The sequence below is a fragment of the Saccostrea echinata genome, unplaced genomic scaffold (assembly GCF_033153115.1).
Source record: "Saccostrea echinata isolate AGI-Se365-2 ecotype Australia unplaced genomic scaffold, CSIRO_AGI_Sech_v1 ptg000020l, whole genome shotgun sequence".
Lineage (NCBI taxonomy): Eukaryota > Metazoa > Mollusca > Bivalvia > Ostreida > Ostreidae > Saccostrea > Saccostrea echinata.
In genome coordinates this window covers 3,270,818-3,331,765 of record NW_026889769.1, presented here as the reverse complement: position 1 = coordinate 3,331,765, position 60,948 = coordinate 3,270,818, and the positions used below count along the sequence as shown (strand labels likewise).

General features: G+C 35.1%; 2 protein-coding genes across 3 annotated transcripts; both read right to left on the bottom strand.

Moving 5' to 3' along the window:
- Positions 1–2,904: 2,904 nt before the first annotated feature.
- On the bottom strand, positions 2,905–11,833 carry LOC133189937 (protein quiver-like). The gene is made up of 3 exons (XM_061325378.1): positions 11,255–11,833; positions 5,745–5,888; positions 2,905–3,471 (listed from the first exon to the last, which is right to left on the bottom strand). The coding sequence occupies exons 1-3, from the start codon at positions 11,334–11,336 to the stop codon at positions 3,257–3,259; spliced, it is 441 nt and encodes a 146-aa protein (XP_061181362.1). The 5' UTR covers positions 11,337–11,833; the 3' UTR covers positions 2,905–3,256.
- Positions 11,834–20,435: 8,602 nt separating this feature from the next.
- Positions 20,436–32,443, bottom strand: LOC133190068 (uncharacterized). 2 transcript variants are annotated; one of them, XM_061325541.1, is made up of 5 exons: positions 32,242–32,443; positions 31,983–32,108; positions 28,077–28,127; positions 21,883–22,032; positions 20,436–21,487 (listed from the first exon to the last, which is right to left on the bottom strand). In XM_061325541.1, exons 2-5 carry the CDS (start codon positions 32,023–32,025, stop codon positions 21,288–21,290), a joined length of 444 nt encoding a protein of 147 aa, XP_061181525.1. In that variant the 5' UTR covers positions 32,026–32,108; positions 32,242–32,443; the 3' UTR covers positions 20,436–21,287. The 2 variants fall into 2 exon arrangements, with proteins under 2 accessions (XP_061181525.1, XP_061181524.1); XM_061325540.1 differs by lacking the exon at positions 32,242–32,443 and having other exon boundaries at positions 31,983–32,201.
- Between the last annotated feature and the right edge of the window lie 28,505 nt (positions 32,444–60,948).

Genomic DNA, 60,948 nt, shown 5'->3' with positions numbered 1-60,948 from the left:
ATACAGAGCTGTAAATTCGAAACTAAGACATGCTGCCATGCAGTTGTCGAGGAAATTAAGCTGGAAAGCAGTAGGCCTAAGAAGAAGGTCTGCATCTCAGAGGGAAGGTGAATGGACCCAGATCAATTGGTGAATTTTCATTAGTGCATTTATTGATCTACACAGTATTGGGAGTTTCACCCCCTCTCTCGGGACTGGGATGGGCTGCATGGGTTCGGATGAGGTCCAAATCTTGGAAAAACAAGCCAAAATCTGGGGAGGGCCCAAAGTGCATTTTTTGCACACATGCACTGTAATAGGTAGATTACGTCATATGCTATATGTTGACATATATTTTGAGCTATGGATATATGATGTGTAATTAATTTGCACCCCCCCCCCCCCAAAAAAAAAAACTGTCCCAACATATGTTTTTATTAACCTCATGTATATATGCCTACCTCCTCGTCATATGTTTGGCATACACTAAAAATTAAAAAACTGTCCCCTGCCACCTAAGGAAATGCACTGTGCTTATTAAGATGTTCCAAAAAATTCGATTAACTGTGTCGATTTTATTTCATTAACCACAAAACCCCATAAACCCATGTTAAGCTCGATTTTTTTTTTTTTTTTTTTTTTTTTTTTTTGATACCGATCGCAAAGCATTACCATCTTCTTTGTAGATCTTTACGACCATGTCAGTCTCTACACAAACTACGTTACCGGATCAAACATCTAATATTAGTGTTCATTAGAAAGTCAAGTGTTTTCTCAAGTACATGATTGTATCAAATGACGCGATGAAAATATCAAACTAACGATTTTAGTATATGCTTTTCATTCATATTTGTACAACCATTTCTTCACAGCAGCTTCTGACCTGTCTTTTACAATGTTTGAGTTGTCGCTCCTGAAGTGAATGAAAACAAACCCATCTAAAAGAGTGTTCGGTGAATTTTATTATGAATAAAAATGTTAACACATGAAAAACTGGAATTCTATCAAATATCGGAAGACAAATCAACAAAGTGAGTCATAACATATAAAGTATTTACAATAACAAGTGATAGAAAACAAAATATGGTTTTGACAATCGATGGTTGAGTTTTAACTTAAATGAATGTGCATGTAAATCATATCATATATACTGTGCAATAAAAATACACAAATAAGTATGTAAAATGTATACACCATAGCTAATCGGCTTGCTATCTACTCTTCTATAACACTCCACTAAAAATTGGATTACAGACACTACATGTTCTGACAATATCTTGTTCGATACGTAAATATTAACGTCATGCAAATATTGAAGTGGAGATTTGAATGGGGAAAATACTACTTGAAACAACTAACAAATTTTCTTTACTTTGGATGACAATAACTCCCTCTTAACCACTGAATTATATTATTTAAACTGGGAAACATTCTTCAATGTCCGGTATATATACTAACATGCCAGTATGCTCCCATAAACTGTATAATAATCTGATTCTGACCAATTACTGTCACAAATGTGATTTTTTTTTTTTTCAGTAATAACTCCAAGAAAAAAGCACTAGACAATGGGGTCTTTGCTACACCATAAAGCACTTTCGTCGGTGGAGTAACGTTCTGAATGAAATATCGATTGCTACGGCGTAAGAAACCTAACATAAGATGGTCGTTTTTATATCTGCTGTACCAGTTGGATTTTTTTACGACAATCGTAAAGTTCTGATGAACTTTAGCGATAATGAGTAGGAAACAAAAATTTTAAGGTATTCCAGCCCTAATAGAACCTTATTCTCTACCCTTTAATATTCATCACTTATAAATTACTCTTAAATTTATTTAAACATTCTAGAGTAGAAAAGGATTTACCAAGAGAATTCTCTAAAATGCAATTACCTTAAGCAATCAAAAGAAGACTGTATTGAGGCCTATGGAGACAAGCAAATTTAAAAAAAAAAATCAGATACTAAGAATATTAAAAAATGCTGCTGTGGAAAGATGCACTTTATATTTAGTAACAGAATAATGATTAAAAATGATTCTCTAACGGATAATATTTTTAAAACTGATTTTTATTAGGTTAAACACAGAGAGAAATAACTCTTCGAGCACAGGTCAATGTCATAAATTAGGGCACTTTCAGCTCTTATATATATAATGATAGTAACAAATTGAATTGTGTCTGAATACGCAGCTTGTTCAGCCCGTACATATCTATTATTATTCAATTACCTTAGATCATTGAATACCTTAAAGAAAGTAACATATATATATATATATATATATATATATATATATATATATATATATATATATATATATATATATATATATATATATATATTCAAGATTCAAGACGAAACATTTGGTTGTACAAGTATATGCATTAAAAAAACACTGTGAAATAAATCGTTAAAATTTATAATGCGTAATTAAAACCATTTCCCGAAAAAAATATTCTACACAGCATAAAGAAAAAATCCACAATTCCACTACAAGAAAAAAAAACTTAGTTTTTATCAAATCAGATAACTCAAATCAAGACGAGAAAAAAAAATACACATACGTTTGGAAAAAAAGAAAAAAAAGTTGAATGTACTGCACAAAAATAGACAACAGTCAGATCACAATTCTTGATTGCATAGTCATTAGGTATGGATAGAGCTTATCTAGATTTCCAATGCTTACTACTGCCATTTTATGGAGTCGACAGACCCGATAATGGTTTTAACATGTAAGCATTAATTCGTTTTTCATGTAACCATAGTAACAGGTTTACGTTACCATTTTTTTTAAACACATCTACACACATGCAACAACTCTTATCAGTACCTTTAATTCTATTTTTAGACGGCATAATCAGAGACTGAATACTATTTTTTACTTTTGCAAAAATCTTTAGGAATTTGAAATACTAGTAATGTTTCGTTTTGTTTTTTTTTTTTGAAGACCTCTTCTGTAGAGCTTTGTTGAAGTGCAATCTGTAGCATTTCATTTGATTGTCATGTTGAACTGGAAAGAGGCTTAGTAACTAAATACTGATTCATTTCCAAATGTTTTGGCATTTTTCGTTGATTGAACATATACATAGCAAAATAATAGCGTATATTAATTTCCCAGACATGAATCATTAATCGGAAAATAGGAACACAAGACAGGGTCGCCCTAGTAGCGGCCTTAACTTGTATCAAGGGACTCTTCATTTTCTTGCATACCTCCATGCCAAATATACACCACATAAACAATCAATTGTACAAACACGCAAGTGGCGTCATTGTTTCTATGGTAACCAGAAAAATGTGAACAGCAGACAAAGAGTAAGAGAAACCACATGCGCCTGAGTGAATTTGAGTTGAGAAATGCCAGAGTTACAGAGGTTCCGTCCGCACATGCAGAGGTATCCGTTCCCGAAGCTCTCTGTACGACACACACCGTCTATCAGCATAATGTTCATGTCCATCTTTGCTGAGCAGGTTCTTTCCAGATATAATTTACCTTTCAAAAGTATAAAACAAATTAAATTTTACTCAAAGAAAATATAATTAAAGATACTTGCAATGTTTAATAGCATATAGTTCAGCCCTGTTAAGTGTCCTTTCTGACATATTATGTCTAATGAAAATCTTGAAAAAATAGTCAGGTTGCAGATTTTTATATAAAAAATAAAGAGTTAGAACCGACACTAAGGTATCGTTTCTTGATGTTTTTAAAAAGTCAGTGTAAATAATATTCGATTTTAATATTCAAAAGTTAAGTGAACAAATATGTCAAATGTTTACATTATTAAATTGAAGTGCATTACTATGCTTTCAAAATTAATGATTAACAGTTTAAAATGGAGTATTCAATTCAAATGGATGATTTAAAGCTTAAAATGTTCTCAAACTTACATCATGGATTCCTAATTTTAAACGAGACACAGGAATTTTCAGAAATCTATTTTTCAAGTCTCATAGGACTGTAACAATATCGGCCTGGTGATTAGACTAGCTACCAAGACAAGGAATTTTGGAACGAATTCAAATATTCCCCTTGGTTGTAATGATGAATACTTTTTCTGGTAAAATAAATTACTCTGGAAAAAATTCAGAAATCGTAGGAATATCGGTATAAGCAAGTCGGTATATACTATACCCAGGAGAGGACATGGATAAGGCAATAACAGAAAATTGGATATCTACACGTGTAATTTACCTCACGGACAACGTATATAACGTAAAATATATTTCAAAAAATTTACATAAAGATGATAAATTATCTACCTTCTCCTGCCTAAAGACTAACTAATATTTTGAACCCTAACTTATATTTTAACAAACAATCAACATAGATCAGTCATAGCAAGGTTACGAATATCGGTGCACAGGCTTAAAATTGGCATTGGACGATATCAAAAAATACCTAAAGATGAATGAATTTGTTCCCTTTGTGATCACCAAGAGGTTCAGGATGAAATTCATTTTCTCCTTGTATGTCCTCATTTTAGTGTACAAAGATTTGAACTCATAAATATTGTAATATTAAATGTAAAAATTTTCAGTCTCTATCTTACGATAATCAATTTCATTGGCTCATGACTAATGAAGACCATGACATCCTAAAATCACTTGCTAGATTCCTTCATAACCTACCGTAACTGAAGAATTTGAATTTATTTTGAGATGTATATGAATACCAATAAAATCTCTTTTGTTCCTTGATATGCATTAATGCATTTTCCGGTTACTCGTCCATAGATACAATATGTATATTCAGTATTCCTTCGGGGGCCAAAATTGGACTAAAAAAATCTTGCATCTTTCATTTCAAAGTCTGTCCTTTTATATACCTATTTATACCATATAATTATATGGGTCTTGTTTGAATACACTGATGATTGCCTCGGGTCTGTAAGTATTGTCTTGAACATCCAGTTTAAAGACTAATTTCTTAAAATAGAAAATTTATGATATTAGCATTAAGGTACATTTAAGATCCTTTCAAAAATAATTTATTCATATCATTCTCTGATTTATTTACTGATCGTCGATGGTGACCCCAATGATAATAATTTTTACCCGATCATGACAAGGAGCACACGGCAGATGTGACAAGCCGGCAGGGGATACTCACTCCTCCATGGCACCAGATTCCACCTCTGATGTTTTAGAGGTCCGTGTTTGATCTGCTCCTGATATGTATTGTTTGAATGGACTTTTAAGCGTGGATACTGTTCGTTATTCCGTATTTAATCAACATTTCAAAATGTAAGAGTCATTAATGGCGAAGAACCACTAGACATAAGTTTAGATGCATGTCGTACGTTATAAAATGCTGTCCAGTTTGGATATACCGGAGAGTAGGTATTCCCCTTTATAACCCCCCTCCCGGAGAACTGGCTCTAAAGTGGACCCCCCCCCCCCGGAAAATAGGCTCTAGAAATGAGCACACACCCCTACCTCATCCAACCCACCCCCTGTTCTACGGGCCTTTGACATACATTAGTAAATTAAATCAAATAAAAAATAAAAACGAATTTAGATAAAAGTCAATAAATTTGGCAAATTCCGATACAAAGCATTTCATTTTTATTATTAAAGAAACACGAATAAAGAGGAATGGTGTGTGAGACATATTCAACACTTCTTGCTTTAAATTTGCAGTATACTGTAAATGTTTCGTCTAGAATTTAGATGTCCTATTGCTGTCGCATATACATTTGAAGTAAATAAAATAAATTCATTATTGAACAGTTTCCGTCACATTTTAACTCCTGGAAATGTACTTACTGTTGATGTATCTTGTCCATTTGACACAGACCCCGCTTAGACATTCCTCGTCTGGGAGGTTGTTCTTAGTTTTGCCGTCAATGGGATCGTTGCACGTGTCGTTTTTATCTAGTCTTGATATGCACATGTAGCATCGTATTGGAACTGCAAGAGATAAAGAATATTATTATATGATTGAATAATTCCCATCTCTCTGATTGGCTGAGATCCAAGAATGTTAGAAAAATACTACGTTATATTGACCTGCACGTGATCTTCCAGGTCAATATAAGGAATTATTTATTCTACATTGGACCAAAAATAGATAGGGAAATTCCAAATCGATGCAAATAGTTTTGGAAAGTTAAACCACTTGCACATGACATCCACTCATGTGAACATAACATTAAGGCTCATAGATTCTTGGGTGAGGGGTCGGGGGTGGGGGGATGCAACAGAACTGCCCCTCTCACCACCTTTTGAGAATGTTAAGTTTTAATTTAAATTTTAAGGATAAAAAATTTCAATGTAAGCCCCCCTCCCCTCAAAAAGTTTATGGACCTTTATATCTCACCAAATAAAATTTGATTTGGGAGAATTCTTTCCTTTTTTAGGCGGAGGGGGGGGGGGAGGGTTAGTCAAAGATTTGTTTTCAGGTAAGTTGTCATTTTTTTCCTTTTAATGATCCCTTTTTCAAAATCAAACCTATATTTGTGCCTGACATTTATTTTTTCTACATTGCACCTAAACTAGAATTAAAAATTCCAAAATAATACAGCTGTTTGTTTTTTTTTACCCCGTTTCTCTCATTATGTTCGGCTAGTACTTCAGTAGATGTGAACAAGTAAAATGGCATGGATTGCTTAATGAGTGTGTGTCATTTAATCATTGAATCATATAATAAAACAATTATTGCTGGTTTTTGAAGTCAATACGATGATTTAGCCACCATCGATGTTCGGGCTCGGTGAATATTGTACTCCTTAGGTGTCTAAATCATCGTATTGACCTAAAAAAAACCCAGCAGTAATTGTATAGAATATTATAACATCGTAAACAAAGACGAACATATTTCATTTTATTTTCTGCCCTGTACTGGAGGACCTGTACAACTTCAATATCTTTTTTTAAAAATCAGGAACTTCTTTCCTTAATTGTTAACTGTGTGGAGCATACTTGTACCTTGCAGAAGTTATGTATAAATCATACATCATCAGACATTCCCGTCTTTTGATTGTACATGTACATGTATTTCTTATTTTATTTATATCTTCTAGATATATTCTACAAACTTTTGCTGGTTAAAAAAATAAGGTATATTATTATATGATTGAATAATTCCTTTCTCTCTGATCGGCAGAGATCCAACAATGTAGAAAAAATATTACTTTATATTCAATTGCACGTGTCCTTTCAGGTGAATATAAGGATTTATTTTTCTCCACATTAGACTAAAAATAGATTGGGATATTTCTAATTGATACAAATAGTTTTGGAAAGTTATTTCATTTGCACCTGACAACCACTCATATGAACATAATATTAAGGGACATAAATTCTTGGGTAAGGGGTGGGGTGGGATTGCAGGAGGTCTGTCCCTCTCCCCACTTTTTGAGTATGTAAAGTTTTAATTTAAATTTTAAGGATAAACATTTTAAAATGAAAGCCCCCCCCCCCTCGTTCATGGACCCTAACATCCCACCAAATAATATTTTGAGTTGGGAGAATTCTTTTCTTTTTTCGGGGGGGGGGGGGGGGGGGGGCTAGTCAAAGATTTGTTTTCAGGTAAGTTGTCAATTTTTTTTCCTTATTATGTCCCTTTTTCAAAATCAATTCTATATACCGGTATGTGCCTGACATTTATTTTTTCTACATTGCACCTAAAGCAGAATTATATATAAATTCCCAAAATAATACAACTGGTTATGTTTCTTAACCCCGTTTCTCTCATTCATATGTTTGGCTAGTACTTCAGTAAATGTAAATAAGTAAGATGGCATGGATTGCTTAAATGAGTGTGTATCATTTAATCATTGAATTATATAATAAAACAATTATTGTTGTTTTTGAGGTCAATACGATGATTTAGCCATCTTCGAAGTACAACATTCACCTCTCCCTTCGGGTTCGGTGAATATTGTACTTCTCAGGTGTTTAAATCATCGTATTGACCTCAAACACTAGCAATAATTGTATAACTGTATAAGGTTATCCATTAGTCATGCGTTGTGTATATGGGATAAATGATTTCTTGTCCTCCTTTTTATCAATGTACCGTGTATTTAAGGAAAATATCATAACAATCATTTATTTACAGTTTATCACGTGTTCTCAAAAGATCATTATGTACATTAATCCTTTAAATAAATGTGAAGATTTTATCCGATTGTCCACAATAAATAATGAGGATATCCGATGGCCAGCTACGCCAAAAATAATTATTACTAGTATTTTAAAGTACATCTGACATACCCATCCTTCATGGTCTCATAGGACTATATTGAAAATTCTTTACCATATATTTATTTTCATAAGTACGTGAAGCGATAAATATAAATAAAACTATTAATCCTATTGGAAGATTAGTAATATATTTAAGATAAAGCAGATTTTATAAGTAGCTCTTTATATATACATCAAAAGTAATGGACGATGTCCAAGAAAACGTTCCATGCATAGTTTAAAATTCCCCTGCAATAATTCGAATGAAACTCTCTCTCTCTCTCTCTCTCTCTCTCTCTCTCTCTCTCTCTCGTGTGTGCGCGTGTGTGTGTGTGTTGGCATACATCGAAATGATTGATAATAATACTATACGCAAACTTGTGTGTATCAATCTCTAGACAGATGGCCAATATTTTGGTAAATGAGTTCAATTCCAAATGAATATTACATGTATTTGGTGATTTCATTTATGGACTTCACAACAGATGTACAGTTTAGCATGGGTTATAACTTATAAATGAAGTAAAAAGAATACTTGTTGACCAAAATATCCAAAACTGGAAAGTAATATTTATAATTCATCAAAGGGTATTAAGACCGAATTTATAAAGAAATACTTGAACCGGAAAAATATCTTTTTTATGTTGTGCCACGGAAATTTTCAGCTTTGCTATATAGATTTAGATGCAACAATTTCAAACTCCCTATTGAAACTGGGAGATGGAATGGTCTTCCAAGAGAACACACGAGTACTTTACGTGATCTTGTTAAGATTGGTAATGAATTTCTTTATGTTTTTGAATGTACACACACACAAAAATTAATGAGGCTAGGTTAAAATATACCTCAAATTATCTCATATACAGACCAAATATAGAGAAATTTAAACAAATTAAACGAATCACAGATGGAACTAATTGACTTGAATCATGATACTTCGTATACTGTTTATTATATATATACATGTTTTATTTCCACTTTCTATGTGCTTGTATCATTTCCCACCTCCTCTCTACAATGTATGTTGTATGTCTGTACATTTAAGAGAATAAATCATTGTCATGGGAAAACATTAAAAACGTAGGGTTCAATATTTTTCTTTAAAAATAAATACAGTGCATTTAATCCTTTTTTCTGTTTTTTTTTTTTTAAAAAAAACATTTTTAAGCACAGCTAAGTCGACTAATATAACAGTGATTCAATTAAGACAATATTTCGGAGTAAAACTGTATTCTGAAGGACCAAAACAGGAAAATAGACCGATAACCCCCACGTCAAAACACAGTTAATCTCTTCCATTGACATCAAGAGCGAAGATAGATCTATTTCTTCCAGAAGTTGAGAAGAATCAATACAGGCCGTCAGTGAACTACCCGAATCTTCATCAATAACCATCTTGTCAAAAAATATTTGGCTGAAGGTCTCCTCAGAAGACAAATATTAGATGGCCCTCTGAACTCAGCGTGTGATTCGTGCGAAAGTAAAACCCCAAGGATTTTTTTCTTTAGATTAATGAATTTCCTCCTTTCGTCTTTGATTGATCTCTACCATTCCTCATAAATTATTAGAAGTTTATGTATAACTACAATGATTATAACGTCTTTCTTTCATTCTAGCTGCATGCAACTTGTGGTTGTTGTGATGCAATGTCCTACATCCATAATTGATTAGAAGAGTTCGGTCTTCCGAAACGTTATCATGACAGAAAATAAAATTCCCCGGCAAACGAGTGGAGGTAAACGTCAAGTTCTGGACCACGAACAAGAGGATGCGGCTATTTGATACATATTGTGATATTAATTTTGCCTATTCATACGACTAAGCCCGGATCAATGAATAACAAATACTGTATAATGATTTTATGCTACACCTGTTTGATGACGTTTGTCCTTTCTGCAACTCTATTTGTTTAAAGTTTGTACAAAGGTGTTTTGTGTTTTATCTTGTAATTCTTTATCGCTGAATTAAATGTGCTCGATGCGAGGTAAATGAACTCGTCCTTTGCCAATAGCACCCAATTTTCCACAATATCAAAAAATACTATCCATTCTCATGAACACGGTTTAAACAATACTTATACTGTAAATGCCTGGCTCAAAAGCCTAGAATTCCAATTTACTGTGATTAATCTCATAAATTGTTTCCATAGAAAATTATTTATGAAACTTTAGTATTAGCCAAGACTTTATGATGGCCATTCAGAAACCGCTAAGATTTTCCTACACAAAATGCCTAAACATGTAGATAACAGAACTCAAAAGTATTCATTTCGAACACTATTAAGTAATTTATGGCGAGAATTGATGGGATAACCTAATTAGCAGGGGGATGAGGATCCTTGTCTTTACCCACTAATGTGCAATTGCTTACGATGCCTTAGACAGTTGACTGAAAATACCATCGAGGAGATCGATGGTATGAGCTATAATACCATCTAAAACAGATGCCTGGTGTCTACATGGTAATTCAGGCGGGAAACGAAAACAAGTGCCCTGTAACCACTCCAAATCAATTTGCATATTATATACACTTCAGTGAGAAGTCCAATGTATTTGGGTGTTATTTCCGCTTATCCTAATTCAATTACTAAATGGCAAGATGAAAAAAGCGCTGTATCATAAAGTAATTTTAGGATACATATAAATTTGTTACACCGGGGAAAAACGTTTTAGGAGGGTCATCCGGCTGTACACTAAAGGACTTAACAATACGCATTCTTATGATTGTTAAAGCGAAATTAAAAATTCACCGCCGATGAGAGATTTCCGAGTACTCTTTAGCAATGTGACATAGGGAGCAAGAAGCTTTCCATCTCGGTACACCATGTTTTCCATAAGCTAACTTGATATAGATAAAGAAATTCCCCAGGTGCAGAACTTCAATATATATTGCACTGAGCTAGCGTTTTAAGATAGTTACACAATTTTGCAGCAGAATTTATGAAAACCAGACTGTTATTTTTACTACCAGTAACGGCTTACGTCTTCTATGGGATTCTGAAAATAAATCTCTTCCTGCAAACGATTCTAAGGATTTAAGAAGGAAATTCTTTCACCTAATTACACAAATGCGCTTTATTCTTCACATACCTGTCAAATCGTCCTGTCCAAACACAGACACGGAACATGAGAGAATCAATAATAAGGCAAGAATAAAGAAATTTGGCGGCATAGCAGAAATCCCATCAGTATGTCCACCTTCCTGTTACATTACGTTTTGGCCATAGTTAAAAACTCAAACTGAACACAATACGTATCCTTATCGCTGCACTTCCATACAGCACGACTGTTCAGCAACACTTGCCGATGATGCACTGTAACTTGATAGCACGTTCGGCGCACGCGAGATCGTGTGTTGCTGATAACGAGCGCATGAAATATATCTCCGGTGTTATAAAAAAAATCCGTTCGATTGATTGGAAGGACTCCCTTAGACTAGTTTTCCTTAAAGCAGTGGGTCCGACTGTGGTGTATGAACCCCACGCAGTTAAATGAATCTCTCTCGTGGCCCGACAGCAATGTTTTCATTCCATATCCGCTAGGACATGGTGTTGTTGTGTATTAAATATCTTTTTTTCACACTTGATCGCCGTTACAATGTCCTAGAGATTTTGCCAAGTACACGTTTATAAACTTATTGTGTCGACCTTTTGTACTTGCTCGCCAAAATACCCGTATTCAGGATAAATTAAATGTGCTGTGGTGTTTCATAAAATGATTACGTTCCAATTCAGTGGTTTGCTTAGGTGTAAACGAAGTTAATCATCCGTTGAGCTGCCCTTTTTTTGTGCAATCAGACATGCAGGTTCCTCCAACATATGTCCAATTAACACAAATAATTGTTTCAATGCTAAGATATGTCAAATCGGAACTATGTACATTTTTTTATATTTCAACTTTAGTGATCAAATATAAGACCGTATGATTGCATGGATCAACACAGTAAGAAACTGACCAAAAATATACTTCAAGTAAAAAAGAAGAGTATTGATCCTAAAGCGACCAAGCACTGTATGAGGATCGAATTATCACATTCACGTTTAGCATGCAATCTGAGGCCCATTGACTGTCCGATTAATGCAACTCAATAGGTATTCATAAAAACACGCTAAAAGTAGTGGTATTTAATGATTTTTTGTTGTTCAAGATATTCAATGTTCCTGCCCCCCCCCCCTCCCTCGAAGTACTGTGTCCTTTTTCATTTGGAACATACAGAAAATTGAAAGTATCCACGGAACTTAATTAGAGCAAAGGGTATAGTACGTTAAATTAATGCATATAAGGGGTTTGGTCAGAAGAAAAAAGATTTGAATCGTACTTTTATAGTAATTTTTACTGCTTTTACTTTATATTTACTTAGGATATACATGTGTCTTAAGATTTTAATCAAAGCATTGCATGTTTCATCTTTAGTCTTTTCTTAATAAGGTTTAAGAATATGCCAAAAAAATGCCTATTTAAATTACCCTAAAAATTTATCAGAATTATCATTAATATCTATTTTTAAAATGAAGCCTGAACATATATTTTGATGCAGAATACAACATGAATCTTATCTTGTCACAAAGTTCATAGACATGCATGAGCCAATGGGACTTTAATTAATTCACATATTCACTGACGTGAAGTACAATGTGATTTTAGTCTGATACTTGTGTTAAGGTGCTTTATGCAATATGAAATGATTTTTTTCTTCAAAAAATACCTTTTAATTAATCTGAATAGAAACTCAGAGATCAAAGTCACAATTCATCGTTTACTAGTAACTCTGAAGGTCTTACAACAATTTTAAAAATATACATTTAATATTCTGACCATTTCCACCTATAATTTTTTTAATCTATAATGAAGGCGAATATATATATATATATATATATATATATATATATATATATATATATATATATATATATATATATATATATATATATATATATATATATATATATATATATATGTATGTATGTATGTATGTATGTATATGAGTCTAGGTGCTAAAGCCGCTTACGGGTTAACCCGAGAATTTTGTGTATTTGCATTACTTTAAAGGGAGATTTATTATTACATATACATTTGTCTAAAGATAGACTGTTAAAATCGTGAAAGAAGTTATGTATATATTTGCTGTGAATGACACGTTTCTTTTCCAAGAGAGATAACTCTAATGTTTCTGTAGGAATTGTATTTCACATTATTAAGATACATGTTTAACCTTTCTTTGAAAGGCATATAAACTTGCATGATTTTTTATAAAATATATACAGATGCATTGATTAACTACCAAATTGCAATAAAGTTGTCAGGAGTATATCGCAACTGGCTTACAAGTGCACTCGTAGACTCACTGAATAGTATCTCAGTTTAAGGACATCCGCAACGTAGTTTGAACTTTATTGTCTTTTTCCCTGGAGTTGAAGAGTTCCAATACTTAAAGGAACCATGTGCTACATTTTTATGTCTATATATGCTGTTGTACACGTCTTCTAAAACAAGTTTGGATAAACAAAACGTAGAATATATGTTTAGTAATTTTTGTGTATTTTTCTTTGAATTATACAAGAATTTTCATCAATATTGATATCTTTTCAAAACCCCTGCCTGGTTATGCATGCTGATTTTTTGTCTACGAACGTCTGATGGCACTATAATCTTAAATTAAGAATATCTTGAAAAATTATCAGTAGGTAAGGTACGTTGCGTATGTCCTTAACCTCTACGTCGCAACTCACTGTAGGGCTTGGATGATATATTAATTGAAGTATCGATAATATCGATTCTGTGTGAGCTTGATACACATATCGATACGTTTGAAGAAATATCAAAATATTGCCAAAAAAAAAAATCTGACATTTTTTTTCTTTGCTTACTTTACTTAACATTTTGGGTTTAATATATAAATTAAATATGCTAAATATAATATAAATATGAAATACATAATTTACATTAACACCACTTGTGTAAAATAGTTTTGTTTTACAACAGATATACTTCTTTGAATAAATTATTCTTATTGTGGGGAAATGTTTTGTTCATTTCAATAGACACACACACACACACACACACACACACACACACCCTCACACACACACACACACACACACATACATTCAAAAGATTTTATAACCAAATCAACATATCGTGATACATATCGTATCATGGCTCAAGTATCGTGATATGTACCGATATAGAGAAAGTTGTGTCGTCCCAGCCATAGTCGCAAGTTAAATGGAAGTTTTCCAGCCCTTTGTGCACTTGCCCCCATTACAACTGCATTGTCATCTATAGGGGTTTGGAATCTTGCAAACCTAATTCCTTTTGGCGGTCAACTGGTCACTCCCAGACCTTTCCTCTGACAGAAGATGAAGGTCGAATTATGGGATTCTGGATGTTATCGAGCCCCCTGTACTATGTTCTTCTTATAAGTACAATGTATACACTGTGATCCCTTTGGCCATGTTAGCTTTAGGGTTGGGGGTCTAGATATAAGAACACCTTCAGTAAGAATAGTGAACAGACAACAGAATACGGTTCTCTAGTCGATAGTAAATAGCGAAAAATGAGTAATTTTCTTACTTCTAGTTGCCACAGAAATGTACGATAATAAGCAGTTGTTTAATATAGCTTAAGGCTCTGACAAGCTATTTACTTTTTGCACTAAATATTAATGAAAAGTTGAAGGATCACGAACAGTTTTATCGACTTAACAAAATCCTGTAAACAAAACGAATCGTGATTAGAGCAAAAACACGCGGAGGTTAGATCAGGTGCCTAGGAGGAGTAAGCATTCCCTTGGACCTGTCAAACCCGCAGTGAGCCCTCTTGTATTGACCAGTTAAACAAGGTAATCCATAAATACAGCACCAATTCAGTTGTGAGACAAAAACACCACATGCAGGTAATTGGAATATTACTTCATAAATAAAGGAAGTTGACGAAAAAGCTGGAAAAAGCTGAAAGTCATTACGTGTTTCATATACTAGTAGTTTTCTTGTTAGTTGGCCCTTTAAGTCTATGATCAGTAAAACATCTAGATGTGAAACAGATGTGGCAAACTCTGTTTTGTCTTTTCTTTCGAGTTCACTGGGATATACCGAGTCTATTGTTGATAAAACGTCGTCGAGATCTCTAATAAAAAGGTGAAGATAACGTACAGTGATTGATCTCCAAAAAATGTACAAATCTGTGAATAGGACATAAAACACGGACCTCTTGAAATTCCAGAGGTGGGATCAGATGCCTAAGAGGAATAAGCATTCTCTGTGAGCTCTATGTATTGATCAGGTAGACGGAATATTCCGTAGTCAAATTAAGTAAAACACAAAGGCCTATCAAGGCAATCAAAATATGACCAAATGATAGGTTATATTTGTTTACTAGGTCATTATAATGCTGACTTTCAACGAAGGGGTTGAAATCCATGTAACGTCAACTTATCTGTCGGTAGACTACTTCGACTTAAAAATTGATCGTACTCAGAGCATTTTCTTGAGCATCGAACAAGTTGGGAGACATTAACACCATGCATATGCAGGTGGTAGCGGAATATTACTACATAAATAAGGAAAGTCGACGATGGAAAAGCTGAAGTCATCGCATTTGTCATACAAATTTAGTTGTTAATTTGCCCTTATTGTCTATAGTCAGTAAAACATCCAAATATGAAACAGATGTGACATACTCTGTGGTATCTTTTACTTCGAGTTCGCTGGGATACACCAAGTCGACATATGAATGGAAGTACATGTAACTTTTGTTAATTGATTAAAAGTCGTCAATATATCTGAATATGGAGTTGAAGGTCACAGTAAGTGTTTTCTATTCTCATGTAGAAGTTTTTGAATAATTTCTGCTTCATTGGAATATAAAATATAGGTCGGCTAATAAGTAGAATAACTAGTTCCCAGCGCAATGCCAACATTTTGTTGGAAGACATGGTTTCCGAAGAATACTTAGATGTTGTCAATGAGGAACTCCAGCATCCTTTTAATACCAACTTTAGAGCACTTGTGTGTAGATCAAAATCAGAGTAAATTTTTTACAAAGTAATTTTTAGATGACCAATCACAAGATATGAAAATTTCCGAGTTCCATTTTTAACCAAGAAGCAGTTCCCTATGATATCAAAAAACCTAATCTTTAATTTATCGTGAGGAATGGTTGTATAAAGTGTAGAAAAGTCAAACGTTTTGATGTTGCTAACTTTCGAAATAAAAATATGATTTTAAATTTTGTAAAACTTTCTTTTGGGGGTGGGGGGTGGGATGAGTTTTTGAGAATCGAAATTTGATTTACACCACTTCTAGAATATGCTGTAGCACAGTACGTCTGAGTTTTTCTTTACAACAGTTAAAGATTTTGTAAAGAGTAAAGACAGAGGCTTATAAGAGCAGTTGCTGAACCCGGCAATGCATCTTTGTAAGGATTTTTATGAAATTTAGGAATCCAGTAAATGTATCTTACATCAAACTCACTTTCGTTAATTGGAATGTTAAAAGTCTTAAAGACTGAAACGTCGAATTAAAGGCAATAGTTTTTTTCACATGTAGAAGTTTTCGAATGAAATCTATAACACGCCAATTTTGCAACAAAATAAAATTAAAGAAGGAAAGTATAGTTTTGAATTTGATAAACTACGTTTCATAATTGTAAAACCATAGTTTGCGAAACGTAGCAAGGCTTTTCCCTAATATTCATGAACAAAACTACTGTTTAGTGTAGTTAAATATATTTACAAGTCGAGAAACAATTTTCGCATAAAAAAAATGCGAATTCACAATTTATTTATCAAGCTAAAATTCTCAAAAGTAAAAAAACGTTAATTGTGAATATGGAGTCTCTTATAGCCGTAAACTATTATAATAGTTAAGAGTTGAAAACTACAGGTATTTTTGGCAAATACAGCAATGCATATAGTTAAGAGTTGCTAACCACAGTTTACAAGTCTTGAAATTATGTTCATCAGTCTACAAGCCTTAAAGTCCGTAAACTATAGCTTACGATTAATAAAGCAAGTTAATCAAATGCAAAACTATGTTTTATTTATTTCTCTGGTTTGTCTATCCGATTTTTTTTCAACCAGAGAGCTACAGCTCTCCAGCTAATATTTATCCAGAAAATAATTATAAAGTTCAAAAGCAGCATCTAAAACTGCAGTGGTAGTATGTACCCCAAGATGTAAAAGGAATTCAAGATTGATGAAAGTATTTTTCCGTTACTTGAGGATATACGTAATTAACCCATACCATTTGTAGTCCATGAGGAGTTCAAGACATCAGCAATACAAAGCTTTAATTAATGCACATCTTCATGAAATAACCAATCATTAGCAAAACGACTTTTTTCTTTGCTACCACTTAAAATGTGTAAGATTGATTGTACGTTGCTTTACGTCCCGTTCGAGAATTTTTCACTCATATAGAGACGTCACCATATACCGGTGTAGGGCTTCAAATTAGACCTTTACTCGGCACTCAGGGCCATTGAGCAGTGAGGGTTCTTTATCGTGCCAACGCCTACCGTGACACGGGGCCTCGGTTTTTAAGGTTTCATCCGAAGGACCCACAACTTTCACTTCAAAGTGCCGAGCGCTTGGCGAAGGAACAGTTGCTACCTATTTTTTATCGACTTGGGTCGGTCGTGGCCGTGATTCGAACACACGACCTTCCGATCACGGAACGAGCGCTCTACCAATTGAGCTACCGTGACGGTTAAAATGTGTAAGAGTAAGATGATAGTCTTAAAACCACACCTTTTAGGCCCATGGGACTCTTGGAGCCAAAAATCGAGATTTCAAAATCGTATTGCACATCTGCAGGAACAGGCTAATCACAGTAAAGTAACTTATTTGGCATCCCCAAAATATAGTATAGGGGAAGCGATCACAAGATGGCGTGACGGACGGATACACATTTTCAGAAAGTTCGGACATAATGTTTATCTATTTTTTCCTTGTAATTATATGTATGCATTCTAATTCTTGTATACTGCTAATTATATTTTTGTTTTTTTTTTTTAAATAAAGAGGGAGGACATGAATAAAGAACAAATGTGAATAGAATTTAAATTCAAATCACACCCCTGGTAATGATCTTAACAAGAAACATTTAATATTTTATATGTATAATGATCGCTTCATAAAAAAATGTTTGAATAAATACCCTTTTTGGCCCAAGGGCAATCTGAAAAATGATATACGTATTGATAAATCTATTATTTAACATTTCATGATGCAACGATCTTTTTGGAAGAATATTAAGAAATGATACAAATGTTTACAAATAATTTTGGATGAAAGGAGAAACGATATAATGGAGGCCGTATATACTGCAAACAAAAAGCTTTTTTATGCATGCACATATGTGTTGGATTCGCTCTCAACTTTGCGTGCAACGGAAGACGAAATCTATTGTTTGGGGGAAAGAAAAACCCAGATGGTGCAAATGACAATGACGAAACATTCCTCTATAAATTATTGATGTTGAATACTTTTCAATGAACAAGCTCTATGATATTGCCAAGCAATTTGCCTTAGGCTTAATATCACCATGTGCATATAACGAGGCAAAGCACTTAGATTTTAACCAAAGAGGTATTCAACTAAAACACAATATATTATAGTAGAACAAAGAGTGACTAATAACTTAAACGAGGATTAAGTTACTGTAAACCAACTACTAGTATATATTATTCGCATGATCAAATTTCTGAAAATTCGCAATTCGTCAGTTTGAAATCAATCCGCGACGATTAATTTTCGCGACTGAAGAAACATTCTTTACAAAAACAAAGTAAAATGAATGGTTCGCGCCGATTACTATTCGCGAGGTAAAGTAGGTCGCGAAACTCGCGGATATTTCTCGCACGCGAATAAAAGTTGGTTTACAGTAATAAGTCTTAATCATTGCATTTGAATTTTTTTTCAACAGATTACATTATCACTTTTATCTTTATGATAATTTGTTTTTACAGATTTTATCTTACCTAGAAAATAGAGGTCATACAGGTGACTTTAAGGTTCTACTAACTGGGTCAAAGGACTTGTATAGTTAAAGAAGTGAGGCCCAATTTTTAGAAAGAAAGACATATGTTTAGATTCTAAATTTCAAAATCCAACTTCTTATAGTAGAAATGGGTCAAAATAACTGAAAATAGGTCAAAGTCAGTTGAAGGTCACAAAGTCTGTAAGCTTAGTACCTTTTCGAAATGTCTATTAATAAGCAATATACATGTTAAAAATATCAAAAGCATTCCAAAGGAAGGATGAAAGAAACCGATTTTTATATGAAAGTCAGAAATGAAGTTGAAGGTCACAAGGTCAACAACCTTAAAATTTCTTAAAATGTTTTGTAACCTTTGTTGCACATGCCAATAACGCAGCATTAGTCCTCACGTTTGAAAAGATGTGAATTCACAAATACACATTATTCAGTTTAAATTGTTCTGGAAATATGGCCAAAATTACAAGGTCTGTGAGCCTTTTATTGTATAAAAATCCTTTGCCAAATCTCAGATCCCTATAATTCACGGTTCAAAAACGAATAGAAGCCTGTCAAAATGATCCCTTAGTGTCGTTCTTCTGCATAAGCGACACAAAAAAGTACAGGAATAATACACTTGAACTTGACCCCACTTCATTTTTATCTTAAAGCATGAATTTTAGATTTTATTTTTCTTTATAAATCCTCTGATGAATTTCATTTAAGATTTAATGGAGAATTTTTTAAAAATAAAATCTATGTTGAATTCTCTGCTGAATTTCATTTTTGTTGTAATGGAGAATTATATTTTGTATAAAACCTCTGATGATTTTTTTTCAAATTCAAGTCGTTGAAATAATTAAATCCACAAAATCATCACAAAAGTTTATGTAAACAAGGCGAGTCAGCTTCCCTAAGTAATTCCAAATTTACACGTCAGTCGATCAATGTTGCCTAAATCAGAATTCAGAATTGAAACTAAATAATTCTGTAACACAGAAAATATTTATTCGTTGGATTCCATATCAATATTTTACAATTAGATCTTTAGCGTATCATTTTTTGCTTGTAAAAGATCAAATAATTTGATTGACTAAATGGTACCGTACATATGTACATGTTTGTGTGGTCAGCAGTACCTTACCCCGACCTTCCCCCATTCCCTCTACCAGTATCTGCCCATTTATCCCCCAACTCTCTTCCAATTTTTTTTCTCTTTTCGCTTCTTCCACCCCATTCTCCGAACTCTCTCTTACCTTGTCTTTCCTCAATAAATTATACGAAAGAAACAATACTGAGAATACATGTTATAATTCACAACTAACGTTGGAACATTGTAAGCTTTGAATATATACATTACTTATTTTCTGTATTTCTAAGATTGACTAATAAAAAGTCAACTTGAAATTTAACGAGTATACATGTACCTAACACAACTTTATACAATCATTTCCGAGCTGAACACGATTCCAGAATCGTCCAGATCGAACACTGTCCACACAGGTGACAGATCAGACTGCGTTTTTAAAAATCTATTTCCTGCATGACTTAGGATGGAGCATCTGGCATTCTCAATCCCCATGTGAACACTATAAGGTGCAAAAAGTAAGACAAATATCATATGCATTTGTGTAATACAATATTTGCAAAGGATAATTTGCATATATCCTCGGAAGCACGAGGCTGCAAGGGAGTTTAATAAAGTCACGTGACATTGAAACCTTCACTTTTTATGAATACCACAAACTCCTTGTCAAGTAGTTTGAAAGTCTGAATCTCATATTCAAATATATATAATACAAGATTCCATAAATCAGCGTGCCTTCAGCCTTAAATGTAGAGTTAAGAAAAGCATCAGCACAAGTCCACTTTCAATACCAAACTGCAGTACTCACAAAATATTGAGAATTCGTTTCATTCCAATTATTGTATACAAATTATTGCATGCGAATGCGTTCACAATGTACAGTTTTGGTTGTGTTGGCTTGCAGATATCATATAGTAGATAAGTGCAAAGTGCTGTATATATATTTATAAAAAAATTAATTTGTATGATTGCCCGATAAAAGTATCTCCAGAACAATTTGTATCCAATCACACTAGTACAATTTTGTTGACTATCAATGCATGATTCCATGGTAAGTTTTTCAGGTCCACTCCTTGATAAAGAATAATCCACAAAACAGAACCAGTGTTGAAAATTGTGTTCCAGACGAAGCGTTACACTTTGAATCCTTACAGAAGCATATTTCTCCGGAACGAGGTCTGGATTCTTCCATGCAGACAATGTTAATCATCATTCTGATTCTCAAACGGGTAGAGCAGGTGCGCGTGTAGGTGATGAAACCTGTAAATATTTAGGAAGTAAGCACCTGAAGTTGTTATATATTTGTATGTAAAACTTTTCACGGAGAAATTGGCAATTGAAAGCTCCTTCGCTCTGTATCCCAGAATTTTTGTAAACAATTAAGAGATCAATAAAGTAAGTAGAGAGCAAATGATACTCAAATGGGATTCACAAAAAATAATTTGGGGAATAAATAAAAAAAATTAAAACATAAATATAGAATCTTTAGTGTATGTGCACAACCCTTTTTTCTTCATCATAATCCTATGAATTTTGCTTCAGACGAGGTTTCTCATTTGGAAAAATGTGGGAGCCCCTCCATTTACCTGCACGGGGCTTCCTGTTTCAAGGAACTTGTATCTGAATTAATTTTAATTGAAGGGAAGCAATCTCACCTGGGCTTGGCTCCCTGACCCACTTTACACAGTGACCTTCACAAATGGAGACATTGTTTGCCAGCAAAGTGGCATTAAATGGGTCAGAGCAGTAGTTAGGGTACCTTGAAGAGGCTTGGCACTCATAGCAGTACAGTGGTTTTTTAAAATCTGAAAATGAAAACAGACGAATGTGTTATATACAACTGTATTAGTATAGTAATAAAACTGATCAAAGCATTGTACATGTTATAATGTTCGGATAATTGAATTGACTCTTAGTTTTGGCCAACGGGACCTTGAAAATTAAGAGCTTTGAAAAGGGCACAAAACAAGGACCTATGGAAATTCTAGAGGTGGGATTAGGTGCCTTCGTGGAGTTAGTTAGATAGACGGAATATTCCATAGTCAAATTTAATATAAAAACAAATGCCTATCAATTGTGTCAGACAAAATTCGACCCAATAATAGGTTATATTTGCTAACAAGGTCATTATAACGACAATGGAATTAACGAAATGTTGACTTGTAAGGAGGTTGTTGAAATCCATGTAATATCAACTTATTTGTCGGTAAGCTGCCTCGGTTTAAAAATTGATCGTATACAGAGCATGCTCTTGAGTATTGAATAAGTTGGAAGACATAAACACTGTATGCAAGTGATAGCGGAATGCTACTATATATTAGTGAGTATAACTGAGTACTAAATACAGTTGACGATGGAAAAGCTGAATTCATCTCGTTTGTTATACAGTTTAATTGTTAGTTGGTCCTTATCGTCTATAGTCAGGAAAACATCCAAATATGAAACCGAGGTGGCAGACTTTGTGGTGTCTTTTCTTTCAACTTTACTGGGAGATATCGAGTCGACATATGAAGGGAAGTAACATATAAAAATGTCGTCGATATATCTGAATGTCTACTTGAAAGCCACAGCAAGTTACAAAGTAATTTTGTAGATGACCAATTACAAGATATGAAAATTACTGTGTTCCATTTTTATTGACGAAGCAGTTGTCTGTGATATCAAAACGCCTAGTATCGAGAGGAAGGGCTGTATAAAGTGTCGAAGAGTAATATGTTTTGATGTTACTAAGTTTTATGATTTAAAATTTTCTAAAAGTTTTATTTACTTCTCGAATATACTGTAGTACAGTACGTCTTAAGTTTAACCTGTAGAGCAGTTTATGTTTTGTGAGAAGTAAAAATAGGGGCTTGGTAGAGCAGTTGCTGAACCCGGTATTCTAACATTGTTTTTTTAAAAGGATTTTTAGCAGTTTATAGGAATCCAGTATAGGTAGGATAGATCGAACTCACTTTTGTTGACTGGAAAGTTAAAAGTTTTGAAAATTTAAATTTGATTTGGAAGAATAACATCCTTTGAAAATGAACTATGAGTATAAGTTGGATTTCCAGATGTAGTATCAATTTAAACAAGATGTTATTCACAAAAGTGAAGGGGCAGCAAGCTCAAGCTATTTAGCCCTCTCCCTACATCAAGGTCAAGGTGAATACATAAATTTTTAATATTAAATAAACAATGCAAAAAGTTGTTTTTTGTTGTTGTTTTTTTTTTTTAAAGTACTAGTACCAAAAAGATTTTTTTAAAATGTAAAGAAAAATAATACAGAGAAAAATAATCAAAATTACAGAGAAGTACTGGTTAAGAAATATTCAAAAATGTTATACTAATATAACACTGTTTAAATAAATCGTTTTGTTGTTGCTTTAAATGTATCTACAGCTTCACATATTTGAATATTGTATTACGTTCATAATTAGGTATACCATTTGATAAAAATTCTGATTCAGAGAGATCGTCACAATTAATAGTATTACGTATTGATCGAAAAAGTATATCTCTTCGAGTTGTATATTTTGGACATATATAAAAAGTAATGGTATTCTGTCTTAAGTAGAATCAGCATAATGTTCAAACATTGGAGTTTCTGATAAACATTAGTTAAAAAAGTCTGCCATCAAATTACTTACACTATTCCTTAAACTGACAAAGTATTATTTTGTATTTTCTTATTCTAAAATGAAGTTCAAGACTGTTTCAATAGAAATAGAATTTAAAAGAGTCTTGAATGAAGATATTCCAGGGGCAATTTTAATATAATTTGGCAAGGATATTCCATTGCTTGCATGACTGTTATATTTCTAAAGGACTAAATCCGATCTGACAAAGTGTTCAGGACTTCCCTTCAAATGTTGCCCATCGTCTGGCATAATTATAAGATATTTTACTAAATAGGACATGCTAAACTAGGCCTCCGTCTAGAGATAGTACAACTGTACATCCGGATCCATGGGGTTATTAGAGATTTTCTATTTTTACAGTAACTCTTCGATTTGACAGTTTTTCTTTTATCTTAATTTTCAATGAAGGGTTATTTTCTACCATCTTTCCTTCATGTACTATTTTTCTATTTCGTCTAAAGTTTGAATTTTAACTTAATTTTTCTTTGACCGCCTTTTATTCGACAATTTATTTGTTCCCTATCTTAGTTGTTGGATGCAAAACATTGATGATATTTCAGATTTTACTATTTATGTATACTTTTTGAAGATTAATTATTCTCTAGTGTTTAATTTTTCCCCCTTCCTATTGATTTTCTGTCTTCATTTATAAAACTTATTTTAGCAATTAAAAAAAAACATATGCACACGCGAGCATGCAACGTGCGCGACAGGCTCGTCACTAATTGGTGAAATCATTACTGCCTATTACTTACCGTGTATCTGAATAAAATGAAGGTAAGGTCTCTTTCTCTCTCAAAATAACATGTAATTATAATTCATGATATGGTTTAAAGAAATCTAATTAATGTCTTGAGCGAAAGGATAACTCAATAACCATTTTCCTCCGTCTTTGTAATAAAGACAAGATTGGTATAACAATGACTTCATATCTTTGTAACTAAATCAGGTTCAACAATAATCTGAATTATAATTTATTTTATTTTTGTACCTTAATTTTCTATTTTTAAAACTCTGATTTAGACCAAAACCCTGATTGCGAGCCGTATATAATAATGTGGCTATGATAATAATTTAATAAAATTATAGTTGAATAACTTTGTCTCGGTACTCTAACACCATCCGTACAATGAAATATGGAGAAAATGAACAGTATTCAAGTTCAAAAGTCCATTCATACAAAACAAAATCAGGAGCAGAGCAAACGGACCTCTAAAACATCAGAGGTGGGATCGGGTGCCATGGAGGAGTGAGCACCCCTGCCGACAGGTGACACCCGCTGCGTGCTCCTTGTCATGATCGGGAAATAACGGAAAAATTCGTCGACAATTCAGTGTGTACATAAGGGTCTGACAATTAGTATGAAAAACGTCAGTCAGCATTTGACTTAATGATATATTGTATTTGCTGACAAGGTCATTGCATCGACCATAGAACTTGCAAAATGATGACTTTTAACAAGACTGTTGATATTCTAGAACTTGTTTGTCAATAGCTTGCCTCGTTTTGGAAATTGTTCATACGTGGAGTATTCCCTTGCGTATTAACTCATCTGGAAGATATAAACCCCATATGCAGATGTTAATGGCATATTGCTACATAAGTAAGGGAAGTTGACGATTGAAAAGTTAAAGTTACTATTATCATAAAGCTTGGTTGTTAGGTTAACATTAACGTCTTTCTCTAGTAAAATATCCAAATATGAAACAGATGGTCAGACTCTGTGGTATCTTTTATTTCAAGCTCACTGGGATATATCGAGTCGACATTTGAATGGAAGTAACTATTGTTAATTGATATTACGTCGTCGATTTATCTAAATACCGAGTTGAAGGCCACAGCAAGTGTTTTCTTTTTCTCATATTTAAGATTTTGAATCTAATCTGCTTGATATGAATAAAAAATAGGTCTGATAATAACGGGGTGCAGTTCGTACCCATGGGAATTCCGATAGATTGTTGAAAGACCTGTTCTCCAAATACAAGTACTACATAAATATCATCAATCAAAAACTCAAGCATCTTTATAATGTCAACTTCAGAGTACTTGTGTGTACAATCAGAATGTTTTTTAACAAAATATTGTTGCAAATGACCAATGACAAGGTAAGTAAATTTACGAGTTCCATTTTTATTGAAAAAGCAGCTGTCAATGATGTCAAAAACCTGGACATTAATTTATCATGGGGAATGGTTTTATAAAGTGTTGAAAAGTCGTACGTTTTGATGGTTTTGATTTTGGTAAAATGTTGTGATTTCAAATTTTCTAAAAGTTCCTTTGAATTTTTTAAGTGTCCATTTCTGATTGACACCCCTTCTCGAATACTAGTAAATTGGCGTACAGCACTCCTGAAGTTTCTCCTTCACTGCTGTTAATATTTTAGTGAGGAGTAAAGAAAGAGGCTTGGTAGAACATTTACTGGAACCCGCTATGTATCTGTTGTAAGGATTTTTATGAAGTATAGGAACCCTGTATAGGTATGGTAATTCAAATTCATTTTGATTGTTGGGAATATCAAAATTATTTAAAACTGACATATGATTTTGAAGAATTTCCTCCTTAGAAAGGAAGCTTTGGGTATAAGTTGGTTTAAAAATATAACACATTTTGTTTCATCGATATTGATTCATTCTAAAATAAATACATGGTATAGTACTATAAAAAATAATAACAGGGAATTTATATGAATTGGATTAAATCTATAGCAAACATGTGTTTCAATGCATATTGTGTTTATTGTTACGTGTATTTGTAATGTTTATCATTAATAACATTTACTAGTAATTCACTTATCACTCCTCATTTTCATTTAAAATATACTAAGAATAACATAAACAAGAGGCCCAAGGGCCAGATCGCTCACCTGAGCACTGTGGCTAGGAAAAAAGGAAAAATCAGTTTAGTATTGAAAAGCATAAATGCATAAGTGGTCCCAACCTACCAATAAAAAGGGAGGGGGGGGGGGTGTGTCATGATTTGAACAAACTTGAATCTACACTATCTGAGGATGCTTCCGTATAAATATGACAAACCGTGGCTTTGCTGTTCTTGAGATTTTTAAAGATTTTTCCTATATATTCCTATGTAAAACTTTGATCATACATTGTTGCCCCACCCTACCCCCGGGGGTCATGATTTGAACAAACTTGAATCTACACCACCTGAGGATGCTTCCACATAAATATGACCAATAATAGCTTTGCTGTTCTTGAGAAGAAGATTTTTGAAGATTTTACCTATATATTCCTATGTAAAACTTTGATCGTCCATTGTGGCCCCACCCTACCCCCGGGGGTCATAATTTGAACAAATTTGAATCTACACCACCTGAGGATGCTTCCACATAAATGTGACCAATCATAGCTTTGCTGTTCTTGAGAAGAAGATTTTGAAGATTTTTCCTATATACACCTATGTTAAACATTGATCGTCCAATGTGGCCCCACCCTACCCCCGGGGGTCATGATTTGTACAAACTTGAATCTACACCACCTGAGGATGCTTCCAAATAAATATGACCAATAATAGCTTTGCTGTTCTTGAGAAGAAGATTTTTGAAGATTTTTCCTATATATTCCTATGTAAAACTTTGATCGTCCATTGTGGCCCCACCCTATCCCCGGGGGTCATGATTTGAACAAACTTGAATCTACACTACCTGACAATAATTTCACATGAGTTTCATCTTTCCTGGCCCACTGGTTCTTGAGAAGAAGATTTTTCAATAATGCCATTAATTTTTTGCTATTTCGTAATTATCTCCCCTTGGAGGAGGGCGTGGCCCTTCATTTGAACAAACTTGAAACCCCTTCACCCAAGGATACTTTGTGCCAAGTTTGATTGAAATTGGCCCAGTAGTTCTGGAGAAGAAGATGAAAATGTGAAAAGTTTACGACAACAACGACGCAGACGACGCCGACGACGACAGACAACGGACAAATTTTGATCAGAAAAGCTCACTTGAGCCTTCGGCTCAGGTGAGCTAAAAATGAGACTTGAAATTTTCTAAATCCACTTTCCTATATTTTTGTTATATACTATCGTTAGCAGATAGGCCTCAGTTTCTAAATTTTCATATATGTTGCACAATTTTATTGTTGTGTTCTTTGGAAAATGCTAGACTCATTCCATCAAGAGACTTGCAGCAAATGTTTGCAGAAAGTCAGTATTTAGAAAGTATAATGCTGTCAGCATGCTGTGGGAGTTTTTTTTTATATACTGTGCATACTTACATCCCTCGCATTCGTCTTCCTGTGGTGTACTCAAGTCAAAAATGGCTACATCTGAAAAACAAAAGCACTATTATTGCAGAATTACGTTTTAACGATAGCAAGTTACTAAAAGGTAAATTATTTGTTTTAAAGTATCACGTGATATACAGAGTGGAACACAACTAATCAAATATGCACAGATTTTCTCCATTTAAATGTGTATTTAGAGGCCATTTAAATTGATGCGTACACCTGGATGCTGTAGTTTTTGGACCAAAGCCCCTCCCCCTTCTGGATCTTTGTTAATCCTAAACAGGAGGTGGGTGGAAGCTCTCGGATTTTGTAAAAATATATTCACTCTTAATCACTTTAAGAATATTTTATTTTTGTTATTCCATCTTCTGATCATGTTTTCTATTTGTTTTTGCCTCTCAATTTAATTACTTTCCACCTTTAAGTTTCTTTTTAAAAAATTAAAAGTAGAGTGGCGGTCTTGTTAAATAGGCTTTCCCCCCTAAAATATTTCCAACCCGGAAAACTGGCTCTAGAGTAGGATTTCACCCACGGAAAAATGTCTCTAGAGTAGGACTTCCCACATCAGATTCAAATTTTCGGGGGAAAATATTACTCTGCGTTATAGTTATAGAGTGCGATTCCCCCAAAGCAAATTTCCCCCAATAAAATATTATGGCCGTACTTATGTTTGAGGGGGTAGGGGATGACACATTGTTACAAGTGTCCCTTCTTCAAATGGCGACCAGTTCCATTGAAACATACGAAGTATGAAAAATAAAATTTTAAATCTCATTTTTCTCAGTATCTGTCCAACTTATTCTTTTGAAACATTAAAATCGTATGCTTTTCATCTGGTCAAACTTGTTTCTGAAAACATTGGTACACTGTAATCGGTTGAACAAATTTTTAACTGTGTCCATGAAAACAAAAAGGGATTTTACTTTAAATGGATTTTTCTGCAACTGTATTTCAAACTACATTTCCTTATTATTGGTATGTAAGTGTCTCTCTAAATTTCTGGTGTTTAAATATCCAAAATAGCTGCAGTTGCCATGAAACTAAAAATGAGTCATTCATTTCTAAAAATTTGAAATCTTGTAGAACTGTAAGAGAGTATTTGCTGTCTGCTTTCAAATCCAATATAACACCACTAGTTTTGACTCCCCCCCCCCCCTTTCCATTTGAGAACTTAATTCAAATACACATGTACTCACAAAATTGTATATGGAACCTTTAATAACAAATTTTAGAATTTTCTCACACACTCTTTGTAACAAGAATCGAACCTCTGGGCCTTTAAGTGGACAAACAAATTATCAAATCACTGAAGGTGGCCTGATATACATTTTAGAATTTGTAAACAAACAGCTGCCCTGAGAGGATGTTGAGACATCGAGTCTTAAGACTTATGAGAGACTAATTTTACAATTTCCTTTGAGTTAAAATTCTTGGTGGAGACTCAATGATATTTAAGATTTCATACTAAATTTGACAATTCTTGAGTAGAAAACACTCATATTTCCATTAAAAATTAAAATCAATTCACTTTCGTATGAACCTTTAGCCAAAATATTTTCGATATGATTTAAGCATTGATAAAAGAGGAGAAATCCTACTCTGAGAAAGAAAGAGGGGAAATTTGACTCTATTTTGAGATTTCCCCTCGAGGAGAAATCCTACTCTAGAGTACAGATTCCGGGGGGAAAGTTGGCTATGGGGAAAATCCTTCTCTACAACAGCGGTTTAAAGAGTGAGTGCCTGGTCATTTGCGCAAGAATGGTTAACAGTCGTCTACTTTCTAAATACAGACAAAATTTATATCAATCATTACTGTCTATTTAAAGATTCTCATTACAAACTTTAGCCGGTCCATGTCGACCTGAAATCGTGTTGTAAATGATAATTTCTTCTAAAACAAATTATTGATACATGTAACAACCTAGACTGTTGAAAAAATATGTAAAAAAAAAAATCTAAAGAAATGCATTTGAAGCTGCATTTCCAATGTAACAGCTTCTGTTCATAATGAATTGCACGTCAAGATAAATATTACTATATTGAAATCCTCATGAATTGGTATATTATTTTCCTCAAAACTCGGTTAAACTACGTTCTGCAGTTCTAAATGTACGGATGATTCCGCACCAATTTAGTCGTTTTATGGGAGTTCTTCAAAACCTATCGGATCAATTATGCATAACATGCAGCATCCTCTTGCCCTAATCAATTGTAAAATAATTATGACACGTGAAATCAAATTAGTCTTGTTGACGTCATAAAAAAAATTGAGTCTTCTAAATAATGGAGCCAGAAACACAGAAGATTGTTAGAAATTAAATTTTGCATTTGAGACGATTTGGATTCTTCAGGGGGAAAGTGTCCAAAGTACATGTATGAATGAATTTTCTGTTTTATGAAAATATGATAATCAATGTAATTATAGGTGTTCGTTCTAGTTCTATTCGTGTACTACATTATGGTGTTTCCCCTATAGCAGAACGAAGTTTGAAATTAGGTAAGTAGGTGATTTGTTTGTTACTACAAAGTATACGGCTAATCCATTTTCAATAATTATTTAAAGGGTATATAACTTTACAGGATATATATTCAATCTTTTAATCTAAAAAGACGAGTTAAATTATTATATAATAGACTAAATCCCTTTTTGTAGCAAATTTTGTCAAAGTATAATTCTAAGGCTTTCCATTTCTGCCTGACCAAATAGGAAACGAAAAGGTAAAAAAGTATAATGGAGTAATTTTTTTAAAGCTTGGTAGACGTAACCATAGGATTTTGATATGGAAGATTTCCTAGTGTTTCTCCACATATTTGATCAATCTGTTCCTGGGTCCTTATCAGATCCCGGAAGTAAATGAATACTCCTATTAAGAAGAATTAAGACATGTCTTATCGGAACATTTGACCAATGTAGAGGCACTCTATGTCCATTGGAGAGAATCTGGCAAACATCAAAACATGATAATGGACATTGATCTGAATCCATCATGCAGTGAGAGAATATCAAGGGTACTTCGTTGGTTGTCTAATAGATGAACATGTACATCTGTTGCACGGAATGACAAATTATATTCAGTGTTCGGAATCAAAATATATAACATACTGCCACGTATATCTTGATCTGAATTTTTCGTTTTACATGTATATTTATTCTGCTTTTTACTATATTGAATTTTTGCAGTCAATATAAGGATCTTTAAAGAGTACAACTAAATATGATGACTGACAACGTCTGACAAATTATCAAAAATTTCCCCAAAAAGAAGTTATGCAAGATAATTATATACAAGATTTTAGTTTCATTCGTCAACTTTTCAAAAAAAAAAAAATCCAAATATTGTGTGGCAAAGTTGTGTTTTATCCATTTTTTTCTGTGAAAATGGTATATTATCTTATGGAAATTATTAAAAATAAATGAAAGAATAAAACATATGTCTAAAATTTAAGTTCAAAATTTATATCATATTGCTATACACATCTTGACCTGATTTTTTCGTTATACATGTATATTTATTCTTACTTTTTACTGTATTGAATTTTTGCAATCAATATAAGAGTACATGTAAGTATAATAACTACAATGTCCCCGAAATTATTAAAACATTCCCAAATAAAGCACATTTGCATGATAATTAACAAGATTTCAGTTTCATTCGTCAACTTTCAAAGAACTTCCAAAATAATATGCAGCTAAGTTGTACGTTTTATCCCATTTTTTTCTGTGAAAATGATAAATTATGTTAACCTTATGGAAATTATTAAAAATAAATGAAAGAATAAAAACATGTGTCTAAATGTTCTAACATTGATCTATATTACCAAAAAGTTAAATATATTACAATAAATTGAAATTTTAGTATTCCACCAAATTACATGAGTAGCTCAAATACTTACGAAAAAGCAGTATTTGTAGAAATGCAGCGTATTTTTTGGCCATAATTTTTGTAATATGCACGTCCCCATACTGTGGTGCTAACAGACAAGGTCTAATACGATAGTCTGCTGTCAGCTGAAAGTATGCTACAATAAACAGCATCAATAAGTAACGAGAATCCAAATCATACCGAATTACGTCAATTAGCAGACTCCAAAAACGAGCCTTAAAATCAATGCTCAGGGGTGTCAGAAAATATCAACTTAATCAAATTAGTACCCAGAAATCTAGCTTCACAAATGCACGTCTTATTCCCGAACAACTGTGACGACTATCCGATCACAGGGTCAGGGAAGAACGTCCTTAAACAGCCATCCACAAAATGTCTTCTGTTTCCTTAAGTTAACATTGTTATCCCTGTGAAAACTCCGGAATCTAGGGGTCAAAGCCAAAAAAATCGATATGAAAAGAGAGTTATCACTTAAGGTGGAACTAACTGTAATCCGCTTTTAGTTGAGTGATGATAAACAGTAATTAATTACACTTTTTACATCCCCTCATTGTAACAGATGTAACCAGCCCGTTGATTGGATATTTTACTTTGTGAACATCAATCCTCTGAAGATGCTCTATACATGTATAATAGAATTTGAAAAAGTTCATCGATGGATGGTCTTTTAAATCTCAAACAATGCAATATTGATTGGTAGCATTCTATACATAGGTGAACAATATATAGATTTTGGGAGGCAATTCGATGTCTATAATAAACGAATTGATGTAATCATTAGTGCCGACCAAACAGAGGAAATGTGTTTACAGAGGTGCGTTCATCTGGCTGTGAAAGTGTGAATGTGATGTCATTAACTCAGTTTCACAAAATCAAACAAAACAACATCTGAATTCCATAAAAATTATAATTCAGGTAAAAATGTACTGATTTCTAAACAATTGATTTCTTAGTCTTTTTCAAGACCGAAGTAAACATGCCAGACGGAACCAAAATTAAAAAGTGCTTTACAATTTAATCTGTAGCCAACATCCAAGTGAATTCTACATTTTATCCATATCATGTACACAAAACATTTTTACATATAATGGTTAAACAAAAAAGGGTCCATTTTGATATAAAATCAAAAGGAATTGACCACTCTAGGTGATAAATGTTTGTCTTCGATCGGGACAGCTCTTTACTATTTAAACGAATACAGGTTATTGACATGAACATATTGCATTCATATTTGTTTTTACAATAAATAATTTTACAAACTAAATGTTAAATAATCGATATTTGTACTTTTTATGGTGATCGAAATTATGCTTTAAAAAAAAGAAGAAGAAGAAGGGTGTATGTTTTAATTTTTCTTGGGGGGGGGGGGGGTAGGTTCCAACTCTTCCTTTCAACTCTTATTAATACATAACCCAATTACCATGTTTAACTATGCTTAATACAGACCAATGAACTAAATTCAGCATGTTTTCTACTTTAAAAGAAGTGTCTTTGTTTCTTAGCCTCATAACACATGACATGATGAATTAATATATAAACTGTGAGGGTCATTTTATTAAAAGGCAAACTATCTATCCTTTCGTATTCAGTAGAGAAAGTGATAAAAAAAATGAGAAAAGAAAATACATGAATAGTATGACATGAATCCATCACTGTTTATAAGGATCTTTATTACAACTGCATTTTAGAAGAACTAGGTTTTATTTATCACCAAGATGGAACCGGTACAAATTATGATGGGACATTTACCTATGGAACATTCATAAGGGTGGGACAAGCAATTTTAAGGTTTGGTACTACAGTGTTATAGACACTATAGACACATATTTTCCTCATATTTTCCTCTATAAACTCTATGAAAAAATTGACAATTAAAAGAAATAAACAAAACATAATGTATGCAAATACCTAACTATGGCACCTAATATTAATTTTTGACTATTGCAATGATTGTATTTTATAATTAATTGAGAGAACACATCATAGTCATATATGAACAGCAATTCATAACAGTAGTATAACGGGTCTGGATGGGGGGGTCAACTGAGTGCACTTTTGTCCCCCCAGATCCTGGATGAGGGGTCAACTGAGTGCACTTTTTTTTGGCCCCAGATGACCGGTTCAATCTAGTATACACCCTGGAAAAACCCAAGTAAAAAGGGGGGGGGTACGTTTAATCTACGTTTGTGCTGAGTCAGGCATAGGCAATACACAATCTTGGCATCGATTCAAGTATACCATTGTGACGTCATGTGTGTCATTCACACAGAGCAAACCTCTATTTCCTGAAAACGGAAAAAGCAATAACACAGTAAAAGTGTGTAAGATGATTTATTCAAGTAATGTGTACATATTTACTTTTTCTTCTGGAGTTTCAGGGTCTTCTCCGTCTGGGTAGTAGGAAGTTTCCTCTTGTTCTCCATCTGGGTTATAGCAGGAAGTTTCCTCTTGTTGTTAATCTGCTTTTGATCCTGACTAGTCTCTATTTTCTTTTCTAGATTTCCAATCTCATTCATTATCACTCCTCTAAACACACGAATCTCAGTAATCATGTCTTCTTTAAACTCACAAATAGTCTGTTGAAGTATCTCCATTACATTGGTCATTTGATCTAAGATATCACATATCAAACTTCTTTCATTTCCTTCAATACTATCCTGTGTCTCTGGTATGGGTGCAGGTAAATTCATGGACTTTTCCTCTGCCATATTTTTTTACGTCTGTCTAGTAACAAATGCCCACTAAGACTGATCCTAAAATTTCCAGCTCTGCTTTATATACCCTTTTGTACGTATTGTGTACGTCTCAATACTTAGTCTTGGATCAGCGAACTACCTATGCATTGTGACGTCATACACTCTATAAATACAGCTTTTCTCCGACTTTCAGCTCATTTTGTTGTCAGATCTATCAAAATGAATTTTGATAGTGCCTTGAAACAATTGTTACATGCACAACAACTTATGAGATGGAAAAAACGGGAGAAAGAATTAGAAAGAATTATTTCTCGACAGAGAACCAGAGAATTAGTTCTCAGGAAAAAAAATGCGAGATTAATGGAAAGATTAAAGAGAGCCAAAGCCAACCGAGCTCAACACCTTCAAGTTTTAAGGAATGTACCTGAAGAAGAAGAACCATCCCCATCACCACCCCATTCACCACCGCCACCGAAACCAAAAACCATTTCCCAGTATTACCAAGTGAGTCTCAATAAAGCTAAGCATTCCAGAAAATTTAAAGCTAAAGAAGATGTGTACAGTGTGAATTTTAAAGAATTTCCCGAGGAGGAAAACAGAGGCTTTGTTCGGCGATTATTTATGGACATGCTACAAAATGTCAAATATCAAATGCAGTGTAACCCTAACGATTATGTACGCCTGAACATTCACCACCCTTCTCTGGATTCCGACATTTGGTACGAGTTTACGCAATGTAAACATTTGAACGAGGACGTCATTTTAAACAAAATAGAAGCCGTGCAACAATCCAAGAAAGATTTTAAACTGGGAGACGGGTCTATGGAATTCGACATGTTTCACGTCAAATATCCAGAAGGCAGTGGTGGACAGAATACCAAACACCTGATGGTCAACAAGGAGAGTTTTAAGAAGAATAAACGATGCATCGTTCAGATCGACAATCCTTGGGATAAATTTTGTTTAGCTCGAGCCATCGTAGTCACCCGGTTACACAGTGAAAAACCGGAAAATCCAGAGAGTTTAGTTGAATGGGAAAAACAATGGCTACGTATGCGGAAGGGTGATTACAAATATTTAGACCAGAAAAATGAAGCTATAACTCTCATGGAACAAGCCGGCTGTGATATTCATCAGCCTTGTGGACCCGAAGAATGGGGAAAATTACAACAGGTGTTAGCCCCTCGCTATCGACTGAAAATATTTCAGTTTAAGTCCACCTCCTCTAAACTCAGTTTAGAGCCCCTTTACAAAGGCTGCGGAGATGGAACTTGTTTAAACATTCTGTTAGACAACCATCATTACGATACTATTTTGTCTATGCCAGGTGTGACCGGCAACCCATATTACTGTGATCATTGCGATGTGGGCTACAGGAACATCACAGACCATCGTACCAAGTGTCCTTACCGATGTTCCTTTTGTTTAACGGACACTTCCTGCCCTCCAGACGGGAGCCACATTCAATGTAGCCAGTGCCAGGGATTTTTTCAGAGCAGAACTTGCTACGAAAACCATTTACAACCTCACAGTAAGAATACAACCACAACAGTATGCAGTTTAATGGGACGATGCGACCATTGTGAGAAATGGATGCCTAAAATGTTACTCCCTCATCATCATTGCGGAGGACAGAAACAATGTAAGATCTGTAAGAAAACTGTAGACACGGATCATCAGTGCTACGTTCAACTCAAACCTGAGAAAAAGAAAAAGAAAGGCAAAGAGACATTACAGTTTTATATTTATTTTGATTTCGAATGTACACAGGAAAACGGCATCCACGTCCCTAATTTATGTGTGGCACACCGCGTATGTCAACATTGCGGACACTTACCCATAGAAGATCGCTGTACTCATTGTCGACATATGGGACCCCGTCAACACGTGTTTAAAGGGCCAGATACCTTAAAACACTTCATGGACTGGTTATTACAACCCGACACAGGAAATAAGAATTCCGCCTTATTACACGACGAGGCTATCATCATTGCCCACAATTTCAAAGGATATGACGGACAGTTCATTTTAAATTACCTGGTACATTCCGCTTGCATGAAGCCTACAGTCATCATGAACGGCAGTAAAATCTTATCCATGCAAATCTGCGGATTGAAATTCATCGACTCGTATAATTTTTTACCTATTGCTCTGTCTAAGATGCCCTCTGCTTTCGGATTCACGGAACTGAAAAAAGGGTATTTCCCTCACTTTTTTAATACAGAACAGAACCAGAATTATGTGGGCCCTTATCCAGCGGCAGCTTTCTACAATCCGGACGACATGTCTCTAAGTGGACGACAGGCTTTTTATCAATGGTACGAACAACAAGCCGGAAAAGTGTTTGATTTCCAGAAGGAATTTTTAGACTATTGTATTTCAGACGTCGATATTTTACGACGATGCTGTGCTCAGTTTAAAGCCACCCTCAAGACCTTGGTCAATGTAGACCCCTTCCAGGAATCCATCACTTTTGCCAGTGCAGCCAATTTAGCTTACCGTCGAGGATTCATGCCCGAAGATACCATTGCCATCATTCCCAACATGGGGTATCAGCCTGCGCGTCAATATTCCGCCAAAGCCTGTCGGTGGCTAACCTGGATGAGTCACCAGAGCGGATCTATCATACGACATGCTAGAAACGGGGGAGAAGTCAAGATCGGAACTTATACTGTAGATGGATACCAGGAAGCTACTCGCACCATCTACGAATTTTACGGATGCTATTGGCACGGATGCCCTACCTGCTATCCGAATCTACAGACCGAAACTCATCCTCACCGGACACAATTTACTTACCAGGAATTACACGAGGAAACTTTAAGGAGGAATACGGTCTTAGAGGAAATGGGGTACTCCGTACATAGTATCTGGGAACACGATTTCGATCAACAAGTACAAAGAGAGGTGGCATTACAGAATTATTTACGACACCTGGACATTCCAGATCCTTTGAACCCCCGAGAAGCTCTGTACGGAGGCCGGACGAATGCTACAAGATTGTATTGTGAGGAGGGGGACATGAGATACGTGGACGTCTGTTCCTTATACCCTTACGTGTTAAAACACAGACCTTTTCCTTTGGGCCATCCTCAGATCATTACAGACCAATTCCAGGACCTGAGAACTTATTTCGGTCTCATTCATTGTCGGGTCTTACCACCCCGAGGCCTTTATCACCCCGTTTTACCTTATCGCACAGGAGGCAAGTTATTATTTCCATTATGTCGAACATGTGCGGAACGACAGGACTCTACTTCTAAACATCGATGTCAACACACAGACCAGGAACGCAGTCTTACAGGTACTTGGGTGACTACAGAATTACATAAAGCCCTAGACATGGGATATACCTTAGAGCGGATTTACGAGGTTTGGCATTTCCCAGAAAGTAGTAAAGATTTATTCAGATCTTACATCGATACCTTCTTAAAGATCAAACAGGAAGCTTCTGGATTCCCACCTGATTGTCAGACAGAGGAACAGAAACTAGATTACATTCGTAAAGTAATAGAAAGAGAAGGGATCAGAATGGACCTGTTAAGTATAGAAAAAAATCCTGTGCGAAGAACGATAGCCAAACTCTTTTTAAATTGCTTGTGGGGAAAATTCGCTCAACGGCTGTTATTACCTAAAACTCGATACTTGACCGAAGAAGAGGAATTACAGCAACTCTTACAAGATTCGACCATTGACATCAAAGGGCTAGAACTCTTAGAAAATAAAGAGGACCCGGAATCGGACATGATGCTGGTGAATTATCAAGAGAAACAGGAATTCGTAGAAGAGTGTCCCTTCGGAAACGTGGTACTGGCCTGTTTCACTACCGCTCATGCCCGATTACACCTCTACGAGACTTTACAACCTTTAGGAAATCGGGTCCTTTATTTCGATACGGACAGTATCATATACCAACATAAGGAGGGACAATTTAATCCTACCCTTGGCCACAGTTTAGGAGAATGGACCGATGAATTAAACGGGGACCACATTATCAAGTTCATGTCAGGAGGTCCTAAAAATTATGTTTACCTCACCGCCAAGGGAAATTCCGTGTGTAAAGTCAAAGGATTGACTCTTAATTATCGGGCTTCCAATATCGTGTCACCAGAGACATTAGAAAAAAATGCTCAAGAAAGAAATGGATGAAATCCAAGTCTCGTATCCTTACAAAATACAGAGGACTCGTCAACATGAAGTCAAGACAGTACCTTTAGAAAAACAATATAGAATTGTCTATGATAAGAGACAGATCATGAATGAATATAATACTTTACCTTATGGTTATTAAAAAACTGTATTTCAAAATGTGTTTTTATTATTGGGGAAAACCCCTAAAAAATGAAGGGGTTATAAAAAGGGGGCAAAAATATTTTAACACTTCAGTCATGGCTGATCATTCTAGGGAGCCAGAGGGGCTTCCTGTTTACCCTAACTATGCTCTGCTCTTAAAGAGAGAAGCTACCTTTAAAGATGGATGGCCCGAGTCTTTAAAAGGATTATTACCCAACCTAGCCAAAGCCGGATTTTTTTACAGGGGAGTGAGTGATAAGACCACCTTTTTCATTGTGGTATGGGTTTCACCAACTGGGAACCTACAGACGATCCTTATGTAGAACATGCTTATTGGAACCCTAACTGTCCTTACATCAATACCTATAAAGGACGTGAGTGGGTGATGATCGTATTCATTAACCATTTACTCCGGGTGGGATACAAACTTTCACCTGAAATTAAACCTCTACTAAACCAAACCTCTACAGAGATTCAGGCCACAGGAAAATGTCACATTTGTTTAGAGGGAGAATTACAAATGGCTTTACTCCCTTGTGGACACGTATGTTGCTGTTCATTATGTGCTCCCACCTTCCGGTATTGCCCCATCTGTCGATCCGATGTGAAGAGAACCCAACGTATATTTCTGTGTTGAATAAAAAGGATTGAAACCCTATTTTTCTCTTCATTTATCATCATGCAACCTGACGAGACACTCCCGTCTTTTCAATTAAAACACGAATTTACCATGGTGGTAGCAGGACCTTCTAAATCGGGGAAAACGGAATTTGTTAAAAAATTAGTGGAAAATTTACATTGGATTACCCCCATGCCACAAAAAATTGTCTGGTGTTATCGGGAATGGCAACCTGCTTATACTTCTTTAACAGATCAGGTCTCCTTCATTCGAAATATTCCAGAAGACGATGAGAAATTAGTGGCCAATTTAAGTATTCCTCACTTACTCATTTTTGACGACATGATGGGAGGAAAAGCCATCGAATCGATCGTGGATTGGTTTACCCGTAAAGCGCATCATCGGAATACCAGTGTGATTTACATCACTCAGAATTTATTTGATCGGGCACCACAGCATCGCACCATTAGTTTGAATGCTCATTATTTAGTGTTGTTTAAAAATCCCAGAGACAAATCTCAAATCAGTGTCTTGAGTCGACAGTTAGCCTTACCTCATTTGATGTCAGCCTATCAAGAAGCCACCAGTGTTCCTCATGGGTATCTCCTGGTTGACTTGAATCCACAGACCCCAGACGAATACAGAATGAGAAGTCGATTGTTTGAATTGTTAACTATACACATGCCACAAGAGTATAAATAAAAATGTACCAACATTAAACTTGTCATTTATCATTATACAGTCGTCATGGGTCGACCTCTCTCAGCCAAGAGTAAATTAGTGAAAACGTTACGACGTTTACAGCAGGAGCGAGATCCTGCCAAGCGAGCCCATTTAATCGAATTAGGGCGTAAAGCCTTATTGAATTGGTTTGCTATGGGAACTCGAAATTTGATACGTGGGGTCTTACCTATCAATAAACAGACTCAAAAGTTTATTAATAATCATCGTCAAGATTTAAGTATCATAGCCGATAAGTCGGCTAGTGATCAAAACAGAAAAAATGCCATTTTAAAACGCGGAGGAGCCGGATTTCTAGGCGGAGTCATTATTCGTCATTTATTTAAATGGAATGCACCTAAGAAACGACGTGTTCGTCGTTTAAAAAGTGTGGTAGTGCGAGTCAATAATAAGAAACAAAGAGTGTTTCCAGATTGGATGGTCCGAGTAGGAGGAGCAGCTCAAAAGACCAGAAAGAAGAGAAAACCTCCTAAGAGAAAACCTCCTAAGAGAAAACCTCAAAAGAGAAAACCTTCTACTCAAAGAAAAGCCCCTGGTGGTAGAAAGAAAAAAACGACTCCCAAAACTCCAGCTCAACGAAAAGCCATGCCTGAAAGTTTAAAAAACGAAATCAATCAGTATTATAAAGAACAAAGACAAAAAACTATTGGGGAGTTATTGTAAAGTTTGATCATTTCAAGTTTCCATATTTTATTTGTATTTAAAATACAAATCTTGTCATATTAATCTACCTCTATAAATGATTCATAATTCGAGTATTTTGATCATATGTATTGTATGTTTATTACTTAATGTTCTAAATTTGGATTCACAACTTTTCATGTCATCGTATGTAAAGTGAAAGTAGAACGAACACATGTAATATATGCATATCCTTTCATATTTAACGATGTCCTTGTTGAAATAATTGCATAAATGCTGTAACTAGAGCATGATCTACTAAATGTTTTAAGAAAATTACGTTTTTTACTGGTATTTTACCTGTTTTGTGCAAACACGTGTTGTAAGCTGCAGACAGTCTTAGTTTTCTATTTACATGTCGGCGCAATGCATTATGGGTGAATTTTCGTTTACTTCTTTGATCCGCGCACCCCAGATATTTATGCGCTGACAGATTTTTCTATTAATTAGAAAAATGAGCTTTAAGGTAATTAATTATGTTGCATAATATATTAATGAATTAGAGTTATATTTTATTCGTATTTTAAACTTGTTAAAGTAATTTTTTATAGATGGGAACTATTTTCCGTTGTATTTTTCTATCGGATTCCGTTGCTTTCCAACGGATTCCGTGTTGTTTTGGAACGGATACCGTTCCCCGAGGGTATATAAGTGAGCACCCGTTGTACAACGGGGACTCCAGATTTTTGGGCTTTTAGGATAAGATGTAGGTGAAATTTTAAGAACTTTTGGGGAATTTTTCTTTATTTCTATTAGTAACTCAGTAATTTGAAGAAATTTAGCTAGGCCTATTTATTTATTAGAGCCGTTTCACAATATTAATTAATATGTCTTAGGGAAATTTAATATTTTTGGGAATTTGGGGTTAAGACGACTGCAGCCATTATTTTTTTTTTATTGTATTTTTCTTAATTGAATTTTTATCATTGATTAAATTTTATTTAATTTGTTAATTGAGATAAAGCCAGAATAAACCATCATCTCAAGCTATTTAAATCTTATTTTAATTATTTACTGGAGTCCATCATTTAATTTAAAAATAAATTGGTTTAAAGTTAGTAAATTTCTGGGTGTTCAAATTACCGTTAATCAGTTAATACACCCCAGTGACTGAGTGCCATCCCGTTACATATTTTCTTTGGTGTCAGAAGTGGGATCCACAATTTTCAGGCGTGGATCCAGCGATACGAACTTGCTCTGAATGTTATTTCTGATTGAATACATATTTCAATTATGTTTACAAGACGCCAGGCAGCTTTGAAAGGACAAATGAACAACAGTGAAACAAATCAAAATGCATGTCCTAGAGAAATAGGAAATTTCAATGAAGAAAGTGAAGAGGAAATTTTAACAGAGTATGAGGAGGACTTCACATGCAACTCTGAATCAGAGAATAACTCAAATATCACAGAGGGCATACAAGTACTGTACCCTGAAATTATTGTACAGTCCCCACAAAAAGTAAACATATCTTCAAATGCAAGTCCTCTCATCTCTAAAAACAAAAGAAACAAGACATACACTAAGAGAGTCTCAAGACCCACAAAGCTCACACATGACACAAGTACCAAAAATGAGGGAATAAATCTTGACAAGGAAAATGAGGGCTCAATGAATCAAAGGAACACATACATGTTAGACAGATTAGCTCAAATGATAAATGGAGCACTCAGCAAAATGACTGAGACAATAGGGAACATCTTCAAAACCACTATAAGTGAGTTTACCAATATTAAAGAGACTAGCCGTGTCCATAAAGAACACAAAACTCAGTCAAAGAGTAGGCTCAACAAGAGTAACAACAGAGACATAAACAATGTCGAGTCAAGCAGTGAATCTGATTCAGATGAAAATTCATCAGACCATGCAAGTTCTGTCTCTACAAGAAAAATTTTCAAAGAAAAGCATAATGTTTCAGTGAAACTAACTGCTTTCAAAGGAGACCCAGATGAAAGTTGGAAAGCATACATCAATAGATTTGAGGCTGTTGCCAATCACAATAGATGGACAGACAAACAAAAGTTAGGACAGCTCTTGCCAAGACTACAAGGCACTGCAGGCGAGTTTGCTTTTGAGGAACTCAGCCCTGAAATTTTGACAAATTATAGGAAATTAAGAAGGGAACTTGGGAATCGCTTTGGAATTTATGAATCACCAAAGACTTTTCAGACTAAATTCAGGAGAAGAGACCAAAGGAATGGAGAATCTGCTCAATCTTATGGAGCAGCATTAAAAAGCCTCTATAGTAAGGCTTACCCAAACAGAGATCATGTCACAAGACAAGAGGATCTAGTTTCCCGGTTCTTACTAGGACTCATAAATGAGAAAGCTAGGATTCATGTTGAGCTCAACAAAGATCCTTTCACCATTGAGGAAGCTATTAAGTTTGTAATTGAGTATGAGGAGACAACTAGGTACCCAAGAGCAGATAATGATGAAAATGACCGCTATAATAGGCGGAGACAAATACGACAAGTAAGCCAACAAAGTAATTCTGCTAGCTCCCTAAAGCCTAAAGACAAAAATCCTAGAAGTTTCACAAAACCTCAAAATCGTCAAAAAGACATAATATATCAGCAAAAACCTACTTCTCCCGAACAGGACATTAAAATTAAACAGAATCAGAAGAGTTCTGACTTTATAACAAGAGCAGAGCTTAAGGATATTTTGAATGAAGTTCTCTGTTCAAAACCTTCTTCGATCATAGAACAGCGACATAAGCTGAGATACCCCCTGATATGTTACCGCTGTGGAGAACAAGGGCATTTTGCGAGAAATTGTTCAAGCGAAAAAGTTCAAAATGGAAATGCAGAGAGTAGTCTTAACCCTAGAGCCACTGAATTTAAACCTCCGTCAAACTAGAAAGGGTCAGCTCTGAGGGCCAAGGGATGACCCCAGGGGATTTTAAAAATGGCCAACTATTTCAAAATTATTGTAAAAATGAGAAACAAGATTCCTGTTTTGATTTTTCTGAAAACACTGAGACTGTAGATGATAGTTTACAACAAATTAGGGGAGATCACTGCGACTTAACTGATGATGTATTTTATGATGCTGAGAGTACAGGTAGTGGACCTTGTGAGACTCATGATCAGCAGGAACTTTGTGAAGTTGAGGAAAATAGGGTTGTTGGAAGTTTGGACACACTTGGAGACAGTTTGGTGGACTGTAGTGCGGTGCCCATTGTGAACCCTGATAGTGACAATCAGACATTTGGTCTGTCTGAGCCTCAACATACATCAAGTGAGATGCTTGATACAAATGCAGGTGAATCCCTTAATACGAGTTGTTGCACGGCTATTGAGTCTGACCATTCTTCCCATTTTACCAGTGTTTTAAGACAAATCAACAGCTGTCCAGGAATATATATAAGTGGATCTGTACAGGGAGTAGGTTTGGAATGGACCACAGATACTGGTGCAACCAGATCCATTATATCAAAGAAAACTTTTGACAGAATTCCCCAAGACCAGAGACCAAAGTTAAAGAAATCTAATCTATTAACAAGTGTTAGTGGAGAACCTTTGAAAGAATTTGGAAAGGCCATTTTTAAAATTCAACTCGACCATGAAACTTTCCAAGAGGAGATAATTGTGGCTGAAATAGAAGACCAAGCACTTTTAGGACTTGATATATTATTAAAACCAGAAAATGGACCTGTCAATATTAACTTGCATGAAAATATAATCAATTTTAGGGGAACAGAAATTGAATTTAGACAAACACTAGACAGAACTAGGAGGGTTATAGCAGCAGATGATTATGTCATTCCAGCTAACTGTGAGAAGCTGATAGATGTTTTTGTAGACAGATTTGAGTCTGACAAGAATTTGCTATGTAATACTTTTTGTATTGAACCTACAAATGATTTCAATAACCGGTTTCCACTTTTGATGGCTTCTTGTTTGATAGACATGGAAAATAAAGTCTCATCAAAGATTAGAGTTTTAAATCCTTTCAATACAGAAGCCAAGATACAACAGGATGATATTTTAGGAGAAGCAGAGCTTATTGATACCCTAAATGTGGCTGAAGTCTTGTCTTCAGAAAGTAAGCTTCAATCAAGTAGTGAACAAGTCAGAAAAGTACAAGTAGATCACTCTGACAAGGGAGACAACTCTTCAGAGTCGACCGTTCCTAATTATCTTTCAGATTTGTATTGTAGGGCAATCCAAGATAAAACTCAAAGAGAATGCAAACAAATTTCAGATCTTCTCTGCAATTATCAGTCTATCTTTTCAAAGAATGATACCGATTTAGGAGTCACCACTCTTGTACATCATGAAATAGATACTGGAGGTGCCAAGCCTATTAGACAGCCTCCAAGGAGAGTGCCCTTGGCATTTGCAGATGAAGAACAAAAAGTTGTCAAACAAATGATGGAACAAGGAATTATTAGAAAATCAAGTTCTCCTTGGGCTAGTCCAATAGTATTCGTTAAAAAGAAAAATGGAAAAACCAGATGTTGCATAGACTATAGGCGTCTTAATACAGTAACTCGCCAGGATGCATTTCCACTTCCTCGAGTTCAGGACTGCATAGATACAGTCCGAGGATCTGTCTACTTTTCTACATTTGATCTTACATCCGGCTACCACCAGGTACCTGTAAAAGAGGAAGATATTCCTAAAACGGCCTTTATTACTAAATATGGACTTTACGAATTTACTACAATGCCTATGGGCTTGAGCACAGCTTGTGCCACATTCCAGAGACTAATGGAACTTGTTTTGCAAGGACTAAACTGGCAGACTTGTATTATATATCTTGACGACATTGTTGTCTTTGGATCATCTTTCCAAGAGCACCTGCAACGAGTTGAAGATGTCTTCTTAAGAATAAGAAATTCTGGAATGAAACTTAAACCAGAAAAGTGTAATCTTTTCCAGACAAGTGTCACATTTTTAGGTCATGTAGTATCAGCTGAAGGAGTACTTCCTAATCCCGACAATATTGCCAAAATAATACAATGGCCAAGGCCCTCAACAGTTACAGAGGTTAGACAATTGCTAGGAATGGGCAGTTATTATAGAAAATTCATCAAAGGCTTTGCAAATTTAGTTAGACCCTTAGTTGATTTAACTAAAAAAGGAAGACCCTTCATTTGGACTAACGAGTGTGAAAAAGCTTTCAGTGAACTCAAGGAGTTGTTTTTAAGTCCAGAAATACTTGCTTATCCTTTGGATGATGGTGAATATATTTTGGATACTGATGCGAGTGACTTAGCAATAGGAGGTGTTTTGTCACAGATGCAGAATGGTAAAGAAAGGGTCATAGCCTATGGTAGCAGATCTTTAAACAAATGTGAAAAAAATTATTGTATAACTGACAAGGAACTTCTTGCACTACGCTACTTTGTTGAGTACTACAGACAATATTTATTAGGTCGTCACTTTACTGTGCGCACTGATCATCAAGCCCTTGTATGGCTCTTTAAATTAAAGGAGCCTAAAGGACGCATTGCGCGTTGGTTGGAAATTCTGTCATATTTTAGCTTCTCCGTCCAGTATCGACCTGGATTAAAACACAACAATGCTGATGCTTTGAGTAGATGCGATAATCCAGCAGATTGTTCTTGCCCAGAGACAGACAGTCTTGAGTATTTAAAGTGTGGCCCATGTAACAAATGTAAGAAAAGGGCTACCGACATGTGTAGTTCTTTCCTAAACAATATTGTTTCAAAAAATGAACCTTCGTTAGATGCTAACACTGCAGAATGCACTAGAGCTGTTAAAACAAGACAGGAGACCAACAAAACTAGCTTGGGATATTCTTCAATGTGGGAGAAATACAGTAAATCACAGATTCAAAAAGAACAAATTGATGACCCTGACCTCAGTGAAATTTACAAATGGGTTGAAGAGGATTGTAGACCAGAGTTCTCAGATATAGTAATGAAATCTAAACCACTACGATATTACTGGCATATTTTTAGCTCACTGAAAATTTTGGATGGACTTTTGGTGAAGGAATTTCACAAAAGGGATAACTCCGGGTTTCATTTGCAATTGGTTACACCTAAGAAATTTAGAAAAGAGGTCATGTCCCTTGCTCACGATAATCTGTTAAGTGGTCATTTAGGGAGAAAGAAAACTCAAGAGAGAATATCAAAAAATTTCTTTTGGTTTGAGATGAAAGAAGATATAAGTGCCTATGTGGCCAGTTGTAAAATTTGTCAAAGGAATAAAAAGCCATATAGAAGTCCAAAAGCTAAATTAGGACAAATGACTGTAGGAGCACCTTTAGATAGATTATCAACTGACATTCTTGGGCCATTACCAGAAACAGCTCGAGGAAATAAATACATTCTAACTGCCACAGACCACTTTACAAATTGGGTAGAAATTATCCCCATCTCAGATTTAACAGCTGTCACTACAGCAAGAGTTCTGCTAAACGAAGTCATCAGTCGTTATGGGTGTCCAGACTCTATACTTTCTGACCAAGGTCGAAATTATGAGAGCAAAATTTTTGAAGAATTATGCAATTTACTTGAAATAAAGAAGAAAAGAACAACACCAAGACATCCCCAATGTAATGGAAAAACTGAAAGATTCAATAGAACACTTCTAAAGATGATCAAGAGTTATATAAAAGATGATAAGACAGACTGGGACTTATACTTGGGATGCCTTGGTGCAGCATATAGATCAAGTGTGCATGAATCGACAGGTGTTACACCAAATCTTTTGATGCTAGGACGCGAAGTGCGTATCCCAACAGAAATTATCTTTGGCAGTAGAACCAAGGAAGATAACTCTGTGGTAGATTACGGGGAATATGTGGAATCACTAAGAAATCGCTTACAACAAGCACACGAGATAGCTAGACTGCACTTAAATAGCTCTACAGAAAGACAAAGACACTTCTATAATCTAAAAACTTTTCTCAACCATTACAAGGCAGGAGACAAAGTATGGGTTCTAAATGAATCCGACACGGGAAAACTCAGTAACTGTTACTGGGGACCTTGTATTATTGTGGAGAAAATTTCAGATCTTACTTACAGAGTGAAGTCCCTTGATAATCCTACCCAGAAAGTTATACATCATGACAAGCTAAAACCTTATTATGAGTAGTTATACTGATAATCTCCTGAGTTATCGTCCCTATACAATGTCATCATCTTTTATCATTTAGAAAAGAAATTATTATAAATAGGAAGCTAGGAAATTATTTTTTTGTGAAGTTTTTAATCTGGACAATGTCTCATATTAAAAGAGATGTGGTCTGCAGTCGTCAACTTTATTCATCTAAGAGAATCCTGGGGAAGGGTTGGATATTATCTTGAAGTTATTACTACAGTATTTAATGAACGGATGTTGTATATATGTTTAATATTTATATTGTATAGATGGCTGAAGTTAACATGTCAACTGCCAAGGAGATACTGAAGAGAGGCAGAGTATATCGATGTCTTCTCTGCGACAAGCAGGAGGGGGAGAAGCGGTACGTCATCAGCCATATATACAAATACCACATACCACTGGATTCAATTCCATATTACTGCTCCCTCTGCCATTTTCAGACGGATGAGGAGAATAAGCTCAAGGAGCATGTAAAGAGTTACAGCAGACACCAGGAGGCCAGGGATAACTTGGTAGGCTTGGGGAGACAGCCGGGGAGTGACGAGACTTACTTACAGAAGAACAGAGATGGTATTATTCCCAAGGAAGACCAGCATTTTGAAAGATTAGGAAAAGAGGAGTCTAGGAAAGTTTGGCTGGACAGACTGAAGGGCACTAGTAAGGCTGCTGCTGCCCCTACGCCTCAACCATTGAGTCATAATAGTCCCATTGTTGTTACTCCACCAGTATTGCCCTCCACAGTAACCAGTGTTACATGTAACACTCAAAGCCAGGTTAGCAACTCTGCCTTTCAACGACTCCAACCCACTCCCACCTTCCCAGACTTGCTGCAGTTGGACGATGTTGACCCGGAACTTTTTTCCTTTCTGGGGGAGCCTCTTCAACAGCAAACTACCGCTACACCAATTTGTCTGCCACCAGAGAAAGTAGAAGGAGCAACTATAATTCCTACACAAACTACCAGTGCTACAGAAGTAGGTGGAAGGCAAGCCCCAAGGAAGTCGATGGAGAAAGAAAAGAGATCACGAAGTAGAAGTAGCAGTAGTTTCAGTGAAGACGAGAAAGAGAGTACTAAAAGGAGAGCAAGGACCAGTGCTACAGAAGTAGGTGGAAGGCAAGCCCCAAGGAAGTCGATGGAGAAAGAAAAGAGATCACGAAGTAGAAGTAGCAGTAGTTTCAGTGAAGACGAGAAAGAGAGTACTAAAAGGAGAGCAAGGACAAGAGGAAGGGCAGAACCAAGAGAGAGATCGAGATCAAGGTCACGGACTCGTCTTATGTATGACATCGTGGGCCACCTATTCAATGTTCAGAGGACCCTGCAGAACATCCATCATGAGATGCAAACACAGACTGATATTTTGAAGGGCCTAAGGGATCAGTATCAGATGACCAGGAATGATAGACAGACAACCCGAAATGATGCCATAAATCAATTCACAAGATCAAGATCTCCAGCAAGGCAAAGGAACAACAACCAGTATCAAAGGTACCAAGCACCGTATAACAGGAGGAAGTAAAGAATATATTACTATGATTAATCTGAATTTGTATTGTTAGTGTTTTCTCTTCTTCTTTTTTTAATAATCTGTGGATTATGTATAAACTTTGTTGTTAAAAATAAATCTGTACATTTGGGTAAATTGTTTATAGATGTGGGTTAGAGGTGGATTTTTTTTTTTTTTTTTTTTTTTTTTTTTGAAAAACAATGTCAGTATGACTCTATATATTTAAATATGTGTACCTGGATATAACATATTTATAAAGCATCATTGATATTGACTTGATGTATGTATATAATAGAAAGTTTTTGTGAGTGAATTGAGTTGTGGTTAGTATACATCTTAAAATGCTGATAATTTGTTATTAATGTTGTTTTGTTATTAACATTCATAATCTCATCAACTGTACATATTTTTTTTTATTTGCATAACTTGCAATGGTACTGTCATAGTATTTGATTATTATTCATGAGGACATGAATGTTTTTAACGGAGGGGTAATGTAAAGTTTGATCATTTCAAGTTTCCATATTTTATTTGTATTTAAAATACAAATCTTGTCATATTAATCTACCTCTATAAATGATTCATAATTCGAGTATTTTGATCATATGTATTGTATGTTTATTACTTAATGTTCTAAATTTGGATTCACAACTTTTCATGTCATCGTATGTAAAGTGAAAGTAGAACGAACACATGTAATATATGCATATCCTTTCATATTTAACGATGTCCTTGTTGAAATAATTGCATAAATGCTGTAACTAGAGCATGATCTACTAAATGTTTTAAGAAAATTACGTTTTTTACTGGTATTTTACCTGTTTTGTGCAAACACGTGTTGTAAGCTGCAGACAGTCTTAGTTTTCTATTTACATGTCGGCGCAATGCATTATGGGTGAATTTTCGTTTACTTCTTTGATCCGCGCACCCCAGATATTTATGCGCTGACAGATTTTTCTATTAATTAGAAAAATGAGCTTTAAGGTAATTAATTATGTTGCATAATATATTAATGAATTAGAGTTATATTTTATTCGTATTTTAAACTTGTTAAAGTAATTTTTTATAGATGGGAACTATTTTCCGTTGTATTTTTCTATCGGATTCCGTTGCTTTCCAACGGATTCCGTGTTGTTTTGGAACGGATACCGTTCCCCGAGGGTATATAAGTGAGCACCCGTTGTACAACGGGGACTCCAGATTTTTGGGCTTTTAGGATAAGATGTAGGTGAAATTTTAAGAACTTTTGGGGAATTTTTCTTTATTTCTATTAGTAACTCAGTAATTTGAAGAAATTTAGCTAGGCCTATTTATTTATTAGAGCCGTTTCACAATATTAATTAATATGTCTTAGGGAAATTTAATATTTTTGGGAATTTGGGGTTAAGACGACTGCAGCCATTATTTTTTTTTTTTATTGTATTTTTCTTAATTGAATTTTTATCATTGATTAAATTTTATTTAATTTGTTAATTGAGATAAAGCCAGAATAAACCATCATCTCAAGCTATTTAAATCTTATTTTAATTATTTACTGGAGTCCATCATTTAATTTAAAAATAAATTGGTTTAAAGTTAGTAAATTTCTGGGTGTTCAAATTACCGTTAATCAGTTAATACACCCCAGTGACTGAGTGCCATCCCGTTACATTATTAAAAAAACAAGCTGAAATGAGAATGGATCGTCCTATGGGACCCATAGGCAGTCAAAGAGCTCCCGATTTAGAAATGTTTCCTCAAGTCAATGTGGGAATTCCCTCTCCTAGAATTAAAGTACCCATTCACACTCCTAGAATTAAAGTACCCATTCACACTCCTAAAATAGCACGCTTTCAACCTCTGACCGCTTCTACACCTCAACTTCCTAAAGGAATGAGATATAAATGCCGATATTGTTCCAAATTCTACGTCACCCAGAAAAATAGAGATAAACACGAGAAGGCCAAACACGACATGTATGCTCCTCCTTGAGAGTATAAAAAGGGGAGAAACCTGGGCCATGTCCTCATTTTAACCCCAGGATGGCTAAGAAGAAGAAGAAAAGATGCTGTTCTACTCGATTAAAACCTCATTGGCCTCTTTTAAGAGTGTTATCTGACCCTCACTATTCCTCTCCATTAAAGACGGGTATTTTAAAACATTGTTCTGGAGATTGTATTCTCAAAATCTGCGAGATCGTGTACAACCTATTAAAAGGAGTGTTACCTCTCAGTTCGGCTCATAAACGAAAACTAGCTCCTAAGAAACACATCTTCAGGAGACTGGTCAAACCTCAATCTGTCCAGAAACGACGAGCTTTATTACTTCAACAAAAAGGAGGAAACATTTTACCCCTTTTAATCTCAGCAGCACCTTTATTGTTGGGTGCCGGTCAATCCGTCTATAAAATCATCAAGAAGAAGAAGAAAAAAATACGAGTCGTAAAATGGTGTTAGTTCCTGAAGTCTTATTAAATGATCTCAAGGCCAAATTACCCAAACCTCCAGAATTTCAATCCACCATCAGTTTAGGTCAGGAATTGGACGAGATTACAAGACGTGAAGATTTAACCCCGGAAGAAAAAGTCGCTTTATATGGCCAGGAACTTCATCGATATAGGAATTATTTACAACAAGCTAGGCAGGAACCTATTTCTAAACTGAAAATTCCAGCAGCAGCAGCTTCAGCAGCAGCAGGAGCAGCTCCAGCCCCAGCAGCAGCAGCATTACCAGCAGCTGAAATTGACGATGAAATTCTTGAAACAGTGAATAAAAACATGAAAAGAAAAGCTGGATTATTATTAAATCATTTAAAGAAAAACCCTAAAGTGTTAACTAGGAATAAAGAAGGTGAAATTAGTTATCGAGGTCAAAAAATTCCCGATTCTAACATTGTGGATTTAATGGCTGATAGTATGAGATCTCAGTCTCGTAAACATCATCCGGTTCCTACAGGATTGGAACAATTTGCTCAAGCTTTAAAAGAGACGCGTACTCCTCTAGAATACGTGAGCAATGGAAACCTTATAAAAGCCATGCAGAGACCTGGAAAAATCAGTACTCCTAAAAGTCACGAAATAGACGATAGTGGATTTTCTTCCTTTTTTGACACTCCAGTGAGTAGACCTATAGAAGATCGAGGAACCGTCATTAAAAAATCCATTTCAACCCCTGTAGGGACAAGGGTAGGATCCAGATATAGTCCTTTAGCTCGAAAGAAATTAAAAGCCCAAGTCGAAGAAGACATAAGAGCCTTTAAAACTAAAAAGGAAGAAGAAAAGAAATTAGGACAAATCGATGAAAATTGGCTTTCATTACCTAAAATATGAAAAAGAAACAAGTGGAAGATATTTTAAAAGAGATTTATTATGATCCTAAAAGAGGGTACGGAGGAATACAAGCTTTGTATCGTCAGGTCAAACCTTTAGGAATTTCCCTGAAAAAGATTCGAGAATGGTTAAAAGAGCAAGATACTTATACCTTACATAAACCCATTCAAAGAAAATTCCGGAGACAACAGACTAGAGTGACCGATATAGACGAACAATGGCAATTAGATTTAGCAGATGTGTCCAGTTTAAAGAAACATAATGATGGATATACGTTTTTATTATGTGCCATTGACGTCTTATCTAAATATGCCTGGGTAGTGCCTTTAAAACAGAAAACAGGAAAAGAAATGATTCGAGGATTACAAGAGATTTTTCAATAAGACGGTCGACGTCCCGTCCGCATTCAATCGGATCAAGGAAAAGAATTTACCAATCGAGAATTCTTACAAGCTTTTAAATCCATTCATTTTTTTACTACTCGTAATACGGACACTAAAGCCAGTATCGTGGAACGATTTCAGCGTACACTCAAAGCACGCATGTGGCGTTATTTTACTCGTCATAAAACCAGACGGTATTTAGAAGTTTTACCGGATTTAGTGTATGCTTACAATCATACCTATCATCGGAGTATCAAAAGAGCCCAGTTCAAGTGAATGCTTCTAATGTGTTAAAAGTCTGGAAAACTTTATATGGGACATCGAATCCAAAACAGTTTCTTAAACCTCAGTTTAAAGAAGGAGATCAGGTCCGCATCAGTAAAGCCAAACGCACATTTGAAAAAGGATATTTACCTAACTGGACCACAGAACTGTTTACCATTTCTAAAAGAGTTCCTGGAAGGTATCCTTACGTGTATAGAGTGCAAGATTATAACGGAGAGGAATTAGAAGGGACTTTTTACGAAAAAGAATTACAAAAGATCATTAAAAAAGACGACGTGTACGAAGTGGAGGAAATCTTGGGGTATAAAAAGCGACGCGTCGGGAAAAAAATCATTCAAGAAGTCAAAGTTCGGTGGAAAGGATATCCCCCTAGTTTTGATTCATGGATTCCCCAAACGGATCTCATCAAATAACGCCTCATTGGAAATTTTGTGGAGAGAATATTCCTCGAGAAGAAATCGTTTATTTCGCCCAATTATTTATCTGTGTATCTCTCATCATTACCAGTGTGGTCATGTTAGCTTTACACGATCCTAATCGAGAATATTGGATGGTATGTGTCAGTTCTTCAGTGGGTTATATCATGCCTAGTCCTACGATGATGCATCATACCCCTAAGAAGACTACGAATGCACAGGGTTAATGTCTAAAAATAGATACATCACAGAGTATATATATATATATATATATATATATATATATATATATATATATATATATATATATATATATATATATATATATATATATAATGGGAAAAAAAAGATTCATTTCTGATCTGACTGAAGATAGAGCAACATGGATTTTTTAAGCTCCGAGTATCGTTGGAAAATGCAAGAGCATACAGGTTCCAGTAAAAAAGGAGAATGGATGAAAAACAAAAATGAATGTATCCAAGATTTCATGGATAAGAATTCGGGAGAAACAGGAGTCAATGATGTCTACCTGTATAAGAGAATCAAATTACCGGACCATGAATGTGGACAACTTATAAAAGTAATATTAGGACCATGGCGACCCCAGTATCAGGAATTCAAATGGAAAGTAAAATATGTTTTCGCTCAAAAACCAGAGGGACCAGCAAGGACCTGGATTCAAGGGAAATGGATGGAAGAAATCCGTGATTGTATCAAAGATTATGTAAATAAAGTGCTCAAAGAAGGATATGACATCATGGACTGTGCTTGTGAAACAGAATATTTGTACATGAGGAGAACTTTTCCTATTCAAAAAGAACTATGTCAAAGTATTCCATGTTTGTTACTTTAATGTTATTGTGAATTAAAAACCTAGAAAAAAAATGTCTTATTTTTTCTCTCTCTCTCTTCAACTATAACATTTTTTGTGACACATGACGTCACAATGCATACCGAGCTGTGATTTGAATCTCTGCCAAGTTTTTGTGTGTATTGCTTATGCCTGACTCAGCATAACGTAAATCAAACGTACACAGTAGTATCTCATTAAAAACGTAAGTCCAACATTTTTTTTGCACACCACCCCCTATAAATAAAAGGTATATAAAGTTTAGCTTTGAGTACACTGAGCTCAATCATGACTTTTATGTGGAGACTGGCGTATTTGTTTGACGTAGAAAAGTATCACTGTCATTACTGTGATAGGGAGATGATTCATGAGCGTACATTTACAGTGTATGATTATCCCGGATGGCATCACAGAACTTGTCGAATTAGTGAGCATTGTGAAATGCCTTTTCCTCACTGGTTTGTGGATGATGCCCCTTCTATGGAGACCTGTGGATGTAACTGGTGTGTGAAATATTTTACATGGAAGTACGGGGTAGAGAATATGGTACCCTTATGGGTCAAAGTAACGAGAAAGAGAGCTTTAAAGAAATGCCTGACCTGTTGGGAGGAAAATACGGAGGGGAGATGGAAGTGTCAACAATGTCGACAGTATCCTTGCTGTGGGAAATGTGTTGAGAACTTTGTCAAGACTTGCTACAGACTTTGTCCCTTATGTAGATATGAAGGAAATAAATCATTAAAAAAAAATGTTGTTGGGTTTTTTTTGAGATACTAAAAATAGATTGGATAAGGTTATATAAAGAGGTATGACCCAAAAATTATTCATTCTGAAAAAGTCAAGTCTAAAAGTCAGACGCCAAAAAAAAAATTATGCAGTATCGTTGGTATTGTGAGAGTTTATTTGGATGTATTTACATGCAGGGACCGTGGATGAAAACTAAAATAGGAGCCATCCTAGATTATTTTGAAAATCATCCAGGAACATCGACTCAAGATGTGTGGTTGGAAAAAAGACAGAAATTCTTACATCCTAAAGGATCTAAGGTGAGGGTAAAAATATACCATCATTATCAACAGTACAAGTGGTTGATCCTAGGTCGTTGTAAATTCCAGACTCGTGTGGTTCTGGCTGAAGGTGAATGGTGCTGGAATATAGAACACTGTCTTCGTGATTTGTTCTGGAACCAGCAAAAAGATGGACTGAGGATTCCTAGCTATTACTGTCCTACAGAGTACCTGTATTGTCGTATTCCTTTTTCCCAGATTAAAGATAGCTTGGAAAACGAAGAGGGCCAGTGTTTTGAGACCGTGATTCCTTACAGATCCGAAGAAGAAGAAGAAGTAGTGTAATAATATGTCCAATTAAAATTTAATAAAACAAACAAAAAATAGTTGTTATAAATAGAAGGGACCTAAGTTATTTTGTCTCAGTATCTCACTGAACATAGCCGAGAGCAGTAGTTTTTACATGACTTTACCCAGTGATGGGTCCATGCAATCTTTTCCGAGTAATACGACGGCTCAATTTAAAACCTTATTACCACAAACAGTCGATTTAACAGATGGACAATGGGAAGTGGCTTTAACAGAATTGATGTATCCCATATCATTGAAAAACATCACAGAAGAGGAAGCTTATTTTGACATCCTGCTTCCTCAGTTTTATGCTTCAAAAGTCCAACAACCTAATGTGTTTAAATGGGACAGATTTAAAATGAAAGCCATAGATGCGATGCCATTAAGCCAATGTCCTGTACTATTAGATTGGATCCATACTGAATTTGGTAATCTCATAACGAAAGACCAGAAGATGGAAATTAAGCGAATTCACTTTAGACCGGGACCTTACATTCATCCCATGGCTTTAACAAGTGAAATCAGTCTTGGACTGGAAAGAACTTTGAAAAAATTATGGAAGTTTTTAGGTGATTCTAAAAAAGAGGGTGATTCTAAAAAAGAGAATGCCATGAAATTAACATATCATGACAAATATGATAAAGTGATGTATCAGTTTACGGGGAGAGAACTTAAAAAATATCCCTTATACATTCGTTTCCCCATAGCCTTAGCTTATAAGCTGGGAATAGAAAGTAAGAAAGTGATGCTTCAGAACGATACAGAAACCAAATGGATCAACGTTAGTTACATGGGGAACAATACCGTAGATTTATATGAAAATCTGAAATCCATGTACGTGTATTGTGACTTGATTGAACCCCAGACGGTAGGATCCAATGCCTTGAAATTATTAAGAGTGGTTCCTTGTACACTCAATCTGGAAGATAAAAAACAAGCTAAATGGGAACCCGTTCGAGCGGAATATTTGAAACTGAGTAAAAAACATTTCGATAGCATTGAGATTCATATCATGACTCCTTTAGGGACTCCCATGCCTTTTTTAAATGGAAAATCAGTCGTGAAACTTCATTTCAGAAAAGTGTACTGAGATGAGTGTACATCTTTTTTGTTACATCTTATTGGAAGTGATGACTTGTCTGATATGCTGTCTGTATTGTATTCAACCTTAAGACAGGAGGTATAAAAGGAGTCCCTTGAGTGCATTTAAGTCAGTCTGACACGAGTCATGAAACATGCAGTATCATCCCGGATTATTGAGACAAAGAGGACACGGACAGTTTGTCTATCATAAAGGTTTATTACGTCAAAAAGGACACGGTGTAGGTGGAATTATCTCTGGATTGGTTGGAGCCCTTCCCTTTGATTCTGCTGGATTTCCATTACTAAATCTTGTTTCAGACAGTTTGCTTCCACCCACAATGAGGTTATTACGCCAGGGTTTAAGATCTCAAAGAGGAGGAAATTTTATAGACTTTCTTTCGGGAATGGTACCGAACTTACCTATAGGGATGACTTTAAAAGAAGCTGTCCAATTAGGCTCAGGCCGGCGGCGACAAAGAGGTCGAGGATTTCTTAAAGATCTAGTCAAAATGGGTCGTAATCAAGCCTTGATTGCCGGAGCTAAAGTAGGAGCAGATGTGATTAAAAAAAGGAAAAATATCAAAAATGCTCTTTTAACTCATGGACTCAATGCCGTTAAAAATACAGGCTTATTTGCTCTCAATAGAGGAGGAAGTTTAGCTTTTAAAAAGATGAATAAGAAAAGTCAAAAAGGTAAAGGGAGAAGTAAAAGAAGAAGACGGCAGAGAGGGAGAGGAGTTGTGAGAAATTTACTGAAAACGGGAGCTAAACATGCCTTGACTGCTGCTGCTAGAACGGGGTTAGATGTGTTAGAAAATAAGAGATCTTTAAAAGATGCTGTTAAAACTCACGGAGTACAAGCCCTGAGATTGAATCTAGGTAAGAAAAGAAGAAAAAAGACACCTGTGTTAGCCCGAGGAGGTCCTAAGAAGAGAAAAAGGGGTTTAGATATCTTTGATTGACACACTATAAATAGAGGAGTCGAGTGAGATTGACCTTCATTTGTGAAAAATCAATCCTAGTAGACAGACATCATGTTGCAACCAGATTCCTGTGCGTGTGGGATGAACAATTTAGAATTGTTCCAAGTCCCCCCGACTAATATTGCTTTAGAAGACTCCAAATGGGAAGAATATTACCCCATTTCCAGTACTTTAGATTCGGATACGGCTCCTATTGAATTTGAAATTAATGGACAAGGAGATCAATATCTGGATTTATCTCAAACGTATGTTCAAATAGTGTGTAAATTTACCAAAGAGGATGGTAGTAATCTGACTGGAGCTGGCAGTACTTGCGCCCCGGTGAATAATATCTTCCATTCTTTGTTTACGGAAATCGATCTCAGTGTCAATGGAAAAATAGTGACTCCTGGAACCGATACTTATCCTTACAAAGCTTATCTGGAGAAATTACTTTCTTACAAACCCAGAACTTTAATGACCCAGATGAGAGCTTGTAGTCTGTGGGAAAAAGATACAGCAGGACACATGGACGAAGTAGGGGTAGCAGACCTTGGAGTGGCTCAAAATAAGACATTTAATGTAACCCCAAGTGGAAATGGTGGTCCCGATACTGTGACCATTAACAAACCTATCATCCCAGAGTTACCGGCCAATTCTAAAAACGAAGGATTTAGAAAACGTCACCAGGCTATAAATAATAGTAAGAAAATAACCTTGTATGATCGTTTACATCTGGATTTATTTCAACAAGACCGATTTCTACCCAATGGAGTAGATATCCGTTTGAGATTTAATCGAGCTAAACCTCAGTTCTATATGATGATCAAAGATGGAAGTATGGGAAAAGTCAAAATATTGAGTATGATCTTATGGGTAAGAAAAGTCAAACCCACGGCCGTCATGATGAATGGTATTAATCAAAGTTTGAACACTCACAGAGCTAAATATCCATTGAGAAGAGTCGAAGTGAAAACCTTTACCATACTCACAGGAACTCAATCTAAAATCACGGATCATCTGTTTCAAGGCCAGATGCCTAAACGCATCATTTTAGGTTTTGTGGACAATGCGGCATTCAACGGAGATAAAACTAAAAATCCGTTTCATTTCCAAAACGTGGGAATTAAGAAATAAGTTGTCAGTATCAACGGAGAGACCATGAGTACTCGTTGTTTCGAACCTAATTTCAATGAAGATTTATATCTGAGATCTTATCTGAGTTTATATCAAGCACTGGGAAAATTAAGGGAAGATTGGGCCCCGGACATCACCCTAGAAGAGTATAAAAACGGATACACTTTATGGGGTTGGGATTTCACGAAAGATCAAGAAGCGCAATCGGATAAATTCCACATCATAGAAACTGGAAATCTGAGAGTAGAAGTCCAATTTACGAACAATACGGTGAACACCTTAAATTGTGTGGTGTATGCAGAATTCGATAATCTGTTAGAAATCAACAAACAGAGAGAAGTCAGTATTGATTATTAATGGATACAGGACAGTTAAAAGAAGTCTTATCCAGAGAATTAAAGAGTTCTTTTGGTGGAGTGTACCCTTTAGATTTATAACCGGATCAATTAAGACCTCAAGAAAAAGCCATTGTGGTGAATACGGATCCTCAAGATAAACCTGGAGAACATTGGGTATGTTTGTATTTGTCCAGTCCAGTCATCGAATATTTTGACTCTTATGGATTTCCTCCCTTACAAAAAGAAATTCAAGATTTTATCCATCGTCATGCTAACCAATGGATTTATAATCCGTACTGATATCAAGCTTGGAATACAGATGTATGTGGACAATATTGCGTGTATTATTTACATCAAAGACACAAGAAGAGAAAAACCGCAGATGAGTGGTTATTCCCCTTGGACCATAGTACAGCATTACAAAGAGATCATTATGTAGCTCAATGGTTTAAAGACACTTATCATAAAAGACCTACGGGTCATGGACAAACTTGTCAATGTTTCTATCAAAATGTATTGTAATTGTTATTGTTCTTGTTATCAATAAAGAAAAAAAAATCTATTCTTGTTTTTTTTTTAAAAATACTAAATTAAAAAAAAAGAAGGTATAAATACAAGGTGTAAAATGAAAAATATATCAGTTATTGATTTGTCTTAATCATGGGTAACACGTCTAGTCAAGAAAAGAGTAAAATTCAATTTGGAAAGAGAGTTCTGAGAGAGAAAGATGTGGATAGAGGTATACCAATTCAAATACAGGAGGATGGGACTATTGAGATCCTTTCTCATGAAAAATATAATCAATTATGTCCAGAAAATGATAATGATGGGAGAGATTACATTGAAAGACCCTTGACTGCAGAAGAAGAAGAAGAAGAATATACCCATTTATTACCAAAAAAAAAAAAGCAGAAGAAGCTGTGTCCAAAAAAAAAAGTATTTTGAGAAAAAAGATTGACACAGGATTGTAAGAGAAAGAATCATTGTAGAATCTGAATAAAAATTAAATTATCTTTGAATTGTTATCTATATAAAAAGAAGTGTCACCCCCCAAAAAAATCATTGTTTCAAACATGAGTCTGACAGAAGGATGTATCATGGAAATCAGAACTCAATTGTTGAAAGACATTAAAACTCATTATGAGAACCAACATAAAGAAGATCCAGGCAATCATTATATTGCTAAATTTAAAAAGGAGAGATTTAGAAGAGCTGCTAATTGGATATTTAATTT

Excerpts from the sequence above, each read along its gene's own strand:
- LOC133189937 (XM_061325378.1), bottom strand. The coding sequence starts at position 11,336 with ATGCCGCCAAATTTCTTTATTCTTGCCTTATTATTGATTCTCTCATGT. Across the intron at positions 5,889-11,254 it reads TGGACAGGACGATTTGACAG|TTCCAATACGATGCTACATG; the intron begins GTATGTGAAGAA and ends TATCTCTTGCAG. Across the intron at positions 3,472-5,744 it reads ATGGACAAGATACATCAACA|GTAAATTATATCTGGAAAGA; the intron begins GTAAGTACATTT and ends TACTTTTGAAAG.
- LOC133190068 (XM_061325540.1), bottom strand. The coding sequence starts at position 32,124 with ATGCTGTTTATTGTAGCATACTTTCAGCTGACAGCAGACTATCGTATT. Across the intron at positions 28,128-31,982 it reads TCTACAAATACTGCTTTTTC|ATGTAGCCATTTTTGACTTG; the intron begins GTAAGTATTTGA and ends TTTGTTTTTCAG. Across the intron at positions 21,488-21,882 it reads GGTCAGGGAGCCAAGCCCAG|GTTTCATCACCTACACGCGC; the intron begins GTGAGATTGCTT and ends AAATATTTACAG.